General features: G+C 42.2%; 1 protein-coding gene and 1 pseudogene across 1 annotated transcript; both read left to right on the top strand.

The window, feature by feature from the left end:
* Positions 1 to 41,662: 41,662 nt before the first annotated feature.
* LOC136488578 (uncharacterized) lies at positions 41,663 to 42,280 on the top strand. The gene has a single exon (XM_066485465.1). It carries the CDS (start codon positions 41,663 to 41,665, stop codon positions 42,278 to 42,280), a length of 618 nt encoding a protein of 205 aa, XP_066341562.1.
* A 5,351-nt stretch (positions 42,281 to 47,631) lies between these two features.
* LOC136488577 (uncharacterized) lies at positions 47,632 to 49,397 on the top strand (annotated as a pseudogene).
* Positions 49,398 to 72,089: the final 22,692 nt, after the last annotated feature.

Raw genomic sequence — 72,089 nt, 5'->3', positions numbered from 1 at the left:
ACGGCACGATGAACCGCCACCTCAACTTTGCTCTAATCCCGATTATATAAGTTATATGAGTGTTTAAACATAAAGTTGAGTGTGCTATTCTCATGACACAGAAACTATAGACTAGTTCATATATCAAGATCATGACACAATTACTATACTCTAGTACATAAGTATGACTATAAATATCATATGAGAGCATAACTTTGGAAGAACTCATATTTCTATTCATACCCAAAGGTCTCTTATTCCAAGGAGCCAAGCTCTCCAAGGTAGCTTTGCCTTGCTCTAAAGGTACTAAAAAGTAAAGCTACGAACAAGAGAAGGGAGTGAGGTGGTGCTCAAGGTTGTGTGTTGAGAGAGGGAGTGGTACCCCTCTATTTACACAAGAGCAAGGTGGTGCTTCTGTCTATCTTTGGTGTGAAAGCATGGGATGCACCGCCTCAGCATGGGAGCATGCCACATCTAGAGTGAGGTGCGGCTGAGCTGCGCCGGTAGGGGGTTAGCCGCCCCTTGACCATGGTCACTCACCACCGCCTTCACGTGGCAGGCCATGGGATAGACTAGGATGGCTTCCCCATGGTGCTTTGCCCCATTTGCATTGATTTGATGGGCGTCTCCCTTATTCCTTTGCGCAAATCAGTGTCAGAAAGTGCCTTTTGATAAGTTATTCCATGTATTTGTGTTTGTGACCTACAAAATAATGTTCTCCAAATAGATGTGGAACTTGGTTAATAATAAATGCATATGTGCATAAGTTTGCTTATTTCTCCTCTTTTTGTGTCTTAATTGGCGGTCGGATTTTATCAGTAAAGACCGTCAACACCGCTCGACGGTGAAATTCATCGCCATTGTTCCATCTTCTCCCAATTTCCTAGGCTCCCAGCTCTGCCTAGTTCTTGTGGTCCTCCTCGAACCGCTGTAGCCACTTCTCACTACCGCAATCGCCTTTGGCGTTGGTTGCCGCCATGGCCGTGCCACCGTGGCTGCCATGTGTAGCTCATCGTGGCCAGCTCATTCTGATGCTCCTCTGGTGATCCCATTTATTGTTTTAGCTCTCCTGCAACTCCATGATGCTCATCGGCTCCATTCTTTTACCTCTACCACATAGGTAGCGGCAAAACAATGACCTCGCCACTAGTTCGCACCGCCGCACGCGACATCACTGATGGCCATCTAGCTTCGTCTCGTCCCCTGTTTAACCAAGCATCACATCGACATCACGATGAGCTGCTGATGCTGCCTAAGCCCTTAAACTAACATATACCATGTTGTATCTACAGGAGCACTACCGCGCCACCGTTCTATGTCCACCACACCGCCATGGCTATGGTCGAGCTCGAGTATGACTCTAACTCGTTCCTCTCTATAGTGTACTCGATTAGGTGTGCTCCGACCGTGCTTCGCCATCTCGAGCTGCAGGGGATCACCAGCGTGCTCAGCTCTCCTCCTTGGTCCTCCCTGCTCTCGTCTTTGGCCTCCTATTCTCTGGCATGTGCTTCTATGAACAGTGCTGAGCTTGTGTGAAACTATGATGAAGTTGCTTGTGTGAAACTTGCAATGTGAACTAAGTCAACTAAAAAATGTGATTTCTATTACTAAAGCATTGATGAATTTGCTTATATTCTTCCATTTTCACTCCAACCATTGACTAACCAGCAACAATATATATGTAATAATATATAGATAGATGCATTTCCAACCAAAGTATGTGATAGAGTTTGCATCATAGAGTTTTACTACTTCATCACGGTAATTACATCATCACCAAAAGTACGCCATCACATAGTTTACATTCACATAGTTTCATCAACAAAAGTTAACACAACATCACATCATCATTAGTTGTTTGCCGGCGACGGAGGCATGGCGCCCTACAACTTGCTCTGGAGGTCATGCACATTCTGAACCCCTAACGCCAATTGGTCACCAAGGTTGTCTAGATTCTTCTTGAGATGCTTCTCCTTCTCTTTGTTCTCAGCCTTCTCTTTCTTGAGTTCGTCAACACTCCACTGAAGACCACCTATGCTCTTCATGATGGGTTTCAGAACCACAACCTGCAGGGTCTCATGCATGGTACTTATAGGGAGCTGATAAGATCGAACCAATATGCACAAAAATAGTTATAGGAACATATATAAAAATCCAGCATAAATCTAGATACTGTCCTTGGAAAGTGAAAGCGCAGTGCAAAAGCAAAGAGTGCCGATAAGAAGAGGTGGAAGAAAATGTCAATCTTGTGGGAACTACCTTACTGGAAAGACATAGTAGTCCGCCATAGCATCGATCTCATGCACGTGAAAAATAATGTCTGTGGGAGTTTGCTTGGGACACTCATGAATGGAAATTGGAAAACGAAGGACCATGCAAAAGCAAGAGCTAACCTAGAGGAATTGGACACAAGGCCTGAGTTCCATCCTGATGGTACTAGTGCCTAGCCACCTCTATCTACCATAAACCTGACCCGAGAAGAGAAGCAGGAATTGTCCGACTTCTTTCATAGTGTCAAACTTCCCTCTAGATATGCAGCCAACATCCGAAAGCTTGTGCCTATAAGAGAAAAAAAAGATGCTTCCAATGAAGGCTCATGATTGCGATGTCATGCTCACAACGATGCTTGCAGTTGGTACCTAGAACATATTGCTAGAAAAAACCCGAATGTCAATCATGAGCCTTTGCTCCTTCTTTAATGCAATCTTAGAAGGTCATTGATGAACAATCACTAGAAGATCTTGAAAAGAACTTGATTGAGGTGATGTGTCTCCTTGAAGCTTACTTTCCACTGACTTTCTTTGACATATCCGTCCATCTCATTGTACATTGGGTTAAGGAGATAAGGTATCTTGGACTAATGTTCCTCCACCACATGTATCCGTATGAGAGATTTATGAGTACTCTGAATAGGTATGCCAAGAGTTGGGTCCATCCTGAGGGAAGTATGGCACAGTGCTATTCTACTGAGGAGGTGGTCGACTGGTTTCTCATTTACATGGACCAAACCAATCCAATTGGCATCTCCAAGTCTTGCCATGAGGGAAGGCTAGCGGGCAGAGGGTGTGTTGGGGAGAAGCACATTACTCTAGAGAGAGATGCCTACGAACGAGCCCACTTTCTAGTGTTGCAACACACAACAGAGGTGGAACCTTACATCAAAGAGCATATGGATATGTTGAGGCTACAAAACCCACACCAGGGTGAAGCTTGGTTAGCAAGGGCACATATGAGTGGGTTCAACATCTGGTTCAGAGATCGACATGCCAGTTCAACTTCTTGCATAGACGAAAGTCTTCGAAAGCTGGCAAAGGGGCATTTCTTCACAGTCACAACCTATCAAGGCTATGACATAAATGGATATACCTTTTACACCATTGATCAAGACAAGAAGAGTGTGTATCAGAATAGTGTTGTTCATGTAGATGCATTTGATAGCAAGATGCAGTAGGCAGTGTACTATGGTTAGATTGAAGAGATATGGGAACTCTTGTATGCTGGCTTCAAGGTGCCCGTTTTTCAGTGTCGATGGGTTCAGGGAAGTCAGGGTGTCATGAAAGATAGGTATGGCTTCACTACGATTGACCTCAATAAAGTTGGGTACAGGGACGAGCCATTTGTAGTTGCAAGTTAGGTTTCCCAAGTCTTCTATTTGCGCGACACTAGAAACAAGAAATGACAAGTGGTTCTCCCCGGGAAAAAGGAGGTTGCCGGACTTGAAAATCCAGTGGACGAGGAAGAGTTCAATCAATCCAATGAAGTGCCTCCTTTGGATACTTCCATCCTCCCTATGATTTTAGCGAGTGAGCTAACTCCATACCTAAGAGATGGTCATAAAGAGGTTGCCCCCGTGGCAAAAAGACGCCAAAAACGACAAGTACGCAAAAAAAGATGCTCATGTGAGTTTTTGAACAATGTGCAATCTCATTTTTAGTTAACAATATATGTATTTGTCGTCGCTCTTACTTATAATGTGATGTTACTTTCAGGAACTTTCATGAAAGGATTCTGGCTAATGAGAGAAGTTCGTGTCATCAAGGATGTAAATTGTATAATGAGAGATGTAAATTGTACTAGATAAGTTCATGTCATCTAGTCTAGAATGTTAAGCCCACAACTCCTTGTAATGTGTATGGTACCTTGTGGATGTATGCTGAAATTTGCTTATCAAGACTACTTCATTTCATTTGTCTCATGACATGCATAGGGTATATATGTTGCTAGAATTGGATGTGTCATATCAGCACATATATGAGCAGCACACATAATCATCCATTCATATCATAGGAGTAGCACATACTTATGAGCAACACACACATATATAGCTAATTAACATGTAGGTGTCCATACATATCCTAGCAGCATCCAGTCACTGCTATGGTCATAACAGCAACACACATAACATATATATACATAGATAGCTCTCTTCTCCTCCTTCTCAACCAGCATCTTCTTCAACTCATGAGCATCCAATATTTGAGCACACAGCACATACATGAAACCAGCAGCATCCAGTGGCTGCTATGGTCATCACAACAACACAAATATGCACCACATATAACATATATATACATAGATAGCTAATTAATTTAAGGTGTCCATACATGAGCATCAAACACATAGATAGCTAATTAACTTAAGGTGTCCATATAGCATATCACCACACATAGATGAGCTAGTGTCCATACAACATATCACCACATAGTACATATATTAAATAAGGTAACTTAAGGTCATCACTATTTCAGTGACATGATCACTTCGGCTTCTTAGCCAGGACGTCATCCACCTCCTTGGTTAGGCCCTCCAACTTCTGAGTCATGGCCACCAGCTAGGCACCCATGGCGTCCACCATCTCCGTAGTAGGTCCCTTCTCCTCCTTCTCAGCATGCAACTTCTTCAACTCTTGTATTTCCACAACTTGATTGTTTAGCAACTCCTTAACGTTGTCAAGCGTCCAGTGAATAGACAAGATCCTTTCCTATAGTGGTTTCATAAGCACTGCTAGTAGGGCCTCATGCATGGTACCTAGAGGGAGCCTAAAATCAGGAGCCTATATATATTTCATAGAAATAGTTCAGTTAAATTCTTAACAATGCTAAAACAGAAACTGAAGGCAGTAAATTCTTGACAATGCTATTTTCTGAACTAAGGTAACTAAAGCCTGAACATATCCAAACACTAACTTACACTAAATTACAACTAACTAACATTCAGAATAAGAAAACTGAATCCTGAACTAACATTCAGTTAACTAAAACATTCAGTTAACTAAAACTTCAATGCTATTAGATGACATGTCCACCTCTAGCACGCCTAGCATCGACTCCTTCTCTGCCCTCCTCCTCCTCGCCTCCTCCAGCTTCGTCGCCGCCGTCCTCACCACCTACGAGGAAGAAGAGGGGCCCACCATCGAGGAAGAGTGTGTGCCCTTCTTCTTCACTACCACCGATGAGGTAGGCACAACCTTTTGCTTCTTGAACCCCAGCGGGCGCCTCACGGGGTTCGTCATCTCCAAGGGCGGCGGTGGCTATGGCAACAGAGAGGAGGCGAGAGGGGTGGAGGGCGGCAGTGGTGAGGGAGGCAAATGGAGGCACAACGCGTGGAGTGTGAGGGTGGCAAAGTGAGTGAGGCCATGTGAATCTAAAGGGACGGGGTGGTAGCAGTTATTTTATTGATATGGAAGGGACACGGTATTACAGACGCGCCTTGACTATACATGTCGGAAGTAACAACTACTACAGACGCGCCTTTACTACACGTGTCAGTAGTAATTAATTACTGTCGACGCGTGTTCCTAACACGTGTCTGCTGTAGTTAAATTGATAATTTCAATTATGAATCTTCGAATACAATTTTAGTGTAGTAAATGATCTAAAATAGAAATATTGTAAACATAAAAGTAATAGAACTCATCAAAATCTACAACTTTTATTTTGGAAAACTTTTTATGTGACTTTGTTTGTACAATTCAAAATTTGAATTTCAAAAAATGGGAAGTTCAAACAAGATTTTCAAACACCAAATGATGTCAAATGAAAAAGTCATGAACATAAAAGTTGTAGATCTCAACAACAAGATCTACAACTTTTATTTTGGAAAACTTTTCATGTGACTGTTTGAACCATTCAAATTTTGAATATAAAAAAAGCAAATTCAAACAACATTTTGAAACACCAAATAAATTCATATGAAAAAGTCATGAACATGAAAGTTGTACAACTCATCAAGATGTACAACTTTTATTTTGGTCATTTCCTCATCTGAGAAAGTGATAGTAACGTTGTTCACAAATTTTACATATCTCTCATATTGTTTCATAAACAATAAGAGAGATATATAGATTTTGTGAACAATGTTACTACCACTTTCTCGGATGAAAAAATGACCAAAATAAAAGTTGTAGATCTTGATCAGTTCTACAACTTTGTTGTTGATAACTTTTTTAGCTAAAACCATTTACTGCTTTAAAATATTGTTTGAAGTTGTCATTTCTTGAAATTCAAATTTTGAAATGATAAAACACAGTCACATGAAAAAATGTAAAAAATAATAGCTGTAACAACACAATAAATGGGTAGAGCATGATTTTACAAAAAATTGGGAAAAATCATCAAATTTGAAGTTAGTATAAGGGAGAAAGACTAGTTACAAGTTTTAGCCAGAGATTAAAAAGAAAAATCACACTTGTTCATCAATCTTTGAACCAATGGAAATTATGGCGTACCCTATTTAAATTATTCAAACCACTTTATGTTCGAACTCCTTACATAGCGCAATGGAAAGACACTTGCTTCTGGGCCTGTAGCCCCTAGGTGAGACACAATTTTTTGACCTGCTTTTTTTATGGCTATAGACGCGTCTTGGCCACACATGTCTGTACTAAGAAATTTCCTTTTGCCTGCCCTTTTTTGTTTCCAAATTTCTTAGCCTTCCTGCATTCCCCAAGTCCATTCACATCCAACTTCCCACATTCTAGGGTTCCGCTATCCGCTCCCCGTCGCCGCCGCCGCTTCCGCGCGCCTCTACCGTCTTCATCCCCATCCACTCCTTGCATTCTAGGGTTCCACCGCTGCCACATCTACCTATCGTCCGCATCCGCACGCTAGCGTTTGCCCACCTTCATCTCTGAAGCCGTTCACCGAGGTTCGATAGCCACCGTCTCTAAGGCTGTCCTCCACCATTCTCTCTAACTCCGTCCAGCAGGGCATGATGCACCGTCTCCAAAGTGGCTGGGCATGGCGATGGCTGTACCAGAGGCACTGTGAGCGGAGCAGAGGCCATAGGTCAATGGCTTCCTCTGCTTCCAGCAACCCCTTCGTCCTCTCCGACAGTGCTAGCCTCCTCCTTCGACCCCACCTGGTGAGTTCTAACATGGATTTTCTTTAGTTAGATGTAGCAGCTTAGTGATTTTGCAATAGCTAAGGATTTGTAGTAGGAAAGGCTATTATTGAGTCTCTGTTTGTTTCTGGTTGTGGGATTTTTTATGGATAGTTGTTAGGTATAGTAGATAGATAAGGAGCAGTAGATGGATTTTTTGAAAATTAGAATGTCTAGTTATGCTTGTATGATGGAACCTGGTAGTTTTGTTCTGGTTAAGTGGATTGAGATGTTCTTGTGCCTATGACATGAATGAAATACTAGACTAGTAGCATTGGTTTCTAGAGCCTGAACTTGTACATTAATTTTAGTCTTATCATATAGATGTTGTACAATGGGTTGTAAATATTGATCTGGACTATTAGCTTTGCTATATTACTAAACACTTTCTCATACTCTACTTATGCTTGTTGATTAGTATAAACTCTTGTGGGTCATACTTAGCTGAGAATTTTAGTTAGTATTACATAATGTTGTATTTTTTGTTGCTTCCTAAACTATTGATCTGGTTATGTGGGTCATACTTATGCTTGCTCATACTCTACTTTGCTGTTGTTTTCACTACATATGTGTCAACATATGGCTCTGCGGTGCTATGAAGGTGTCTGCACTGCTAGCTATTGACTGTTGTTACAGTCCTTATCAAAATAGTAAGATGTAGCTTTGTGATATACTAACACTAGTTACTATTAGATGCCAGTGCTCTATCATGTTCACTATCAACCTTGCTCACCTCTGTTTGATAGGTGTCTGATCACACATCTATGGCATCATCAGCAGGAGAAGACAAAGAACCTACTAATAGTGGAGAGGAGGGACACAACAGAGATGTCGATGCAAGGGACCAAGAGGGAGATGGTACTACAGAGGATGAAGAGAGAGATGCTAATGCAGAGGCACAACAATTTGAACCTCCTTGTAAACCCTAGACAAGAAAGAGGACAGTCACCCGATGGCTAGATGACAAGCTAACCTTCACAGGGCTCACTCTGATTGGGTTTCCCATAGAGAAGAGGGCCTAGATAAGAATGAGGAGGCTGGTTGGTCTGATTGCTAGACAAAGGATCTCCTTGGTCCTGCCTTCATTCAATTCACTAAGTGAACAAGACAAGATGACTATATTTGATGAGTGTGTCCAGCCTTAGTTGGAATTTCTAGAAGAATTGAAGGCTATAGCGTGTAAGAAGATAATGCAGATGGTAGCCAAGAGTTGGAGTACCCACAAAAGCGACCTTACACGCAATTTCATTAACAAAGGTTTGGATGCCATGGTGAAGCACACATACATTATGAAAGAAGGTTGGGCAGCATTTGTGAAACTGAAGGATAGCAAAGAAGCAAAGGCAACAAGTGAGAAGTACAAGAAGCATTGGGCAAGGAACAAGCATGACCACTGCCTGGGGACATGAGGGTATGAAGGAAAAGCCACAAAGTGGGACTAGGAGGATAGGGAGTTAGCCTCCCAAGGTATCACTAATCCTTAGGACTAGTTTCTAGGTGGCAGCCCAAGGAATTTTTTGCACGCATGGAGTACTTTGGTTAGGTCAAAAGGAAGTGCTGAGATTCATTGGTTGAAAGATTCAGCTAAAAGTGTATCTAAGCTAATTTTAGAGAAGCAAGGAGCCCTTGAGTCTTCAGGGTTCTCTTTGGTTAGGGGAAGGATGTGCTCATAGAGGTCTTGGGCAGTCTAGAATAGATAGGCCACGTGCATGCTGTGTCTAGTTATAGTGGTTGGAAGCATTGGCCAAACTGCGCCAGCATGTACAGAAAGAGGAAGCAATCAACAAGTGATGTGGATGTGGAAGCCATCAAAGAAGAAGTTAAAAGCCAAGTGATAGAAGAAATTACCAAGAAGGTCACAAATGATATCATGGCCATGTTTTGTGACCAAGGAGTGCATTTGAGGTCACCTTCCAAGAACCCTAGGCCTATAGGTGGTCGAAAGAGTAGTTGTGCCTTAGCCTCGGATGCAGTCGAAAGAGACTACATCGATGGACTTGAGGCAACTCTAGATCTAGATACTTTGGACCTTCTGACAGAGCCAACACTATGTAGCCTAGTAATCAACCATAGAGGTTATCAGATGGAGGTAGCAAGGGGTTGGTTCTTCCTAGTGCAAACTAAGCTATGTTCACAACCAGTAATGGAACATTATGTTGTTGTACATATTGACTATGTACATCCAGAACATGACGATAGACCATTGAGTCTGCCCCCAAGTCCTGAGGTAAGAACTCCTGGACAGGCTCTATACAAGAGGGTCCAGTGGAGGAGAGGTCAGATTGTGGAATCAAAGGTGCTCTCTTCTCCAAAGTTATCTAGACCTCCACTACCTGTGAGGTCCAAAAGCAATATAAAGGACTTTGTGATAGGCAATGAGAAGGCAAAGAGTAGTGCCTTTAAGAGTGTAACTATTGACAAGCCGAAGAGTGGCACTACAGTAGAAAAGAGTGCTTCAAAGGAGACTGATGCAGCGCTGGAGCAGCATAAGTCCACAACTGCTGCAGCTAACTATTGACGGTTGTTAATCACAATCATATGCCGTTAATATATCCTAATATACACTTAATTCCATTACCAAACATAGGTATAGGGGTTTAAACTAATTAATTCCATGAGCTTTGGTGAATATGTAAATGTAGGAGGATTTATCTAGAAAACAGCTCTCGGGACCACCGTTATACACTCTAAATAGGCAAACCGATATCAACAAGTGATTCAACCCATGAAACCTACGAAAGATGACTCAAGACAGAGGCCAAGCCTTGCCACCAGAAGGAGGAGCCCACCTGGCACCATAGCGGGTCGGCCGGCCAAATGGGAAGGCCGCCCGGCACATGGGGGTGGCCCCTCGCCCTCTGCCGCCACATACACCTTCCTAAGATCTAGACCCTTGATTTTAAGGCGGTTTTAGGTCAGTTTATCTAATGGTGATCGAGGAACTTGACGTGGATTAATGACATGGCGATTCCTTGCCCCCTACCCCACCTAGAGTCCTTGCCCCTTACTCCACCTCGATTCCTTGGCTGCTACTCCATCTCCCCCCTACATAAGGGCACCTAAACCCCCTCCTGGAGGCCATGTCATTCGGGATGGAGGCAACAACAAGAGAGATATCTCCACAACACTTTTAAGATGTAGAATTAGATTAGTTAAGTTGAGAGTTAGGGAGAGTCAAGCTACACTTAGGTTCTGGAGAAATCTTTAGAGGTCTGGTATATCTTTGTATCTTACCTTTACAAGACATGCTTTGAATACAATTATCTTCTCTATTTACTTTTATGCTTTTCATGTGTATGGTTAGTATAGTTATCATACTTTGGTATGGGATCTCTGCTCGCATCGAGTGCTCTAGTTATTATATGTGATTAGAGTAGTAATTAATAGTGTAGACGTGGTGTCTAGACTATGAGTTACCTGAGATTGCACCCAACCCTACGGATAGTTGTGGTAGCCCTAGCTGGTGATAGCCCTAATGGCCGATGTAGTCCACCACGTTCAGGTTGGTGTTTGTAGGACCATAGTCAGAGCATCCTAGTCCCTTTCTCACCCCTTTCTGTGGCTAGTGTTTTGATGTCCCAAAGTACCTTTGTGTACGATTGCTATATCTACCCATGTTTCAGTTACCTTCTAGTCTAAACTAGAATAGAACCAAAGTAATAGAGAAGTATTTAGGAACCTTGAACTCACCTGTTGTCCTCTCATTCTAGCTAAGATACTCCTTTATTTTACCATGGAATTCTCTTATGTGTGCATCATATTTCATATCTCTTATCATTTATCACTTATCCCTACTTTAATGTAGTTGGTATACTAGTTAGTAGATACATGATGGTGAACTATCAAGTTCTTTAACCATTGCTTCTCTGTGGATAAATACGATACTCTAGAATACTCCCGGGTAAAAGCTATAACAGTATCCATGTGCTTGCAGAATTTTCTATGTGTGTTAAAAAATACCAACAAGCTTTTTGCCGCCGTTGCTGGGGAAGCAATTGGCATAAAGATTTTGATATTGACCTTGATGTCTGCTAATTTTGTTAACCACTAGCTATTGTGGGATTACCCTTGTTCTGTTAAATTGTGAAATAGATAGGACAACAGATGTCGTTTCGACCTTCCAACAAACTTCCACAAGAAAAGAAGATTGAAGAACACAGGGTGCCCAAACGTTCATGATTTATCAACACTAGAACCCTACCATCTCACAGGTATTGTATAGACATATATATTTTTTCTAACCATATGTAGATTGGAGAAAAGGTTGTTGTCACAAGAATTCAAATCACATCTCAAGTGATGAATAAAGACGCTGCACTACTCATAAATTCCATCTTGTGAGTCATGGTAAGTATGATCAAGAAAGGTGAGATAGTCTTGCTCATGGACTTTAAACTTAATGAGTACTTATCCTTTTAACATTTTGCATTCCACTGCATGTTTACATGGAATAATCCATGCATCCATTCCATTTAGTTTGAATTCTCTCATATCAAATCCACAGCATGTTTAGTTCCATGCATATTATCCAAACCACTTGTATCCTTTATCTAAAAAAACACTCACCATGATCATGCTCTTTCATCTCTATTTGAGTAAATCTCTAAAATGATTTCATGCTACTTTTGTCTGCCATAGTATGCTTTGGGTTGGAAGTACTGTACATACTTCCATTGGCTTTTAAATTAAGCGTGATGCTTAGGTTAAAATGCTTTCCTTAATCAAAATTACACATGGAGTCTAGTTTGATTATTGAGCTAAAAATTGCTTGTGTAGACAATTATTTTTGTTGGACTAACCCCTGTAGGAAATTCTGAAATTTAATTTGGAAAAGTCCTGAGATGAACCCACATCGGAGATGAATCAAGGCATGCGATGAACTCAAACAACTCTATGCAAAAGAAGACACAACTCATTTTTTATCGAAGGAAGAACTATGAGTATCAAAATTCATTCACTTTGTCTTTTGCTGCAATTACCTTCGCCTTGAATCATGCTTGAATGCAGCAAATAAATAAAATTTGTTATCAAACATGATAAACAAAATATATGCTAAAGTAGTTGAAAAACCACCTTTTCATTGGCATAGATAAAAACCACACAAATTATGGACAACAACCCGTATTTCAAACTTGTTGTATACCCTCGGGTATGTGTGCATTAACATTTTGTAGGAAAGAATGAATCTACGCTGTGCCTGTCCATGGTTTGGTATGAACCTACCAAACCACCACTTCAGCTATGGAACAAAGAGAAATGAGACAAGTGCCATAAAAAGGATCTACAATAGAAGCACTCACTCATAGGAAGTGGATGAACAAATCAATAGGCCACAAGTAACGTCGAAGGCAACCTAGCATTTCCAAGACTCAAGCTAGGAGGATGATGAGAACCAGGGTGCAATTCACCACATACCAGCTAATCTGATGCCTGCTTTCATCACCTTTGAAGACACCATCTCGCACATCGTCAACAAGGACAAGACATCGAGATGCCACTACATCATGGCGGACATTGTCATGCTAACAGATGTCATCAATCAATGGTTCACTACCAACTATGTCTCATGAGACCATGAACAACCATGATTGCAAGATGACATCCTTAAGTCATTGGTGATGAAACATTCATGCAAGTACCAATGAGATTCCTTCCTCGACCATCAAGATGGCTGGCATATCACTAACAAAGAAAGAAGAATAACTCTCCATCATGCCGCTGGATGACAAAGACAAGCAAGGAGGAACTTGAGTTTGCATCTCCAATGAACCCCAACTCGTCAATCAAGAATCAGCAAAAATGAAGAAAGGTGGACGGGAGAAGAGGATGCAATTGTTCGTATCCTCAGGATCAGATGGTGCAAAGAAAAGCTAAATGCAAGGGAGAGGTCCTGCTCAATGGACCTAAAAAACATGAGTTCTCGATGACGGTGTCGAGTGACATAAAGTCCATGTGTGGAGGAGGAAGGCCGACTTTTCCATAGTTGATACAACCCTGCTCTTCTTCTTCCCATGCTTCTGTCACCCTAGCACGCTGGTTTGCAATCCCTTTGCTCAATATTGCTTTGTTTCTATAAGTTTGAATATGTTTACAAATTTGATACATGAAAATCAAACTTAAGATGTAAAGTAAAATCAAACTTTGTGAGAAGAAGCTTTTGTGACAATTAAGGCACATTATTTCAAAACATAGGACAAATGTTCTATGCTAATTAAAATGTATTCTACCATAGTATAGAAGATGACCTTTAGCTCTATAACAATACTATCCTTATTTCAAATTATTTGTACATCCCTTTGGGTATGTGTTGTCTACTAATCTTTTGCAGGAATGAAACAATGAATGGAGCAGAAGGTCCAAATAAAATGCCAAGATCCACAAAAAGAAAATACAAAAGGATGGCTTGATAAGAGGATGAGAAAGAAGGAGTGTGACATAGGAGACAACATGCAAGGTTAGTCAAGCAAAAGGAAAAGACCATCACAAGTCATCTACCCTTCATCACATGGTGTCATCACGCTCCAATGATGAAGGTAACATCTTAAGGTAAGTGGTCATTATTTAAAAAGTTTCCTTTGAACTTGCTATTCACATAAATAAAGAAACAAACATGTTTGAGTTACAACTTTGCTCGATTCAATCTGATTAACTCAACATGTATTGTTCCTCAAGATTGTTCATAGCACCACTTTCTTGATCTTAGTCTTAACTAAATGAGTTAAAATGTTGCATATCTTATCTTTGGAAGATGATAGTCATAATCAAGTAAAGTTTGATACATTATGTTAAGATGGACAATCCTTCTGTTCGTATATTTAACGCACACAGATAAATCCGCAAGCGCATGGATACCGCTGTAGCTTTCACCTAGAAGTATTCCAAGTATCGTATCCATAGGGAAACATATGAGGTTAACTACGGTCCAACTTAACCCGGAGTAGCTACAAGACTTAAGAAAGTCGGGAGTGTAGAGGAGATCGCTAAGGTCTTCTAGTTCTAATCTTGATAAGCTATGTCTTCTATTGTTCAACTGGGGACATTACTAGGGAAAGACATGAGTAGAGGATGCTTTTCTTCGTAACCGCGTCCTACGTGCGCCTATAGACGGGAGGTGGACTACAAAGGATTCGGCTAGGCTATAAGAGTCACCCTCGTGAGCTACCACTGATCTGGAACGCAGGGTGCATCCACGATTAACCTAAGTCTAAGCACCATGCTTACACTTATGATTAATACTTTACTCCCCCTATGTAGAGAATAAAGCACTCAAAAGAGTCACAAACCTGATGAACATTATAAACAAGAAGCTTAATTGAATCAGAAGTTGATTACGAGAGAAATCTTAGACTAAAGGTTGACTTCTGCCAAGGTACAAGCCGTAGAGAGAGCACCAATAGGCCGGCACCTCCTCCAAACTCTTCACACACTCTCCATCTCTCTATTTCTAAAGACTAGATCCTATGGAGGATAATCTTCTCTTGATAGCTGGCTCTGATCCTCATGAGGAGAATATGACTTAGGGTTTCAGGATCTTTACTGAGGGAGGGGGTAGGGGCTAGTATATATAGCCCTGAGGGTCCAACATGAGCCCTTGGATCAAACCGACTTAAGCAACGGCGGAGATACAATCCTTAAGGCGATGGGGAACCAACATTCGAAGGACGTCGATAGGTGGGGCCCACAGGGGCCGGGTGGCCCCACCTATAGGCTGGTCGGCCCCACATGGTAGTGGGTCAAGCCTCGCTTTGGTGATTCGCCTTATGGACCCTTTTAGTCTTCCCACATTGGTACCGCGGTAGAATCCCATAACACTACACCACAGCCCCAGACTAGGGACGTACCGTCGGTCAGTATCAATCGATATAGCGATGCTCCGTCGGTCGGTATAGATCTATGCCGACACTTACTTGCAGTTGCTGAAAGTGGCGTCGGTATAGCCTACGCCGACCGACAAGTTTTTAGCAACCGACAGTCTGACGCCTTAGGGGCTACATATACCGACACATATTTTGAAGCTATAAATACTTTTAGCAACTAGCAATCCAACGCGAATCATTCACATAGAGACAATATATATGTTGCTAATCAGCAATACATAATAACCCAAAAATAATCTATTATCAATGCACATGTATTCATTACAAGATATATTAACCATAACGGTTTCATTCATATATGAGTAGCCCAATGTAAGGTCGGTCAGATTCAAGTTCATAAGTACAAAATAGATTAGAAGCTCGCAAACATGAAGTTTGTGCATGAGCAAGTCATCAACATCCCTACATCTACCTCATGTGACCAAAAGTCATACATCCACCACTTGTAACCAAAAGCTTAGCTCACTAACACCAAAAGCTCACTGCTCAAACTGCTCAAATTTCACTAACGGTGAGCTCAGAGTCTTGTCTCTAATAGGTTCAAAACAAAACACAGCTTCGATGAGCCCTTTTAACTTGTCGACACCATCAGGTACGCTACCTAGGCCTTGCAGGATGGCTGAAATGCAATATGAATATCCAATTAGCGACAATTTTTACCAAAGTTAGAGAAAGACAGCCAATAAGATCAACTCCAAGAGGTTCTCTAAAATTAATAGCCAAATTTCATAAAAAGGAAAGTTCAATGTCGCAAACCATTGTAAATGAAATAAATAAGTAAACTGATAGTACCTAACTCAAAGCAATATACAAATTTAGTATATGGGCTGGCACTGGAGGTTAAGATATAAGATGATGAATTAAACATAGCCTATACATGCTGATATAACTAATAAAATAACCATAGCGTAGTGTTCTTTTTCTGCGTACCATAGCCTATGTATAGTATTACTCATTATTTGAGCTCCAAAAATCCGGCAGGGTGTAATGATGTAATCCTGCCCAAAGCATAAAAGTCCTATGTGGTTCATCTTTGTCAATGATAAGGGCCAGGACTCCCAGAGGAAAAAGCACATCCATTTGTGTATGAAGTACAGAAGAGTCACCCACTTGATGGAAAATATATTATGAAGTGTTACCTCTTGTAGTCCACTCCAAGGACTGAACCCATTGCCAGGGAGATTAGCTCTAGGGTTTGGAGAAGACATCGGACTAGGACTTCTAAACCGATGCCTGTCGAACTCGCCAAATCCATGGTTGTGGACAATGCTTGATACCCGCATAATCTCTGAGTGTACAACAAAGGTTAGAACTCAGAACATAATCTCTAGGTGTACAACAAAGGTCAGAACTCAGAAGATCATTTCATTTATATAATAAGAAATAGATAAGTCGTTCATTAGAACTAGGCTAACAGAGGTCAGAAGATGACACTTCCACTACACGAGAATCAACAAGAGAAAAATTATCAACAAATACCAAGACATGCACATTGATATAAATCACCTTATTATGCCTGCAATATACAGATGGCCACTTAGCTATATGGAAAATTATTTTTATAGGATGGTCCAACTAAATAACACCGAAGTCAATCAATGGACACTTGATCAGTCAATGCATTATTCAATCTACAATGTTAAAATAAAGGGAACCCCCTAAAAGGCTAGTCTGGTAATATGCATTGAACACAAAGAGTAGAGTCAGTTGACATATCACAATTGCCCAATCAAGAAAGGGCATTTCAATGCAAAAACAAAGGCTCCAGCATTTCCAGTATCAGCAACAGGAAAAACTGTATTATAGGAAGCATAATTTCGTTCACAAAAAAACTGTTCATAATAGGTCAAAAATTTTGTTTCCAATAATCAAAATAGTTATGTGTATGCCGTGTGATGTATTCACCCTCTTGCTGGTAATGTGCACTGGAAAACATATGATGATCACCACCAAAACATCTAACACTTGCACAATACAGGAGCTTTGTCATTGCTTTTGTGTGCTTCTGTTAAGATCAACTACAGTCTCTAATCCTTTGAAGCATACGAAATATCAATGGGCCATAAGCCACAGTTATTTCGACCAAGAAGTTGACCTCAACCATCAACATTATAGATTATAATAGTCAGATCGATCGGCAAGGTGGCATTATCTCCCAGAAGTCCGATCATCTATTCTAACCAATGGATTAAGCTTCGCAATACAAATCTAAACCAACGAAACATAAGGAATCGTGAGGACCAAAGATCATAAGCATAGAGGTAGAATCCAATGCCATCCAAATTGAGTACTCATCCAAGCATTGGGGACATCAGTCCCCAATTCATGATTGTAGATGAAAAGCTCACTCGTAAGTCGTAACCAAAGAAAACACTCATCGGGCATTCGGGGGGCGCAGGAAATAGCAAGGCAGAGATCAAAGGATCTCACCTTAGCTCAGCAGCTTGTTGCATATGGGCAGCACCTGCATGAAAGGCCCCAGCTTCTGGTGTTTGGCGATCAGCTCGGCCAAGTACTGACTGCACAAGAAACCAAACAAACCAATGAATCATCAGTGTCAAAGCTATCATAGTATCATCAATCGATTAAATCGAACAAGAAAAGGGGGGCAAAGAAGCAATCTTGGCATCAACAATCACTGAACAAAACAGGGAAGAAATCCATGCGCCGCTCTACCTATGAACATCCAGATTGCTTCTAATCTGAGGGGAGAGGTTTCGCGCAGGGGAGAACCCCTGGCTGTAGAGCCCCGACAAATGGATGTGCTTTTTTATGTATTGCTAGTTGGACAGACTTTCTAAGTAAAATAACAGAGAAAGCAATGTATGAACTTCAGTATGTGCTTAAATAAAAAAATCCTGCTACACAAGATCATTGCATAGGCTCTAAAAAATCATACTCCATTCTAATTCGTCTATGTAACAAACATATTTGATAAAAAACAAGCAAAGAAGAGATGCTCACCTCACAATATAAATAAAGGGCAAGCCTAAAGAAGCCTAGAGAAATTAACTAAGAGCTTGCACCTTGCAGTGGACATGGAAACTTATTTTGTATTGAGTGCCTAAGCGGAGGTTTGGCTATGGAGGATTTGTATCTTGTAAGAATCAGTAGCTCCATGTTAGCGTTTATCCATATGTAGGGATATGAATCTAGAGAACTGTAGATGTTATAACAAAGTGAAATTGTGCTGCAGCCTTTCTTGTGGCAAGGTAGCGTACAGATAAGCTATGATGTGTCAACATTCAATTTAATCCCAATGCAAGTAACTCAGTATCTTCAATTCTTAACTGATGGAGTAAGGCAATGGACATGCAAGTATGCAACCTCTTGTGCATAATAACTAAATTATTGTGCAATTGGAATTAAGCTTGGTCTCACGGAATTAACCAGTGAAAATAATAGGCACATGAAACCAAACCAAGCCCCCAAAATCCAAGCACAAACAAGCAGTCACACATTCCAGCCGAACAAGAACTAGCTAGATGGATGATTATATAGGGGCAGGGGTACTAGCTACCTAACAAATAGCCCAACAGATACATTTAAATGGCAATGAACAAGAACTAGCAATATCTACAGTTCGAACTGATCTTGTTAATGCAGGTGTACAGATGTAATGCAGCCCACATTATGATCTAATATAAAATGCTGCCCTACATTTCAGATCAAGATCTATACAATTTAATTTTCTCCTACATATAAACACATAATAAAGAAATCCTACATGCTCAACTCAACTATCTATGTATATATCATAAGGAGAAAAGAGAGGATAGCATATTCTTTAATGGGGACGGGGATCCTGATCTTCCGTTAGGTTCAAGATAAACAACGATTTGTTCGGAGAGCGACATACCGATCCTGCTTCAGATCACAAAGACCCAAACCCTGCAACCTTAGCACCACGTCTCCTCAGGTTATCAACCGTGTCACAATCCAGTTGACCTTGCCAAGAAGGCTAATCCCTGCTGCGAATCGAAGAACACAAGCAAAAACAAGATAAAAAGCAACTCAATTAAAGTGACAATTGCAGATGAATGATTAAGCACTCAAAGTTGGGGTCTTGCGAACCGATAACGACGACTGTTCAATGACAGATTGATCTAAAATAAAACCCAAAACCTAAAGTAGGTGGTGGCTACTGATTATATAGCCTAAGGGACGTCCAAGGATCCCTCTTCACGTCCTAAAGGTGTCCCAACACGTTACAAGGCCCAACAGCCCAAAAGAAGGTGTCGCAGCACCCTGGCAGATTCTGGATACTGACTTGTTTCGATGATTCCCGTTGATTCTGAAGTGGTTTTGACGTGAAACCACTTGGATTGACTTCCTTATCAAATTATCTTTCCATCCATATGTGGATCATCAAAAACGGAGCCCGGATGCGTCCTGGAGGACCAGTTTAAGGTAGACTGGTCCTGGATTCCGAGGCAGACTCGAACTTGAGTTGTTTTGGGCCTCCACCTCGGGGACTCAAACCGAATTAGCCTCGGGCCTCCTTCTTGACTTGGACACCCTTGCTGGCCTCCTTCCCCTCCATCCCATGCACCAAACATGGTCATATGCATGGGTGTCATGTCCTCATCATCCTCCCCTTCTTGATAAAAAGCCGTCCTCGGCGTCGATTGTGCTTGAAACTGATCCTGCACAACATAAAGGAGAACGGGGTTGCGAGGACAAAGAAAATTGAAATAATTGTGAGAAGGAACGTGACCATGTTTCCAAGTTTCTAGCATGTCCTCTCGCGTACAAATTTCAGCAAGCATGTAGACTCCATGATCCGAATGCACACGATGTATGTCAACACAATCCTGCAAAAGATTAGAACTAACCAAAAACAATGCAGGAATAGATGGTCGAGCAGACATAGGTAGCAACCAACAATGCTTCCCTTCTTGGAAGTGAACTTGTTTCTTTAAGGAACATGAGAAAATATTTGTATTATTATGGCTGCCCTCTAAATGATCATAATCTTGTACAACAAAAGGAGAATTCATATTATTACGAATGTATACTCGATGTATCATATATTGTCCCTTGTTGTTATATGTGCTAATAACATGATATGTGTGTTTAGAAAACCAAGGCAAATAAGCATATTTAAAAGGCTCTCTTCCAAACAATCTAGGTTACACAAAACATCAAATTCAATATAACACAAAGTATGTAAAGAAGATAACAGTTTGAACTCATCAATTTTAGTAGCAATATGAATAACATGTTTATTTTCAGCACAAGTCACTGGTTCCAAAACATGTAAAACTGAAGCATCTTCAAACAATTCATCTTTGTCACAAGGAACATCAAGCAAATTATCATGGGACAAAGATAAATCAAGAGAGGGTTCCACTAACAATTGCTCTATGACAGCATGGTTTGTGGAAAAATTTAGTACATTAAGACAATTTTCATCTTCCATGAGTGTAGGACTATGGGCATTACCTGTGTTCTCAGTAGGAGTAATAGGTGCATTGTGAAGTGATGGTTCTGAATTTGCATATGAGGTTGTGAGCTCCTCATTTTCTTCCACGTCATCCTCTCGCTTATGTACATTATTCTGCAGAAGGTTAGTCATAGCAAGAAGAATAATAATAGACTCTTCCTCTAAATGGTGCACCTCAGCATACGAAGTCAAAACAGGAGGTAGATTAACAAAGGGTTCTCGCATAAGAAGTTTCATATCATTCCAAGTTTGAGGTTTATCAGAAGGATCTAAAGACTCCCACCAAGATAAAGCAGAATGTCGCAAAACACTAGCTGCATTTTTTACCTTCCTCCTTAGACACATAAAGCGAGTAGCAAATATGTTATCGATGGCAATTTTCCACTCCATGTACTCATCAGCACCTATACCATCATAAGTCAGTGGATACAAACAACCTGTCATTGTAAACACAAAAACAAGGAACAAATGGTGAAAGTTATCCCTACCAAATGACTACGTGGTTGCAGTGGTGTCACTTTTTACAGCAAGTGAAAGCGTCTTACCAAGCTCTTACAAAGTTCTTACCAACACAAGCTGTGGGCGGTACAACCGGCGGCTGGTTCGTGATACCTATGAGGCAGTGGTACCGAGATTGCAAGGCCCTTTGTCTGTACTGATCTGAAGAGTTTGTGGAGCTTGGAAGACACACAAAGAGTAATATGTATATCTGGCACACAAGTCAGTAACAGAAAGTAATGCTGAATTATAGTCCAAAGTACTTGTTCTCGTTGCTAGCCTATACGTGTTCCTATCACTAGTTGTGATAAACAAGAGAGAAACACAAGGATGAAAGGAAACAAGTATCAAAGGTAGCAACGAATGTGAACAAGGCAAAAGGTATCACAAACAATAGAGCAATTGAGTGTTCCTTATGTGCTCCTTTTCGATATCTTCTATTCTCGTTTACTATTTTTTTCTTTTATTTTTTGTCCAATATTTTTTTTCTTGCTTTTGCTCTTTTGATATTTTTTTCTCAGCAAGGAACACACAAGAATAAACCACAAAAAAATTGAGCTCAATTGAATAAAAGATGTGGCCTATAGAAAATTAGGACTGTGCTAAAAAGCATACCAAAACTTGTGGGCCTAGAAACTCAATTTTCCTAATCGAATTTCACAAATCTAATTTTTGTGAACCCAGCAACACTGGGATGAAATAGATCTAAAATTTTCTGGCATTCTCCGTAGATATAAAATTTTTTCCATTTCGAGTTCGGATGCAAAAGTTATGACTGTTTTAAGGAAGCTGCTCGAATCAGGGATTTAGTGGACACAAGATGCAAACCGATGGTGATACAGAATAGCGGCGGGTGGAGGTATCAACACAAACTTGAAAAGAACACAATCTAAACCAGCAACAAGACTTTGACCAAGGACACAAACTCAACAAAGCAGACTCTGAAACTAAATCATGCAAAGGCTATGGCGCGGATGGTTATAGGACAGGAAACAAATATGGCATTGGACTATGGGATAAAAGAAAAAACACTCGAACTAAGGGTGAGATGCGAACATGACGGTATACCTGAAGCTCTGATTACCACTTAATGGGGACGAGGGTCCTGATCTTCCGTCAGGTTCAAGATAAACAACGATTTGTTCGGAGAGCGACACACCGATCCGTCTTCAGATCACAAAGACCCAAACCCTGCAACCTTAGCACCACATCTCCTCTGGTTATCAACCATGTCACAATCCGGTTGACCTCGCCAAGAAAGCTAATCCCTGCTGCGAATCGAAGAACACAAGCAAGAACAAGACAGATTGATCTAAAACAAAACCCAAAACCTAAAGTAGGTGGTGGCTACTGATTATATAGCCTAAGGGACGTCCAAGGATCTCTCTTCATGTCCTAAAGGTGTCCCAACACGTTACAAGGCCCAACAACCCAAAAGGTATCACAGCACCCTGGCAGATTCTGGATGCTAACTTATTTCGATGATTCCTGTTGATTTCGAAAAGCTTTTGACGTGAAACCACTTGGATTGCCTTCCTTATCAAATTATCTTTCCATCCATATGTGGATCATTAAAAACAGAGTCCGGATGCGTCCTGGGTGACCAGTTTAAGGCAGACTGGTCCTGGATTCCAAGGCAGACTCGAACTTGAGTTGTTTTGGGCCTCCACCTCAGGGACTCGAAACAAATTAGCCTCGAGCCTCCTTTTTGACTTGGAAACCCTTGCTGGCCTCCTTCCCTTCCATCCCATGTGCCAAACATGGTCATATGCATGGATGTCATGTCCTCATCATTCTTAAAGCATCAGTATGTGTCCGAGGGCAGAAAAAGATGCCTGAATACATCGAGTGATGTTATCATACTGCATATAACTGCACCCAAGTAAGAAAATCAAGTCAACACCTTGCAGCAAATGAAAAGCATGAATTCACATAAAAGCAGATAGTGAAACATACATTTTATTTAGCTCTATAAATTAACCAATCTCTGCAGGAATTGGGCCTTTCAAATTCTTCAAATAAAAGTTCCTACAAAGGTACCAACCTATCACAATTCTGTACAATTAACACCAACTCACAGATGCAAATATGCAATACTCTATCAAAAAGGTAATGAAAAACTCAGAAACATTGTAAAGTAGTGCAATTTTGTGGATTTGCAGATTATTTGAAAACAAAGTAGTGCAAGTAAGTTGATACCTAAAATTGGGGGGGGGGGATAGTACAGTAAATAGATTAGGCTAGAAAAGTAAGTTTGGTTATGGTTTTTCTTTTCCATTGACTCGTCTGCTTGTCAAGATCTCGGTGACACTTAGGAATAGAGCAGGAACAAAACAATAGCATCAGTAGATTCACACAGATCTTGGAAGAGAACAGGGGTCATCAACATCAGTCCCATGGATAATATGTGCGCCTACAGGTGCGGGATCTAGTATAATCTAAGTATATAACCAAGCAGCTGACAGTGTAGTTGAATACATCGTAATTAAATCAAGAGAGAATAAATCCATGACATCCTCATCTGGATCCCCTATCCCCAAATAAGTAGCAGTAGCAATGGAAAATCCCACCCCTGCCTGCAGCGGATCAGATCAGGACCAAGGGGGCCTGCATAGAAGGAAGAAAGGCACAACGCAATAAGGTGTGGTAGGCGGTCGGTTACCTGGTGCCGGAGGATGGGGTGAGCGGGGAGGTGGGGTAGGACCATGCCCTGTGCCTCGTTGCCATCTCGAACAAAGCAGCGGTGGCGTGCTTCTCTTCTCGAGCACTGCTCTTTTCTTCTTCTCCTTGGGCTGCTGCTTTCAGCTCGCACTGAATCGAGCTCCATTTGGAGGAAGATGAAGGGCTGGGAACAAGTGGAGGGGCGGCGGGGAATTTGGGTGGGCGGGCGGGGATTTGGGTGGCGGCATGGCGTGTGCTGTGCAGACAAGTTAGTGTGGCAGCGGGGTTGGCACAGAACATGGTGGGCGGCGGGATTTGAGGGGAGGGTGGCGGGCTGGTAGCGGCTGGGGAGTTGTGCGGGCAGTGCCGCAGCGACAGATGAAAAAGGTGAAGGGATAGGGTTTGGAGAGGACGGGCATCAAAATTTTTCTTTTCATTGCCAGCGCGCGCGATAGACATGACCCTATACCAACCCACGGTGGGTTTTCTTTATCATTTTATGCCGACTATTCGTTCGACACTATAGCTAAATACTTTTAGCGACCGATGGTTACTCTGCAAAAGTACATTTAACGACACTCAATCTGTGAAGCAGTTATACCAACCAACCGTTTAACGTTATTACTGAACTTATAACGACACACATGTGAAGCTATATTAATGTTGTGGTGTAGTGTAATTTCCTTTGACGATTAGGTCCTCCTTGGTGGGTTTCTAGATAAACCGAGTTGAAAACACAGATTCATCAAAACTCGTGGAATTTATTAGTTTAAACCCCTAAACCTTCATTGGTGATTGTATTTAGGGACAATTGTTTGTTGGACATCCAAAGTAATGGTCCTTTGCTGGCGGACACCCACTTTGGAGCATTTTGCCAGAAGACACTCTAGTTCGGTGAAATTAGGCCACATGACACCATAGACCTGTTGCAGCTGGTTGAGGAAAGAGAACAGCGATGAAATGACATTCTTGCCCCTACCGCTTTCTTTTCCTCTCTCCCTTTCTCTTTTTTCTGCTTCCTATCCCCACCACCCTCTCCGCCTCCCGCACGCGTCGTTGCGCATCACACCATCATAGGCAGCTATGCCTCCGATGCCCGTGCCTCCGGTGGCTCACACCATGTGTAGGAACAGGAACTCCGGTGGTGCCGATGCGGCTAGTGGCTGGCCGCTGCCGCCGCCACCACCTTTCGGTTTCGCCGCTGGCACAATCTCTAGCTCCATGAATAACTTGTCCACAACACCAAAGCCGAGCCTCGCAATGGCGTCGCACTTGAACTGTGGGAGCGGTGGGTCGAAGGCAACCCCGCCCATGACGTGGGCATCCTTACTGAAGCACGCCTTGAGGACGCCTAGCGACACCGTGAGGATGACGTGGTCAGCGGCGATCACCATCATGCCATCAGCGAAGTGAAGGCACATGGGGGTCTCACTCCAGTCGAGGTGGCGGACGTGGGAGTACCCGTCGGGGATCGTGATGTGGTCACCGAGAAAGTCACGGTACTCGCCCTCGGTGACCGTGAGCACGTGCTCGGGGACCTGTCCATGCACTCATAAGAGGGGTGGTCGTTCTCGTAGGCGAGTGCGTACACGGGGCTCCCGTTGATCCCCTGAATCCACGTGGCACCCATCTCAACGTGGTGGCCGGTGAACTCGGATGTGAGCACCCACCCGTAGCTCTAGATCCTGGCGCATGCCACAATGGTCATGTTCCTAAGCCACTACGGCTAGAACTTGGTGCTGGAGAGCCTCACGCATGGCGTGTTGCTCCTGGGCTGCCCCCTTGCCGCCGAGCAATTCTACAATGTTAAGATTCTAGCGGAGGAGTGGGTGCGTGCATGGAGGTGGCCACGTGGCAACCTGGAGAGCTAGGATGTGGAGAGGTCTAGGGTGGTCGAGGCGATGGAAAGGTGATAGGGGACATAGCGGAGTCAGAAGCGCTGCAGCGGCGGGTGGTGGAGGCACGACAGGTGCTGAGCAGGGCATGGGTGAACGATGGTGGGTCATCATGGGTGGCGCTACATGACTTATCTAAAGCCATGCATCTGCTATGAAATAGAGCATGAGCATGACAGTACGCGCACTGGACTGTCAATGCTAGCACAAGAATTGATCGATTGCCATAGAAAAAAAGAGAAAGGGAGAGAGGAAGAAGAAAGCAGCAAGGGCAAGAATGTCATTTCACCACTGCTCTCTCTCCTCAACCGGCTGCAATAGGTCCACGGTGTCCTGTGGCCTAATTTCACTGAACTAGAGTGTCTTTTAGCAAAATGCTCTAAAGTGGGTGTCCGCTAGCAAAGGACCATCACTTTGGATGTCCAATAGACAATTGTCCCTTGTATTTATGCCCTTATACATGTTTAATTGACGGTTTATATTGGGTGTTCACTACCATCAACACCTTCCATAGGTTAAGCAACTCTACTCTTTTTGACAAATATATTCAAATGTCACAATCATCCTTCAGATCTTATCACCCATGTTGAAAGAATGAACAATACATATAACATCAATCTTATCATGATTCAATGTACCTAAGGCTAGAGAGGAATAAATAAAGTTTTAGTTTTGTTGGTGTTTTTCCACCAACAGAGAACATGCACTTGATGTCTACCTTGTCGTCATGAGCAGAACACACTTCACGTAAAGTATGGGGGAGTCGATCCCCCAAATTCTACAAGTGAAAGTTCTGAATTTCACAATAGGCTCACAACCATTGATGAGAGGACAACTTCCATACAAGGTACATTACATAATCATGCACAATGGCAGGTAAGCATGGGATACGAGATGACTAGCCTCTAGCAACAACAGCAATAGCAAAAATCAAAATTGAGAGGCTCTGTCCCAGCACCTCCACATTCGGCCACCTCATTGAGCAACCACGACAACAACCAACTTGGGAGAGATGGCATCCCCGTGTATCTAGAAAAAAAAAGATGAATAACTAAAAATGAAATAAAAAGTTATCTTTATAGAAATATATATAGATATAATGCGTGATCTAAAAATAAAAACAAATAAAGAGGGTGTGTCCAGTTTGCTTTAATTTATTGAATAAAATAAAAAGGACTCTAAATATAATCTCTTAAAATGGAAATGATGAATAGTTGCTCTATTGTAATTCCTTTCAAGTATCTAGTTTTCAGCCTTGAATTCTCCCGAGTTTTGGATAAGACTGTTTTGATATAAAGGTTTACCCTGAACCTGAAACTCGTGGGTAGCATATGCTTGATCTAAGTCTAGGCAGTTGATGGATATGATATGAGAAGGTTTGAGCTACTATTTATCCTGTTCCAAGTGACACTAAAGTTCTAGAGATTTCTTTTAAAAAACATAAAAATCCTACGTGATGAGCTCCTATATGATAAAGCTTAAATTCCTACTAGGACCATATATGATATTTAGATTAGAAAAAAATTCCACTCATATATGCTGCTTGCATTGCATTGAGTTTAGTCAAACTTTGTTGATGCCTTATGATAGGTTTGTCATGCTCTTAAATTCAAGATTACATACACTCCACCCACATATGCACTACTCCTACACTGGGAGTAGGCGCAAAAAAACATACCATTCCATTTATATCCACCCCAAAATGTTCTACCCCTACACTAGGAGTGAGCCCAAAAATATGATTGTTAGGTTTTTCATCCACCAAATAAATGCTCCAAGTTCTTTTTGCTATCTCTCAAAGTTTTGTTGAAAAGAGACATGGGGCTATGCAAAAGTGATTCAAGTAAAAAAATGATGATGAGAAAAAAAATGGACACAAAAGTGTCTGAGATATTTAAAACAATGGGTACTCAGATGCCCACCTGAAAAAAAAAGAAAAGATGAATAAGATAGCCCATATTCTCTAGCAAATGTTTCTAAGTTTCAAAAGAGATAATTTTTCAAGGAGCATGGTAGAATTAGGTTAGCCACCATATATATATATATATATATATATATATATATATATATATATATATATATATATATATATATATATATATATATAATATCCACCATATATCCACACACATGCACATCTTGATTTGATTCTATGACTCAACTCTCTTTGGATCCATTGTTTGACTTTACAATATATGCATCTGCAAGTATGCTCTAGCTTTCTCCCTACCTATGAACTCCACATAAAGCCTTAGTGGTAGGAAGAGAAAAAAGGCATAACATCTCTATTGCCTTGGTGAGGATCCACAAATACCACATATATTGAGAGACTTGAGAGTGTCATACAATGGAATCTCTGAGTTTTATTTTGAAAACTTATAAAAACTCTGAAACAATGGTTGAACAAAGAACTTGAGACATAGTGCTTGACTTGATCATTCTGTCTTTCAATTACTCATTACCCAAGTGAAGGCTAAGAAGCCCCATGGTTGAAGGTAATATGGGTAAGTTTGAAAGTCTGATCAGTTTATTCTAATCCGAAGGAGAATTTTTGTTCGAACGCATGTGTACTTTTGAGGCATGAAAACATTGTAGCAACTCCTGATCCATTGCTCAAGTTTAACTTTGCTCAGGGACTAGCAAAGGGTAAGTGTGGGGGAACTTGTTGACGGTTGTTAATGACAATCGTCAGCCGTTAATATATCCTACATATACACTTAATTCCATTATAAAACATAGGTATAGGGGTTTAAACTAATAAATTCAATGAGCTTTGGTGAATATATGAATACAAAAGGATTTACCTAGAAAATAGCTCTCGGGACCACCGTTATACACACTAAATAGGCAAACCGACATCAACAAGTGATTCAACCCGTGAAACCTATGAAAGACAACTCAAGACATAGCCCAAGCCTCGCCACTAGAAGGAGGAGCCCACCTAGCATCATAGTGGGCTGGCCAGCCCAATGGGGAGGCCGCTCGGGCCATGGGGGTGGCCCCTCACCCTTCGCCAACACGTTCTAGACCATTGATTATAAGGCGGTTTTAGGTCGGTTTATCTAACGGTGATCAAGGGAGTTGATGCGGATCGATGACATGGTGATTTCTTGCCCCCTACTCCACCTAGAATTCTTGCCCTTTACTCCACCTCGATTCCTTGGCCGCTACTCCATCTCCCCCCTATATAAGGGCACCCAGACCCCCATTGGAGGCCATCTCATTCGGGATCGAGGCAACAACAAGAGAGATATCTCCACAACACTTTTAAGATGTAGAATTAGATTAGTTAAGTTGAGAGTTAGGGAGAGTCGAGCTATGCTCAGGTTCTAGAGAAATCTTTAGAGGTCTAGTATATCTTTGTATCTTACCTTTGCAAGACTTATGCTTTGAATACAATTATCCTCTCTATTTACTTTTATGCTTTTCATGTGTATGGTTAGTATAGTTATCATACTTTGGTATGGGATCTCTGCTCGCATCGAGTGCTCTAGTTATTATATGTGATTAGAGTAGTAAATAATAGTGTAGACATGGTGTCTAGACTATGAGTTACCTGAGATTGCACCCAATCTCGCGGATAGTTGTGGTAGCCCCAGGTGGTGATAGCCCCGATGGCCGATGTAGTCCACCACGTTCGGGTTGGTGTTTGTAGGACCATAGTCGGAGCATCCTAGTCCCTTTCTCATCCCTTTCTGTGGCTAGTAATCTGATGTCCCAAAGTACCTTTGTGTACGATCGCTATATCGACCCATGTTTCAGTTACCTTCTAATCTAAACTAGAATTGAACCAAAGTAATAGAGAAGTATTTAGAAACCTTGAACTCACCCATTGTCCTCTCAATCTAGCTAAGCTACTCCTTTATTTTACCACGGAATTTTCTTTTGTGTGCGTCATATTTCATAACTCTTATCATTTATCACTTATCCCTACTTTAATCTAGTTGGTATACTAGTTATTAGATACATGATGGTGAACTATCAAGTTCTTTAACCATTGCTTCTCTGTGGATAAATACAATACTCTAGAATACTCCCGGGTAAAAGCTATAACGGTATCCTTGCGCTTGCAGAATTTTCTGTGTGCGTTATAAAATACCAACACTAACCCACCGACAAAGCCAAAGAAGGCTAAGTCCACAACTGCTCCAGCTAACCCACCAAAACAGCCTGCAGCAGTCAAGAGTGATAGCAAACTGGAGCAGCAGCAGAAGGTGGAGAAACCCACCAAATCATCTAAGAGTGACCCTAGGGGTTCTGTATGGAACAGGGCCAACGCCAAGTTCAAATTTGGAGAGTGAATGCTATCAGAAACAAACCTAGAGAAGGCAGGACCTAGGTGTGTTGCTCTTCATGCTTTGTACATGAAAGAATGTGAACAGAAGAGGACAACCGGGATGGTTGTTGTGTTCAAGAAACATCATTTTTTGTGTGAGGCAGACACTGAGTTTTTCGCTGTGGGATTAGAAGACTTGTTTGACCTCTTCAAACTTGATGGATTGGATGTAGGACTTCTTCACGTGTTGTCACTGTAAGTACAATTTCATCTAATTTATGGGCTTGTTCATTTTTAGCTAGGGATGCTCTTCATATATTTGCTTGCTAAATTGCTTTTGTATGCTTCTTCATTCCTAGATGCCTGATTGTAGAAGCTAGGGCCAAAGATGTGCCTGTTCGCATTATTGATCCAGATCCAGTGTCAACAAACACTATGAACACTGATAGAGGCTATAGCATGGATTATCTAGAATATTTCGTAAGGAAATATGCCAAGAAAAAGTTTGTGATGTTTGCACATAACTATGGTGGGCACTGAATTGCTGTCATCATCGCTCGAATGTGGCAGAAGATGATATACCTCGACTCCAATAGAGGCAAGAAGTCTGATTTGACTCCTATCAAATCTATGATAGATGAGTGAGTATTGTCTAATCAACTGACCCATGTATTTCTTTCTTAATTATGTTAGTTGAAGTTAAAAAAAATTTGATAACAACTCATGTATGTGTAGGGCTTTTGGCAATTGCTAACCCAAGCCGAAGAAAGGGCAGAGAAAATTGAAGTTGACCCATGCATTTAAAATTCCAGTAAGTAGTGCTTCACTTCCAGTTGTGAAGTCGTTTTATCAGTTCAATTATTAACCATGTGTTTCCTATGTTCGCAGTGCCAGCAGCAAGGTCTGGACCACATATGTGGGTTTTTTGCGCGTCACCACTTGATGCTGGTGATGGCATAGGCCAATCTGACTCATCCCCAGGTACAACTGCAAATATATATGTATTTATTACTGCTCAGCTGTTGTGATCTACTTAGAATGCCTTGATCCCCTCTTGTTGTCATATATATTGCTGCTGTCAATTTTTAAAACTGCCGCTGTTATCTGAAACAAGATGAAGCTACTGCTGTGATCTGCTGCTATGACCCTTTTGTAGACTATGGTTGGCTTATATATATATTTACTTGTAATTTTTGGTACTGCTACTATCATATATATATATATATATATATATATATAGAACTACTATCCTGTAGCTGGCTACAGAATAACTTATTCTGTAGCCACTTTGAGTTACGATAATTACTATGTTATTTTACGAGATTATAGTAACTCCTTACTAAGTGGTTTAATATAACGTTATGGTAAATATCCCCATGTGTTATAGTAACCCAACTATCGTAAATATGTATTTATATTATGGTAAATTAGTATATAAAATTATAGTAAATGGAGATGGCTACAGAATAACTTATTTTGTAGCCGGCTACTGAATAGCCTCTCCCTATATATATATATATATATATATATATATATATATATATATATATATATATATATATATATATATATATATATATATATATATATATATATATTGTCATCTCTTGTTGTGCAGCTTCATTTTATGGATGATGGCTATACACATATGCAACTTCATCTTATGACTATCTTTCTTTGTCTTAGGATTTTGAAGTGCAGTCCACTCCAATCAACTTTGCGGACATTAGAGAGAAGCTTGCCTCGTTTATCGTGTCACAGATCCTCGACGAAACAGGCGAGTTTCATTGTTCACATACAAAACCATGATGAAGTGCCTGGTATATATGTTTATTTGATCTGTGAACTGTGTTTAGAGCCTGTGAGATACAATTGGAGCTGTGAGATATATACATGTGAGAATAACCTGGTGATGAACAATCGATCTGTGAACTGTGTGTGATATGTGCGTATTAAGTTTTGAGATGAACAACTGTGATCTTGTGTGTGTGTATATATATATATATATATATATATATATATATATATATATGTCATTTCTGTGAGATTTGTGTATATATATATGTGATCTGTGTATATCTGTATTATTTGGGCTGTGCTATGGGCTATAGATGGGTCTAGGCTACAACGCGTCTATAGCATTTTCCTTACTACAAACGCGTCTGTAGCCTAGACCTGTCTGTGGTAAGGAAAATACTATAGACGTGTGTAGAGAGTATGCTACTTACTACATACGCGTTTACAAACATCGTTTGGAGTAGTATCCTTACTACAGACGGGTGTATTGTACACGCGTCGGCACTATGTTTCTTCACACAGACGTGTTTACAAACATCGTCTGTAGTGGGATTCTTACTACATACGCATGTATTGCACACTCATCGGCACTATGTTTCTTCACACAGACATGTTTACAATTATCGTCTGTAGTAGGATTCTTACTACATACGCGTATAACAGACACACATCTGAGATATGGTTCTTCACACAGACGCGTCTTAATCTTATCGCGGACGCGTGAGTAAGTGCTTACTGCAGACACGTGTAGATACTCACCAGTCTCTGTTAAGGGCTTATCACAGACGCGTGTTCGTTTTTGTCACAGTCATGTATTGGTAACACGCGTCTATAGTATGGGCTTATTACAGACGCGTTATGGTGTCTGTTATGTGTCTGAACGCGCGTCTGTGATGTGATTGAACGCGCGTGTGTGATGTGCTTTTTTTACATAGTGGTTGTCACAGTCTAAAAACACATGCCAGCAAAGGAAACTAAAGACAATGCAAAATACATCAGTCATCTTGGGCCTAATGGGGAAATACGCATATCGGTCATTTTTGTTCTAAAGATGATATTTGTATGGGCCATTGTTTGGATGGCAGTTAGATCTCTTACCAAACACTTGAAAAATACTTCTTCAAGTGCTTCACGCTGAAGCCTAGCCACCTTGCTAAGATATGGACACATTTTTTCAGCCTGCATCCGAGTATACTCTATGCCCATATCTCCATTTTTCCCATAGGCCTTATTGTGACACTATTCATGATCTAAATTGTTCAATACCTACTGAACAAAATAACGGTTCATCTGATTTAAAGTTATTTAGTTGAATGTAGTCAGTCATTTATTCTTATGTGATACAAAACTCCGAGCTATTTCAAATCCATGAAGACGACAAACAATATTTTAACATAGGTGATTTTAACTCCGGTCAGAAGCCCAGTATTGTTTAAGTGCCAAATCTAGGTTGGCTCACTTTCTTTGATCATAATTTAGGTGATTTCACTTGGTTGCCCCAGTTATGCTTCGGCTGGTACAGACTTATGTGATTAAAGTAACTTTTCGTGTTTGATAAATACAGTACCTCAGTTGCCTCCAACTAATGTTGAGTCCTATTTGAAGATCTACCTCTGTGGTCTGTCTTGAGATAGCTTATTTGAAGACTTTATTAGATCGTTTTTGTCAAATTGTTATCCTGTGGATTGGTGACAACACCTCTAAATCCACTCTCTCTTCTACTAGTATTTGTTTAATTATGTTCACGGTATTTGCAAGTAGTGATGACTTATCGTTCCCCTAGCCCCTATGTCCATGTGATCAATTTCTAGTTGGCCTACACCAGTGAATGTCAGAGCTCTCCGCGGGTTCCTGGGTCTTGCAGGGTACTATCTCAAGTTCATCCGCCACTTCGGATTGATTGCCAAGCCCCTGACTGACTTGCTCCGTAAAGACACAATGTTCATTTAGACATCTGTGCATGAATCGGCATTTCAGTCACTCAAAGCTGCTTTATGCTCGGCACCTGTCTTGGGCATCCTGGACTTCTCCAAAACATTTCACATCGAGACTGATGCGTCCGGGTACGGTGTCAGTGCAGTTATGCTTCAAGATGGGCACCCCTTGGCGTTCATCAGTAAGGCGTTAGCACCGCACAATCAAGTTTTGTCAGCTTACGAGAAGGAGTATCTCGCTATCATTATGGCTGTCCAACAATGGCGCCACTATCTATTGCAGGCAGAGTTTGTCATTCATACAGATCACCGTAGCCTGGTGCACCTCAATGAGCAACGCTTGCATACGCCATGGCAATAGAAGGTTTTCACTAAACTTCTCGGCCTACGTTATCGTGTCATCTATCGTCGTGGCGTTGACAATCAAGCGCCAGATGCGCTGTCTCGTTGGGATCATGACTTGTTGGCAACCGTGTCCTCGCCAGTGCATTCTTGGATGACTGAGCTCCAGCAGTGGTACGCATCTGACCCTGAAGCTCGTCAGCTATTACAGCAGCTGCTCTTGGACCCTGCAGCTCGTCCACCATACAAGCTGCAGAATGGGATCATTGTTGGAACCGGTGGTGACCACCGAGTTCACGATCTTGGAGCTGGCTTGCAGCCGGCCCGGCTCGTTACCATGAGCCTGCGCTCCCACAGGTCCCAGGTCCACCGAAGCTGACAACATATAAGGCTTTTGGGCCTTACTCAACCCAAAAGACTAGCCTGATAGGTGGGGCTTCTTCCGCCTTATATGTTGTGCTCCCCCACCATCGCTACATGATGTGGGACTAAACCCTAACAATCTCCCCCTTAGTCACACATCGGGGTGCCCCCGCCATATGTGATGCTCGAGATTTTTTTATCGGGTTTAGATTTTCTGACCATGGGTACCGGCTCTGATACCAATTGTTGGAACCGGTGGTGACCACCGAGTTCACGATCTTGGAGCTGGCTTGTAGCCGGCCCGGCTCGTTACAACGAGCCTGCGCTCCCACAGGTCACAGGTCCACCGAAGCTACAACATATAAGGCCTTGGGCCTTCTCAACCCAAAACACTAGCCTGATAGGTGGGGGCTTCTTCCGCCTTATATGTTGTGCTCCCCCACCATCGCTACACGATGTGGGACTAAACCCCAACAATCTCCCCCTTAGTCACACATCGGGGTGCCCCCGCCATATGTGTGACGCTCGAGATTTTTTATTGGGTTTAGATTTTTTGACCATGGGCTCATGATACCAATTGTTGGAACCGGTGGTGACCACCGAGTTCTCGATCTTGGAGCTGGCTTGTAGCCGGCCCGGCTCATTACGAGCCTGCGCTCCCACAGGTCCCAGGTCCACCGGAGCTACAACATATAAGGCTTTTGGGCCTTACTCAACCCAAAAGACTAGCCTGATAGGTGAGGCTTCTTCCGCCTTATATGTTGTGCTCCCCCACCATCGCTACACGATGTAGGACTAAACCCCAATAATCTCCCCCTTAGTCACACATCGGGGTGCCCCCGCCATATATGTGACGCTCGAGATTTTTTATTGGGTTTAGATTTTTTTTACCATGGGCTCATGATACCAATTGTTGGAACCGGTGGTGACCACCGAGTTCACAATCTTGGAGCTAGCTTACAGCCGGCCTGGCTTACGAGCCTACGCTCCCATAGGTCCCAGGTCCACCGGAGCTGACAACATATAAGGCCTTTTGGCCTTCTCAACCCAAAAGACTAGCCTGATAGGTGGGGCTTCTTCCGCCTTATATGTTGTGCTCCCCCACCATCGCTACACGATGTGGGACTAAACCCTAATGATACCAATTGTTGGAACCGGTGGTGACCACCGAGTTCACGATCTTGGAGCTGGCTTACAGCCGGCCTGGCTTACGAGCCTGCGCTCCCACAGGTCCCAGGTCCACCAGAGCTGACAACATATAAGGCCTTTGGGTCTTCTCAACCCAAAAGACTAGCCTAATAGGTGGGGCTTCTTTCGCCTTATATGTTGTGCTCCCCCACCATCGCTACACGATATGGGACTAAAACCCAACAATTAGCTTTTTCTGACCATAGGTACCGGCTCTGATACCAATTGTTGGAACCGGTGGTGACCACCGAGTTCACGATCTTGGAGCTGGCTTGCAGCCGGCCCGGCTCGTTACCACGAGCCTGCGCTCCTATAGGTCCTAGGTCCACCGAAGCTAACAACATATAAGGCTTTTGGGCCTTACTCAACCCAAAAGACTAGCCTGATAGATGGAGCTTCTTCCGCCTTATATGTTGTGCTCCCCCACCATCGCTACACGATGTGGGACTAAACCCCAACAATCTCTCCCTTAGTCACACATCGGGGTGCCCCCACCATATGTGATGCTCGAGATTTTTTTATCGGGTTTAGATTTTCTAACCATGGGTACCGGCTCTGATACCAATTGTTGGAACCGGTGGTGACCACCGAGTTCACGATCTTGGAGCTGGCTTGCAGCTGGCCCGGCTCGTTACCACGAGCCTGCGCTCCCACAGGTCCCAGGTCCACCGAAGCTGACAACATATAAGGCTTTTGGGCCTTACTCAACCCAAAAGACTAGCCTGATAGGTGGGGCTTCTTCCGCCTTATATGTTGTGCTCCCCCACCATCGCTACACGATGTGGAACTAAACCCCAACAATCATCATGCACAATGGCAGAATCTGGCTCGGTAACAACACTGCATTTCAGTCCAAAGTGCTTGCGGCCCTGCATTGACAGCCCATATGGCGCCCATTCCGGCGCTCCCGCCACTCTGTAGAAGCTTCGTCCCTTGTTTTTCTGGCCTGGTATGCGTGCATCAGTACTCAAATATGTCCAGGATTGTCACACTTGTGCCCAAGCTAAGCCTGATCGTGATGGTAACCCTGGGCTCCTGCAACCGCTACCTGTGCCGCGTGCTACCTGGGACGTAATCTCTATGGATTTTGTCGAGGGACTTCCTCTTTCTGGGTCTGCAAATTCGGTGCTTGTGGTGGTCGACAAGTTTTTCAAGTTTGCTCATTTCCTGCCACTTCGCCACCCCTTCACGGCTGCCTCTGTCGCTTGTGTGTTCAAGGATCACGTTTTCAAGCTGCACGGCCTGCCAATGGCTATTATTTCTGACCGAGACAAGGTGTTCACAAGCAAGTTTTGGCGGACACTATTTCAGTTAGCTGGCACTGAGTTGCGGATGAGTACTGCGTACCACCCACAGAGCGATGGTCAGACTGAGCATGTTAACCAATGCGGGGGAGACTTATTTGCGCTGTTTCGCTCATGCTTATGCAAACAGCTGGTCTCAGTGGCACTCCTTGGGATTTTTTTTAATTTTAACCCTTTTTTAATATAATTTTAAATCTAACACTGTCGGTTTTTTTAAAACTAACACTTTTGGCCGCGCCTATTGCCCTGGCGTGGCCAATGCCTGTGCCGCGCCATGCATGGTGACGCGGCACAGGGCTGACGTGGCGTGGGACGGCAGGGGGGGCCGCTGACATGGCGGGTCCTGCCGCGCCACCGACCATGGCGCTGCAGTGCCGCGCCCTGATCTGTTGCGCGGCAGGACCAGATATATACCGCGCGCGAGCCCGCACGCACCCCTGCCCTGCCGCCCGCCCGACGCCCGAACGCCGCCGCCGCCAGCGCCCTGCCTGCGGCCGCACGCGCCCACGCCCGCCCGTCCACGCCGCGCACGCGCCCGCCCGGCCTCGCCTCGCCCCGCCCCCGCCCGCGCCCGCACAGCCCGGCCTCGGCCGCTCGCCCACGCCGCACCCGGCCACTCCCACCGCGCAGCGCCCTAGCCGGTCGCGCCACGAACGCCGGCGCGTCAAGGCCGCCCGCTCCTAAGGTACCTCCCTCTCGATTTCATATTTTTTTATTATTATGTAGTATAGTTAGTATTTTTTGTATCTACTATTAGTGTCTTTGACCAAATTTATATAATAGCATACTAATATTTATGATACATAATAGGTACTATTACATTAAGCATGGAGTATACTTTCGTAATAAACTTATTAGGAGATAGAAATATTGATACCGGTTTTTTTAGTTTTGATCAAACTTAAACATATTTGACTACTCGAGAAGCAAGATGTGTATTTATTTTGAGACGGAGAGATTACTTGTAATTTTAGAACCAAAGTTTTATATGGATTGATTATGTATTTATTATCTAGTATAGTTAGGATTTTGGGTTTAGAGATTTAGGCTAGTTAGGTTAGTGAATTTGTTTATGAACTTACTAATGTTAACTTGAATTTTGTTAATTTGAATACTCTAATGCTTTGTTTATCAATTTGTAACAAGATGGCTCCTTCCACGCAGCACCCGTTGTATCCCATTCTGGAGGTGGAGTACGATGACCAGCACCGAGCACACATCTTGAGTGACAACGACGTAGAGGTGTCCTTGCCTCCTTTGAGGCCCCGCACTCACACCAGGGCGCATCAGTGGGACGAGCGTTATACGCCGTATATACGGCGTGCCGGCTTCCTCGAGCTTGTCTGTGTTGTTAACCACGGTCTTCTGCCCCTTGATCCAGCACTACTTACTGCAGCTGTAGACAGGTGCGAGTGCATTCTTTGTACGTAAACTTTCTTGTAACAAATTGGAGACAACTAACAGTCGTTCTATTCTTATAACAGGTGGAGGCCTGAGACCCACACGTTCCACCTACCTTGTGGCGAGATGACCTTGACGTTGCAGGACGTGAAGACTATTTTAGGCCTTCGGTTGGGGGGACTTCCAGTGACAGGGATAGTTGACAACGATCACTGGAGGGAGCTGGTGGCTCAGTTTACTGATTTTCTTCCACCGGACGACGATGCTTCCAAGAAAAATAAGTGAGTAATTCAAGCCTATTTAATACTTGCATTGCTTTACAGCTGGCATTGGGTCTCATTTTCTTTGATCAATTACAGGAAAAGTTCCGGTGTTTCATCGTCCTAGATCACAGAGCGCTTTGAGTACTTGGACCTACAAGCTGAGGAGGCACAGATCGACAGGTTTGCTCGAGTGTGGCTCTGGCACTTTCTTGGTGCTTTCCTCTTCCCAGACGCCTCAGGCAACACCATCAGCTAGATCTTCCTTGACATACTTCGCCAGCCATGGGAGAACATAGCGGGGTACAGCTGGGGTAGCACAGTCCTAGCATGGACGTATCGACAGCTATGCGTTGCCTACCGTCGCACCTCAGGATATGCGAACCTTGGGGGTTGCTCCTACCTACTCCAGGTTTGGTGTTGAGAACGATTGCCCGTTGGGAGGCCCCTTAATAATGGTTTACCGGTAAGTACTTCGGTTCATTATATTCTTCTAGGTAGTTAGATATGATGAGATTATTTGTTGCTAATTCATTATCGTGTTCAATGCAGCAATGGAACGGGCATGATACACTCCCTACAGCTCTATATATCTGGACGGAAGCACAAATAGTTAGAGGGAATGTGTGGCGCAAGTACAGAGAGTATACGAACGGTCTCGACGTCCTGACACAGCACCAGGTTATGCTCTCTATACTATTGTAGCAGTGTCTTCTTCGATGTACACTATATCACAACCTAACACAATTACGAAATTTCTGGTGTTTTGATGTCCTTGGGATTCTCCGGAGCTCCAGGACTATCTGAGTCCTGTCACTAGGGATGAGTCACACGAGTATTGCTGCGACGTCCCTCTTATTTTCTTCTATGTGGTCGAGATTCGCTTGCCCATCCAGGTCTGCAGACAGTTTGGAAGAATGACAGGCTGCCCACCACCGCTTTACTCCACCAATCAAGTATTGCACGGGTGCGTTATCGATTAATAACAATGCTACAATCCAGAGGTGTGTTTGGTACAACTAATATTATTTTGTTGCAGGTTTGATCGTAGGAAGAGATACAAGACCAAGGATTGGCGCGTGACACACAGCTCGTATATCCATTTGTGGCAGACCAGGGTACCATATGCGGTCCTTGTGGGTCCTCCACATGACCAGCACACCTTCAATGAGTACCTGCGGTGGCTTCACAGGTCTACGAGAGTACATATCAAGCCTCTATACACTGACGTGGCGATTGACGAGGACTCAGAGGAAGATGTCATCGAAGATGTGTACGACGTTATCACTAGGGAGGACACACAGCTACAGAGAGCCGCGCTTCAAAGATACATGGTAAGATACTTGAATGGTACAATTTGTTATCCTTTTGGTATTAAGTATGTGTATTAAAACTGTCCAACTGCGTTTCTATACCCAGACGACACAATTAGCAAGGCTGTCCAACGAAGCAGCGTTCCGGCTTCACGAGTCTAGAGGGCAGGGGCCAGGCGTTCTCGCGGCTTTTGTGGAGGTAAACATAAACTTGTCCGTTTCGAAAATATGTCTTTATTGTATATGCGTTTGGCTAATGAACTAACTTTAACGTCTATTGCTAATGAACTAACTTTAACGTCTATTTATGCAGAAGGTGAAGAAGAGTTGTAGGAAGCTAGCTCAGAAGTTGAGCTGCATGGACACTCCTTATGAGGAACCGCCACTCCCCGCGCGGTTGGGTGGCACGTCTTTAGCCTCTTTGAGGACACCAGCCGGCTCTTCTCAGCTGATGACGCAGAGTGCCACTTCCGCGGTGCGTATACCACCACATCATAGCGCTGGGAAGGACCCTGCAACTGAGGACGAGGAGGAGGACGATGACGACGACGACGAACCCCCGGGCTTCCGTGGACAGCACGGCCAGTGGGACGAATGGCCGCAGGATGAGATCGGCATGTCTCAGCTCGGTGGTGCCCCGTTTGGCACCCAAGGAGCCTCACAGGTACTAACAAAAATAGTTTGTTTCAATACGTAGGCTCCATGAACTAACGATCATAAAGAATTATAAGTAATCGTGCGTATCATATTCCTGCAGGGTACGAGCCGTACGCACCGTCGACGCGACCATACCGATGTTGGCTACACTCCCAATGTGTTGCCAACAAATCCAAAGAGACAGAGGCGTCCGAGGGATCCTTACACTCCTGTGTCTTAGTTTGTTTAGGTCAAACGAATATTGGCATTCGAAACTTGCGGGGTTATTTGGTTATGTTATGTCAAACTTATGTCAAAACAATGAATATGTTATGTGGCAGCTTGTCAACTTGCTTCTTATTCGTTTTGTTGAGTCGCGGCAGCACTGTCGGCGAGATTAAGTACCCTGTGTTCGGGAACCGGCAGTCCCGGCGTATCTGGACACTGGTGGCAATTTTTCGTAATTGATTAGTTAAAATGGTGCATAACCGTATTATGAAAGACGAAAAACTAATCATTGGCTTATCAAATTCTCTATTTGGCCGTGAAAAAAATTCAACAAAATACGGGCGCGACGCATTTCGATTCTACCATCCAGGTAGCCCGGGCCGGCGGTAGGCGCAGCGGCCAGGTGGTGTGGCTACTCGTGCGGTATGTTTGGTCCAGCCGCGCCACGCAATAGGGCGCGGCACTGCCGCGCCAGGGTCGGTGGCGCAGCAAGACCCGCCACATCAGCGGCCCCCCGGCCGGCCCACGCCACGTCAGCCCTGTGCCGTGCCACCATGCATGGCGCGGCATAAGCATTTGACCGTGCCAGGGCAATAGGCGCGGCCAAAAGTGTTAGTTAAAAAAACGACAGCGTTAGATTTAAAATTATGTTAAAAAAAGGTTAAAATTAAAAAAATTCCTCCTTAGCGGAATACTGGTATAACACAAGCTTCCATTCAGCATCGGGAAGGTCCCCGTTTGAAGTGCTCTTTGGCTGTCCGCCCCGTCATTTGGGCTTGGATATCAACCTGGCCTCACCAGTACCTAAGTTGAAAGAATGGCTTGAAGACCGTGATCTGGTGCAAGCTCTGGTTCGCCAACATCTGCTTCGTGCTCAAACTCGCATGAAACGTCAGGCCGACAAGCATCGTGTGGATCGCCAGTTCGCTGTCGGGGACTCCGTGTTCCTTAAACTTCAGCCATATGTGCAGTCCTATGTGGCTCGCCGTGCTCATCATAAATTGTCCTTCAAATTCTTCGGGCCATTTCGCATTGTGGAACGGATTGGCAAGGTCGCCTACAAGCTTCTGCTTCCGCCTGGCGCCTCCATCCACCCTGTTTTCCATGTGTCCCAGTTGAAGAACTCACCAGGTTCCCAGCCTGTAAGTGCCTCATTGCCATCTGACCTTGTCCAGTTTCAGGTTCCAGTTCGCATTGTTCAGCATCGCTGGTCTGCTGGGACTCATCCTATTGAACAAGTCCTGGTTGAATGGTCTCATATGCCGCCGGCGTTGGCTACATGGGAGTCTGTTGAGCAACTCCGGCAGCAGTTTCCTCGAGCGCCGGGTTGGGGACAAGCCGTCGCTCAAGACCGGGGGAATGTCAGCGCCCCCGAGGAACCCGTGCCTGATGACCCAAGGAAGGACCCTGAGCAGACATCCGCCGCGTCTAGGCCCAAGCGCTCCGTCCAGCCCAACATGCTGCTCAGCGGCCCAGAATGGATCAAAGTAGTCTATATGTAATAGAAGGGAAAGAGAGAGGGTGAACATTATTGTAACCCAAACCTGAACCTTAATTCAGATTCCTCCTGCCTCATCTCGCTCCTGCCCGCTGCTGCTTGTTCTTCCCCTTCCCCAAGTTCTTCCCCAATTTTCCCCTGCTACCCGGCTGATTGCTAACAGTCCAATTCTAAGTCAAATCTCTCTTGGATGCATGCAATGTGCATATAAGTAGGAGCTATTGAACGGTACTTGCAACAACCTACATAATGCATTTTACAACCAGAGTGGTACGTTCACAAAAGAGCGTCCAGCAAAATCAGGCGCAGCGAAGCAGCGCCTACCTGCCTAGTACTAGTAGTACATACAAACCCGCATGACTCATAAAAAGCACGCGTAGCTATCTTGCTTGCCACTACTGCTTCATGGCTGCTTAATAGAAGTGGGTATGTTTGGGACTACTCGCTTCACCTTTTTCAGCTTGGCTTAACGTTTTTCAACCAAATAGGTGTAGCTCCACAAACTCTGTTCCAGACAAAAGGTGAAGTTGGGAGAGCACGTGAAGGGTCCTAGGAGAGTTTATGAAGTTGTGGAGCAGAGTTTATGGATACTACTGCTAACCAATTGGTAAAAAAAATCTGGCCAACAAATTTATCATAATCAAAATAGGCCCTAACAGAATAGTAATTCATGCTAATGGACAATAGATTAATCAAACAAAATTCCAGATAAATTACATAGATGTACAACAACTGATAGCTACTTCAGTATGCGTGAGTTCAATATCTTTTCAGCTAACATATCATGTGATTTTTTGCGAATACTAATAATGTCCCCAATATGGCACAGAGATAAAAGCTTATGATCTCAAATCTTCAGACACCAACAACAGGGAAAAGTTACAAAAAAGAAGAGAGAAAGAAGTTGCAACGAGCAATGCTCCTCCTGGCTCCTAGCACCTTCTTAGTTCGATTCTGGAAAATACAGAAACAAAGGTTTTCATCAAAACTGTAAAACTATAATGTGAAGTCCAAAGTCTAAACACGTGCTGAAATATAGTTACTGAGCAACCTAGAGATTATGGAGGGTCAATCATTGATGCCAAAAACAATTCAAGGTTTAACCAAAACAAATCTGCTAAGCTAGGCCTGAAATGAAAGCTTCAAGCTAAGCTTTTGCAATCATTCATTTTTTTTTTTTGCAGCTGTCAAGGGGTACCACAGGGGCACAAAGAGGACCCACAAACATTGACTATCTTAGTGAATATGCATTTCCCTTGCAAGTTAGAGTGCGGTAATGCCTCTCATACCAATATCTGGTCTTGTAAAGTAGAAGTAGATACAGTTTCAGCTTTAGTTTGAGAGTGAAGCAATTTGTGTAAAATGGCCTGTGTAACTGAGTGCAAGTTACAACAATCTAGCTCAGATATTTACGAGGCAAATGGGTGGACACGCTCGGAGGACCTCGGCCTCATACTCTTAACCAGGTGCATACTATTTCTGATTGATTCGCGACTATGTCAATTATTTCCCATTACCAATATAGGGAATGATGGTTTCATTTGGAAAAAAAATGTTGCCATTTGTAGCACTATTCTCTACCCGTAAGGTATCTAATTTTGTTTCAGCTAAAAAGATTTTATCACTTCGATTATTGGAGTAAATGTTATAACCTCTTTATTTGTGATACTCTCTCCGTATTTTACATGTCATGTTAGTTTGTCCTAACTCAAACATTTTGAGCATCCATTTCAAAACATCCTTATAATTTCACAGCATGTAAATCATAGAATTATAAAGGAAAAATTATGTTTTTACCCTTATTTAGTACTCTAATTATGATTTTGCTCCTGTTTTTTAACTTTATGTTTTACCCCGTTATTTTAAAATGAACTATCCGTTTGCCCCTGCTTTGGATGTTTGTCAAATGCCCAAGGAATAGATGAATTAAAAAAATTCAAACCTGAAAAGAAAAGGCCAATTGACCACACTGCCCCTTATTCGTTTTTGGCTCTTCCTCATCCAAAACACACGCATCGGGAGTGGGCGGTGCCAGGCGGTGCGCGCGGTGAGGCGTGGCGGCGCCTCCCAGCCTCTGGTTGCGTGTGAGGTGCGGCTGCTGCTCCGGGACGCGGGGGCGCACGCGTGCGGGGCCATCGTGGATCTCGTCCTGTGCTCGCCGAGCTTCGATGCGTGCGGGCGGGCGGCGGGCTATTGGATCTACAGCAAGGCAACCATCGTGGACCTGCTTTCCTTTTTTCCGATAACATTTCGATGAATGATTCTGAAGTTTGAAAAAGTTAGGATTGATGTGGGCTATGGCCAGTTCATGCAGGTTAAAAAAATTGTTTGAAATTTGTCAAAATCTTTTGAATAATAGTCAAATACTTGATGTCAAAATATTTTGGACGAAGGGTAAAATCACAAATAGTACTAACAAACCAGGGACAAAAATCACAAATACTCATAACAAACAGGGGCAAAATCACATGGGCATTTTTGTCAAATAGTATAAAAGTTAACACCGTTAGGGGAGGATTACGGAATATGGGCAAAGTGGTGCTTCGTTTTAAAATGACAGGGGTAAAATCACAAAGTCAAAAAAACATGGGCAAAATCATAATTTCGATGCAAAATAGGGGTACAAATGCAAGAGCCCCAATTATAAAAGTATTTCTCGTAGTAAATCTAAAACATAAATCTTATTACTCCCTCTTTCCTTTTTTAAGTGTCACTATGGTATTCGTGCCGGTCAAACTTTCTTAAGTTTGGTTTCGATTGTAGGAAAAATTATCAATTTTTGTATATCTCCAAATAAGTTTATTGTGAAAATAGATTCAACGATCTATCTAATGATAATTACCACACATATTAATCTTTTCTTCAATATATTTGGTCAAAGTTGAGTACGTCGAGAAGTGATAATGCGTGGCCAACGCACGACCGTGCGTGTGTTAAGCCAGCCGCACAGCCGGCCGCTCCAAACAGCCCCTGGCACTACTGTTCTTCTTCTTCCTCCCGCCCGCAACTGTTCTTGTTCTTCCTCCCGCAGTCCGACTGCCCTTCGCTGCAGTAAGACCGCCCCACGGCGGGCGAGCTAGGGTTTCACCAGAGCTCCGTGGTCGCGGTGCCACCTTCTCCCCCCACCCTTGCGATGCCCCCACCCCGAGCTGGCCCGACCGCCTCCTTCGCCGCTAGGACCCCTAACTGCCCTTCAGCCATCCCCACCATCTAGCTGGCCTTCCTCCACAGAAACCTTCCCTTTCTAAGCTCGCTGGAGTTGGGGAAGATGAGAGGGAGAGCTCGTCGGAACCAACTCGCAGATCCAGGAAGAGGAGGACACACATGGAAGGCTGGAACCTACCGTCGCCGCCGGAACCTGCCATTGTAGCTAGAACCGTGTGTGCATCGGGAGAGAGAGAGAGAGAGAGAGAGAGAGAGAGAGAGAGAGAGGGAGGAAGTCGTGCGGGCACGGTGGGGCACGGGCGTGACCACCGGGTGGAGGTCGTCACAAGAGTTTGGGCAACCGGGGCGGAGGTCGCTGAAGATCTGAGAGTGAGAGAGAGAGAGAGGGAGGGAGGTGGAGAAGAGAGCACGGCCGCAAGGCCACATATAAGACAATGCCCAAGAATAAACCATCTTATGTTTTCAACTTATCCTTGTCTGACGGTAATGTCACTTCAAATTTCAAAATGAAATATTGAACCATACGATCTTCTGATCCACCAAATCAACCAATCAAACTTGGTTATTAAGAACTGTGATAAATACTAGTAGGTACGCAACCCAAAAATACTTAAATAGAATAAGTAATCATCTCAAAGATTGACTCGTATTTCTAAGTGAGCAGACGCATATTCTTAAATGCGGCCTAAAAAGATTATAGAAGAAGGAATTTCAAGAAACCATTGAATAAGATATATTAGACTTGTAGTGTCAAATTTACTCAAACTAAGTATTGCATAGTATTGTAACATTGTATAAATATAATTTCCTTTCTCGTCCTTTCATTTTGATTCATGTCCAAGGAATCTCAGCAAATATTGAATAAAAAAGAACCAAAAGTTATCTACAAACCACACTTTTCCATTTATCATAGTATTTTTTTTTGTTTTTTACACTAGTACACAGAACATTAGTACTGGCGATTCTAATCCTATTTTTACTGGCGTTTTTATCCACCGCCAGTACCAAAGGCCAGTGGAAATCACGAACTTCACAGGCGCCTTCTAGAGAACTGCCACTACAAATGATTTTCACTGACCATTTTCTTAAGAAAACCGCCACTATAAATACATTTGTACTGGTTGTTTTCTTAAGGCTACCACCGCTAGAAATGATTTTTAAAAATTGTAAATCAGGCTCAAAAAATAGAAAAAATAATTTTAATCCAGGGAGGGCCGCCACCCGCCGGCTCCACCAAAGTCACAAGTCGTAGCATTTTTCACGCGCTTCATGGCCGGCGTAATTCGAACATGCGACCTCCCCTCGCGCAATACTTCCCTAACCACTTCACCTCACACTAACTTGTATCCATAATGGATTTTCTTTCTCCTTATATTATGTTCATCCAAGTTTAAATTGATTGTTTAAGACCTTAAACGAATTCAAATCAAAAAGTTATCAAGTACAAAGTTATATAACTTTTCGAGATCTACAACTTTCATTTTTGTTGTTTCTCCATCCGAGGTCGTTTGAAAATTTTAAATTTCAAATTTGGAAAATTCAAACATAGTTTTCCTTGGATTAAGTCCACTTTTAGCCCCTCAACTATCATGTTGGTCTAATTTTGACCCCCAACTACAAAACCGTCTGGTCCAGGCACGGGAACTTTCAAAACCGTTCAGTTTTAGCACCTCGGCACGATTGAGACGGTTTGCGTTGACGTGTGCCTGGTTTTGACCCGCCACGCTGGCATTGACCTCCACGTAGGATGGCCGCATGGGTCAAAATAGGAGTTGACCCGCTTAGCTCTCTCTCTCCCTCTTGGTTCCTCTCCCCCGAACCCTAGACGTCATCGCCACCACCGGCGCCTCCTCCACTGCCGGCGCCGCGACCCGCATCCTCTCCTTCGGCGCCTCCACATCCATAGTCTCCCCTCCGCCTGGGAGTTCCTCCGTCGCCTTCGCAGTTGTATGGGCTTGGAGGATTGAAACTTAGAGGACGAACACGCTTAGGTACGGTTGAATCTGTCTGCATTTCTACATGTAGGGATGGAAGTACTCTTAGGTTAGTTACCTCAGATCCGTACTCCTAAGACTCTACTATCTGTTGTAGGAATGAACCCTTTGGAATTTCTTAGGTGTTCAATTTCACTTTGGTGGTGAGTTTTTCTATGATGGGAAGAAGCTTCATTATCTAGGTGGAAATGAGGAGATGTCATTCATCGAGCGTGACAAAATTTCTTTGCCTGAAGTAATTAGACATCTTAAAGACCACTACAATGCTTCAGTTCCTATTCTTCTCCATTGGTTGTTCCCTAGCAAGGATTTACTAAATGGGCTCAGAGTTTTGGTAGATGATAAGGTTTGTTTGGACATGTCTGAATATGTTACTGATGGAGGGGTTGCAGATGTATTTGTTGAGCTTATTGAAGTGAAAGTTGATGACATAGAGATTGAGGAGGAAGAGGATGGGGAGGACCAGTGTAGTGACTGGGAGGAAGATGCTAAAATGGAGAGTGAAAGAGCAGACAGTGAAAGCACTGGGATGGAAACACCTCATGAAGACAATGTGGTGGTTGAGGATTTGTCTATAATGAACATGTCATCACCAGAACAAGTGAAGGACTTAATAGGTGCTACTAAGTATTTGCATTGGGTTAGAGAGAAAGAGGCTCCTGTACAGAAGTTGGTTATGCAAGAAGAAGTGTATGTTCATGAAGAGGCTCCTATACAGAAGGAACACAGTTCAGATATGGATGATCCTAGTGACAAGGATTACTTGCCTAGTGATGATGAGAGCAGTGGAGAGGATGAGGAGGCAATCCAAATTAGAGCTAAGCTAAAGGAGTTAAAGAAGAAATTGAAAGCTGGAGGCATGTTGGTGGTTGATGAGGAAAGGCATGAAGTCAATGTGGAATGTGCTAATGAAGAGGATGGCTGTGATTCCCATGCTATGGATACTGATGAAGAGGATGATTCATATGATCAAACATCTGATGGAGAGTTGGTTAGGAAGGAGAAGAAATTCCCCAAGTTTGATGCTAAGGCTCTAGTGCCAGTATTCACTATTAGGATGGCTTTTAGTGATAAGTCAACATTTAGGGAGGTTGTCATCAAGTATGGGCTGGTAGAAAGGAAGGTGATTAAGTTTGTGAAGAATGAGAGCACAAAGCGTAGAGCAGTTTGTTCATGGCCAAAGTGCCCTTGGGTTTTGCATCTATCAAAGACATCAAGGGAAAGTAGTTGGCATATAGCCACATGTAAAGATGTGCACACATGCCCACCAAGGAGAGACAACTCTTTAGTGACATCAAGGAGAATAGCAGATAAATATGAGAAGTTGATATTGGCTAACCCACAGTGGTCAGTTGAGAGTATGAGAGAAACAATTCAGGAGGAAATGTTTGTAGATGTCAGTATTTCAAAGATTAAGAGAGCCAAATCAATTGTGATGCAAAGGATGTATGATGCAACCAAGGGGGAGTATGCTCTGGTGTTTGACTACCAGCTTGAACTGCTGAGAAGCAATCCTGGGAGTACAATAGTAGTGAAGCTTGACACTGAAGAACTTGAACCCATGTTCATGAGGTTTTATGTCTGCTTTGATGCATGCAAGAAGGGGTTCCTTGCTAGTTGCAGGAAGGTTATTGGACTGGATGGTTGTTTTTTAAGGGATTAACCAATGGAGAACTACTTTGTGCACTAGGTAGAGATGCCAACAATCAAATGTACCCAATAGCATGGGCAGTTGTAGAGAGAGAGACCAAGGAGTCATGGGACTTTTTCTTATCTTTGCTGAGCACTGACCTACAGTTTGGTGATGGTGATGGTTGGGTATTCATTTCTGATCAACAGAAGGGGCTCATCAATGCTGTAAACAAGTGGGCACCTAAGGTGGAGCATAGGATATGTGCTAGGCATATCTATGCTAACTGGAGGAAGAAGTTCACTAATAAGAAGTATCAGAAGCTTTTTTAGAGATGTGCAAAGTCTTCATCAATAAATCTATTCAACTACAACATGAACAAGCTAAGGGAAGAGACACCATATGGGGCTGATGCTATTTTGAGAACTGATCCTGAGCATTGGAGTAGAGCATGGTTCAAAATTGGGTCATTCTATGATTCTGTGGACAATAACATGTGTGAGTGCTTCAACCACTGGATTCTGAAAGCAAGGTTCCTTCCAATCATAAGTATGCTTGAAGGTATAAGGCGCCAAGTTATGGTAAGAATCCATGAGAACAGGAATAAGGCAGAAAGGTGGGCAAGTCTCATCTATCCAAACACCTACAAGAAGCTGATGACATATATCATAGCTAGTGGGTTCTAACATGCTATTAGCAATGGCAACAATTGCTATGAAGTAACCTACTAGGATCACAGATTCATTATGAATTTGGATGAGAGAACTTGCTCCTGTAGGTTCTAGCAGTTGTCAGGTTTGCCTTGCCCTCATGCTATTTCCTGCATCTACTATGCATCCAGTCCTTTAGAAGAATTCATAGCCAAGTGTTATTCCATTGAGGAGTACAACAAGACATATGCACACTGCCTACAACTAGTGGAAGGCAAGGCCTTTTGGCTAGTATCAAATAGAGAAAAGCCATTGACCCCCAGGTATGTAAGGATGCCTAGAAGACCAAAGAAGGAGAGGAAAAGGCAAGATCGGGAGAAGAAGAAGTCACCTCAGGGTAAGCTATCCACGAAAGGAACAGTTATAAGGTGCAGAGTATGTAAAGGGATTGGACACAATAGGACAACTTGTAGCAGGAGGACAAGTTCTGTTAATGCAAGTGCTGGTGCTTCACAGTCTGCTAAAGGAAGTGGTGGTGCTTCTCAGTCTGCTAGGGATAGTGGTGGTGCTTCTCAGTCTGCTAGAGGAAGTGTTGGTGCATCATAGTCTATTAGAGGAAGTGTTGGTGCTTCATAGTCTAGTAGAGGAACAACTTCAAAAAGAAAGTCATGCCCTTCATCTACTACTGCTAGTAGCAAAAGATATTGCTCTCAGTTATCTATTGACTGCATGTAAGTTTAACTGCTTATTCCATGTGGTCATTAATAGTAATATACTTTGTTTGTCTTAGTTATATACTTCCTTTGTCTTGTAGGATGGGCAAAAAGCTATGAAGTCATTAGCAAGAGTGAAGATAACACTGAAGGAAGGGACTCAGGCTAAGGTCACCCTAGAGGCCACTATACCAGGGATGTCTGGAAAGCACTGTAAAGCAAGCCTCCAAGTTATCACATGGGATCCACTCCTTCTACCTTACTGCTGATAGACCCAAATCCTTGAGCCCATGTTTGTGTCTGTGTGTTATCTATGATATCTGGAACTTCATGTATGTGTCAAATTTCATGAGTCTATGTGTGTGCAACATGAACTATTGTAATGAACTTTATGTTCTATGTATCACCAACTATTGTGATGGATGTGATGTGTGCAGCTCATTCAGTTTGTTTTGCTGCATCTAAGCTAAACACTATATCAAGACACATGTAAGTTATATTATACAATGGTCCTAAGCATTTCACTGAAACATGGTCCTGAGCATTATGCTCCTGCATTACTGATACACTAAACATCATAGTCCTACTAATATGAAATATATCTACATATAATACATCAAGGCTAACACCACAATTCAGTTACATCATAGTCCTACTAGTACACACATTCAGTTACATGATCCAAGGCCTCCAGCAGTAGCCACTAATCCTACACACACAAATAGAGCACCAAATAAGAACTTCCTCTCCATCTCCAATTTCCCTAGCCTCACCTCTAACTCAACTCAAGATTGAGCTACCAGTTGCAATTTAGCTTGCACAATGGCCACATCTCTCCTGGCTCTAAGAAACATGGCCACACTATCTTCATTGTGCTTGATAGCACCTTCCAGTTGAAGCTACAGCCTTTGATTCTCCAGTCTTGCATCTTCCAAACTATGTTTAGCTACTCTAGTTGCACGCTTCTAGTACTTCACTGCATCTCGCAAATCAAGCAGAAGTTGCTTCATGAAACTACAGTTTGGCGGATCCACCCATCTATAAAAGTCGCAACCACCATCCTATGAAACAAACCAATAACTAGTAAATCAGAGACACACTCAATCACTGATGCATCTACAGACTATGAATCATGAAAGAGAACAACTTACATGAGCCGTGCACACTTCAGATACTGCAATCCTAGGTTCAAATCACTCCAAGATATGAACCTAGCAGCTTTTGCACCGTATTTGTATAGCACTGCTGGGGTATACTCTAGTGGACCTTCACGATAGTGGATGGGTGAGGACGAATCGCCATGGCCACGCCATCGCGATTCTTGGGTCCCCAAACTTTGGCTGGATACGCTTGAGGTCACCATTTCCGCACGTGATGGAGGCGGTGGAGGGCTCCTAGGCGAGGGGCGACTATGGATGTGGAGGTGTCAGAGGAGAGGATGCGGTCGTGGCGCCGGCGGCGGAGGAGGCGCCAACGGCAGTGATGGAGGCGGCAGTGGCGTCTAGGGTTTGGGGGAGAGGAACTGAGAGGGAGAGAGAGCTGAGTGGGCCGACTCCTGTTTTGATCCGCGCGGCCGTCCTACATTGTGGTCAATGCCAGCGTGGCGGGTCAAAACCAGGCACACGTCAACGCAAACCGCCTCAATCGCGCTGAGGTGCTAAAACTGAACGGTTTTGAAAGTTCCAGTGCCTGGACCAGATGGTTTTATAGTTGGGGGTCAAAATTAGACCACATGATAGTTGAGGGGCCAAAAGTGGACTTAATCCTTTACAAAACTATACAAGAGATATGTCATTTGTGAACAATTTTTACTATCACTTTGTCAGATGAAGAAATGACCAAAATAGAAGTTGTAGATCTTGATGGGTTCTACAACTTTTATGTCATTGACTTCTTCAGCTGAAATAATTTGATGTTTCAAAATGTTGTTTGAAGTTGTTATTTTTGAAACTCAAATTTTGAAATGTCAAAAAGTAAAGATGACCAAAATATTAGATGTAAGAACACAATAAATTGATAGAGCAATTTTATTAAATTTTAGGGAAAAATAAAGTAATTTGAAGTTAATATGAGGGATAAAGACTAGTTACAAATTTTAGCCAGAGGTTAAAAAGAGATCAGAGTTCTTCAACCATTTAAAAATTGAGTTTCAAATAACATTTTGAAATATAAAATGATTTTAAATGGAAAAGTTGTAAATAGCAAAGTTCTATAACTTTACGAGATCTACAACTTTTATTTTGATCATTTCTCCATCTGAGATCGTTTGAAAATTTTGAATTTTAGTACTTAATTTTTTATATTTGGCGTTTATTTCAAATTATTTGTAGTGATGCTAGGTTATGAAAACAACCACTATAAATACATTTTTACTGTCTGTTTTCTTAAGGCTACCGCCAGTAGAAATCATGTATTTTTACTGGCGGTAAACTTAAGAAAACAGCCAGTAAAAATGAATTTACACGGGTGGTTCATGTTCTAGACTCATAGTTTTATTTCTAGTGGCGCCTACCGATTATGAACCTGAAAAAAATGGCAACCACTAAGAGAAATCATCTTTGTACTAGTGTTATCATGTAGGCTAATGCTATATGTATATAGTGATACTATGCTGGCTTTTGTTTATTTAATCAATCTTAGCATGGCCTATATCAGACGCGATAGAGTATTAAACAAATGAAAGAATAAATCCGGTTGACAAGCAAGGAGATTAAGGGCTCGTTTGCCACAGCTCCAACTCCGAGATCTATGCTGGATCTGCAGTTTATAGACTAAATCAAGGTGGTTTAAATATTTCTATTTAATATAAACTATAAATATTGCTATTTAAATATTTCTATTTAATCTAACTGCACTATCTTGATATACAACTGATGTTTGTTGGTCACTAAGTGATTATATCAAATTAATGTAGGTTGGGTCAACAGTGCTACCCATGAATGCAAAAATATCCAAATAAGACTATGGTGTCCTATGCATGTCTTTTGAGCACTAATCCGAAAACTTTTGTTTGTGGAGTTGAGACAGGAAATCAATTATACAAAGTGTGCATCAATCATCTTGTTACAAAAGATGAGTCATTAGTGAGTCCCTTTCCTAGGTACAATAACATTGGTGATGCCCATGCCAAAGGAGTACCAATTGCTTGGCCTTTGATATTTGTATTTTCTCACTAGCTTTTAACTTTACATCAATGAATATTGATCGAATAATATGTAATGTTACAATTTACTTTCTGATTGTAGGTTGAAATAGTTAATGGATGAATTACTATATCGGAGTGTACAAGAATGAATCAAGAAGCAATGGAATTTAAGAATTCTAGATACCACATTTTCCTTTCTAGTAGTATGGGCTTGTACTCTTCAATACTATGGGTGTTTGCTCTCTAGAGCCATATCATTATGTACATGGACTATCACTTGATCGGAACAAATACTATATTTGAAACCTTCATATGATCTATGGATGTTGCGATGATTATTGAATTTTGTGTTCCTATGATTCTGCAATGTGTCACATTTGTGTGATTTAGCAATGTGTATGCCACCCTTTAACGGTAAAATAAATATTTATTTCAAAATTTGAATGTATTACAATAGATAAAACATGTATTACAAACCATGGTTTCCATTGTTCAACTCTATGTACTCTACGATGACGTGAAAGTGTTACTAGAAAACTAAAAAAGTGTTGCACTAGACAAATATTCCAATAAGGGTTACTAGAGCTAGAAAAAGTGTTACAATATATAATCATTGTAACACTAGACAAATGTTCCACTATATAAGTAAATGTGTTACAGACTTACAGTGTAGTGACACTTTTTTCAATGTAAAAGAACACATCTTGTGTTACGCAATCAACATGGCCAATTGGAACACTCTTTTTAGCCTACTGTAACACAAGTTGGTGTTACTCTATATCTATGTTGTTTTAGTAGCTGTCGTCAATGCTCCTGAGGTCATCGTTGTCGCTGTACGTGTAACATAAGTTGGTGTTACTAAGAGATCTAGTAACACTTCCTTCAGCCTACTATAACACAACTACCTCGCTTACATCGACTACTTTGCCTACTTCGACTACAACAATTTCTTTGGCAAAGCTCAGTTATGAAGAGAAGACATCGAGGGCTCAAGGCCATGTGAAGGAGCAAGTAGCCAAAGACAGGGTCACGGAGTTTCAAGTGAAGGTTGCCACTGAAAGCTTGAGAAAGAAAAAGCATCCCTAGACTATCTCTATATAGACAAAAGTTGTGTGCATGCTCTTTTCTCCATATCCTTTTTTGCCACTGGGTTTTTGGGATGGAGTTCTTAGTGAGGTGCACACGTACGTGTTGCGTAGGACAATCCTCATAGAAAAGTCAGAATTATAATTAGGCCACACTTAGTTGTATTCAGCTATTGGGTCTTGTACTTTTGATCAAAACCAAATAGCTAAGAGACTACTGTTGGGAGTGTATCATAAGTTAGGGACCCCCATTAGTGTGTTTAGGGCCTGTTAGTGGTAGTTAATAACCAATATAAACCATCAATTAAACATGCATAAGGGCATAAATATAATCACCAACAAATGTTTAGGGGTTTAAACTAATAAATTCCATAAGTTTTGGTGAATCTATATTTCCAGCAGGATTTAATCAGAAAACTACCAAGGAGGACCTAATCATCAAAGGAAATTATAGAGTTCCGCCATGGTACCTACATGGGAAGACTCTAGAAGGGTCAAGAAGCCAAGTCACCGAAGCAGAGAGCAAAGGGATGACATGTGGGGCCGCCTAGTCCCACTATCAGGCCGCTCGACCCCTATGGGCCCCACCTGTCAGCCAACTTCATATGTCGGTCTCCCACCGCCTTTGAGGATGCATCTAGGCCATTGCTTAAGTCGGTTTGATACAAGGGCTCATGTTGGACCCTTAGGGCTATATAATCCAGCCCATGTTGCTCCCCTAGGCATAACCTAAGTCATCAAGTCATTTGAGAAGACAAAAGCCCTAATCTCCTCAGAGCTCCTCCATATTCTAGAGCATAGCTAGTTAGGATAGATCTAGAGGGAGGTAAGTAGGACTTTGCTTGGATTCCCAATCTTGTCAAGAGTGTGGTTTGGTATAAACTTTGTACTCCTCTCTCTTTTGTTTCTCCATTATTTTTATATGCTAATTATAATTGTTATGACAATATCAGTATTCATCTTATTCATGTTCTTCATTATAATGTTCATCGTCTACTTTGATTGTATGCTTAGTATAGCTAGTTTATCATTATGTTTATGCATAAGTTCATATAGCGCTCACTCCAAGGTACCATGGGTGGGTGGTCGACATTGTGTAAGCGTGGTGCTTATACGTTGTTTACCTACGGATACACCCTATATTCTAGGTCATGTGGTAGATCGTGGATGTGACACTCCCGTTGAGTCCTTTGTAGTCCACTCCCCGAATATAGGCGCACGTAGGGTCCGATTACGAAGGTAGTGCAAGCTCTGCCCTTAATCTACCTTAGTAATATCCCTTCTGTGTAGATATGACGATGATCTTAGCCATGATTACTATGTGTAATTGTACTAATCAAATGTATGCTTTGACTTGTAATTAACGATGACTTAGGAATTATTCCTCTAATATTCTACCTGGCCATGCTAATGCCATAGAAAGGAGTGCTCTGAGTGATTTATCATTATCATTACTTATCATTTATATATCTCTTATCCTATGACTTACCCCTATTGTGAGTAGAGTATTGACTATGGTTTACTTCTTCTTCAATAGTATAAGTTATCAATAGATGTCCATGCTAGACCTTCCCAGTGGTAAAAATATAAATAACGATACCTAGAATACTCTTGGGTAAAATGCTACAATGGTATATTATATGTACGCTTGTGGATACTTTTCATTCATAGATTTATATATATATTCTCTCTAGTCACATAATTAATAAAGAACTACTTAGTATTATTCTAGTAGTAATACTATGTAGTACCAACACATATCTCTAGCATCATCACTAGGGATGACAACCTAGTAAAGTTAGGAGATATAGGTTTATAATAGGTGGCTAAGTACTTCAACCAAGTGACACGTTAATAAATACCAATAAGCATTTCTGGAGTTGTTTCTAGGGGTTAGGTTTTAAACTCTGTTCTTAGTAGCAACGCTAAGAAATACCAACAAGCATTTTTTGCGCCATTGTCGAGAAAGGTAAATAGGCAAAGGACGTATTGACAAACTTATACTTATTGATGTGATCTAGGAAAACCATTGACCTCTGCTCAAACAAGATTACCCTTATTTTGTCTACTTGTGTATCTTATGCAGGGTAATATATGACCGGTTTTGACCTTCCGACAAACTACGTTGAAGATCTAGAAGCATTAATTAGGAGAACTAGAGCTAAGCTCAAGAAAGTCTTAGCTTTAAAATTGAAAGATAACCATATAAGGCGAAGCTTAACATAAGAATTTGAAGCCATGGCTAACAGGACTCTTCGTGAATTCTCTGCTCCAACTACAACCAACATCTGTACTGGACCAATAGTCAATGTTGGAGACCATGGATTTGAGCTCAAGCCAGCTCTCATCAATATGGTGCAAGCAAACTAGTTTTGTGGAAAGGCACATGAAGATGTGAGTGCACATCTCCAACACTTCCTAGAGATTTGTAGCACTTTCACCGTCAAAGGAGTAACCCATAATGCCATATTACTTTGCCTCTTCCCATTCTCACTCTTGGGGAACGCAAAGCTATAACACCCTAGGTGTTAGGCTTGTATAATTGCACTTGCATTGCATGAGCATAAACATCATTCATTCATGCATAAGCATTTCCATATGAAACATTGCTATGAAACATGTTTCATTGTATGTATGCTTTATAATCATGTGTGATTGAGTGCTAGTGGTGGATGTGGGTCACTAAAATCCCTTGGCTACACTTATGATACTTAATGGAACAATGTTCATGTAGATCATTTAACCTAATCAAGCCCCTAAGTCATGATGTGTTTGGTTTGACTGAGGGAACCAATTTGTTTGACCTTTTATGAACTACAAGTTAGAAGCTTTGCATGGCTGAGCCACCTAAAGAAAAGTTGTACAAAATTATATATGGAACAAACTTGTTTAGAAGCCAAGTCATGAAAATGTGTGGAACAGTCCCAAACATGGCCCACAAGTCATATTTGGGTGCTGATTCAGCACTTAGAAAATTTTCTAAGTCCTAGGTGCCACACAGTTTCCATGTACCTATGTTTGGGTTGATGTAACTCGTGATCCTTTGTGAATTAGCTGATGGTTTCCATAGAACAATTGTACATCTATCATAGCTCTACAACTTTTATTCTAGGAGATTTTGCTAACTCGCTGCAGATTAGGAATTAGAAGGGTATGAAATCGGTTTGTCAGGCGTTGATGCTTGCTCTGATGGCCGCCGAGCTTGTGCTGTTGTGGCCAATAGAGCACTAGCCACGTGCGCCATTTGGCAACCATACACTGGCGTAGGGCCTGCTCATCAGGCAGCGACCTCCAGCAAGGCTCTAGCGATGCGTCCAAGCAACCATAGAGTCGGTTGTTTCCTCTTGCTCGCCTCCTCGCTCTCAGCTACTCACCATGCTTGCCATCGCCATCACAGCAGCTCCACTGAGCTCATGCGCGCTCATGTCCGCCCCATTCTCAAATCCACTACACTCCAGTGTTTTCCTAAACGCTAAACGGTAAATAGTCAGTCACCTACCATGTAGCCATTATTCGGGCAAAACGTCCTATTAAACGGGCTAAACGGCCAATTAAACGGGGTAAACGGGTGATTAAACGGAAACGGTGTACCACCGTATAGCGTTTACACGGTGTTTAAATGGGCTAAACAACCGTTTAGGCGAATAGTGCTGCACTCACAGCTTCGCCTCGCTCTGCTCTACCATTCCCATCCAACCGTGCTCATAGTCGTGCCCTTGGTAAGCCACATTTGTTGTTGCGCCACCGTGGGTGCGTCCCCACTGGAGTTCTGCCATGGCCATCACCGTGGCCACGTTCCCTCGCTGCACCTCTTACTTCTCTCTTCACTTTCCTAGAACTGCCTCCAAGCCATAGTACTCTAGTACAGTGCTGATCCCATGCTACCGTTCGTTTCCGCTAGAACACACCACTATAGTCGCCATGCCGCCATGGCATGCGACTTTGCCGCAGCGTAGCTTCTCCACCCTCTCGTCCTCATTTCGAGTGCACCAAATAGAGCAACCCTAGGTCTGGTTGTTGGCAAGATGGAGACCCTTGAGTCATAGCCATTAGGTCGGAATGGTGACCTCGCCATTGAGCTTTATGCGTCGCCGTGCAGCGGTGCACGTGGCCAAGCCAACCCGTAGCGTCCACTGAGTCCTAGATACCTCTAGAAGCTCCGTTGGACCTCCCCGAAGCCTAGGAAGCCATCACATTGCCAAGCCCTGGCCGGAGTTGACCGGCATACCACCACGCCATCGCCAATGTCCGCCATGGTCGTCGGTGAGGAGTTCCCGTGCTTCTCTCGGCGAAGCAAGACCATCACCGGGTGCAGACGGAAGAGTAGATCACGTTGGGGTAGACACTACCGCCGGCGAGCTTGTCATCGGCGAGAAACCATCGGCTGGACCTCTCCCCAATTTCTGTCTCTCTAGTGTGTGGGGTAGACTGACCTGTGGGGTCCACTGACCTGTACTTGAGTTTGTGTATTTCTTTCCTGATTTGTATGCTATCTTTGGAAAATGATATCTAGGGTTTGAAATGTCCAATTGAGGTCACCCAAATTTTGTTGGGATGCTTATGAAGTGTAGAATGTGGTAAAATTATAATGTGGGCACGCTCTGTGAATTTAATTTGAGAATTAAATAAATCTACAAAGGTGCTCTTTATTTGTGTACAAACTTGTGAATTTCATAGCTGGAGTTCTATTGCTCCATTAATTGTGAATTTTTTTATACTGAACTGTTCTTCATATGCTTAAGCTAGGATAAAAATTCCAAGTCCATTGCTTGCTTAATAATTTAGTTACATATTTCTTTAGAAGCAACCATATATCCTTGTGCTATTTTTCACGGTAAAAATATGTATCCTTTGAGCATGAAACATTTTGTGCAGTGTTATTGTGCTATGATGAAATTAAGAAAAATAGGAATCCTGTTGTTTGACACTTTTCAATAGGGTTTCCTATTTATGCTATTTTAAGCCCTCTTGGATTGTCATTTTTGTGTAGGATGTTATACTTGTTCAAATGCTGTGAAATTTATACAGCAACCTATTGGGAACATGTATAATCGACTTTAATTTTTGTGGAAATTTCTGTACACTTTGGCTAGGTGTTTATTATTTAACCTAATTATCTAAATAAATTAATAAAGGCATGAAAAGAATTTATTTAGGAATGGCCACTATGTTTTCTAGAGTTCATTTGATGTATGTTAACTGTTGGTAACTTTGGTAGTGCTCATAGTACTGTTCTTGTATGTAATGAAATATTATTTTCACTATAATTCACTCTCGGTGAATTTCTAGACAGATTTTAGAGTTAAACAAATTAACTGGTGAATATGAGGTTTGCTAGGAATCTTGTCTATAACAAAGTTGTATATAACTCACTTAGATAGCTTGTGTTAAATTTTCATGGCATTTGGCCAAATAGTTTTTGAGTTATGCCTGTTCAAATTTGGTCTTCAGAAATTGTAGCTCTCTGGAATTTCTAGACAAGATTTGAGAAATGTGCCTGTTTGACCTTGTTAACTTGAGAATGATGCTGATATGTTTAAATATGAATTGTAGACAATTTCATAAGCTTTCCAGATTGTCTTTTTGTATGTCTTTTGGATTAGCACAACTCTAGTTATGAGCTAAACTAGCAGCTGTTGTCTGCAGCCTTGAATCTATGAATGTCATGAATGACTTGTTTGCTTTATATGAGTTGATGTGATGATTTAGATGCTTAGGCTAATTAAGATAAATTGCTAGTTGCAGGTGCTAGACCTCTTACTGAAGATGTACAACTTTATCTTAGGTTGTTAGAGCTTGGTGAGTGTGTAGTTCTTGTTTTCTAAAAGAGATATGCATCTACTCGGTAAAATAGATGTTAATCTTATATTATCGTGTCATTCATGTGTCCATCTATACATGGCTGTTCATTTCATCATCACTTTCCATCTCTTGTGCATGCATGACTCTTATGCTATGCATATGCATGCAATAGGTGCTCCGAAGGGAGTCACGCTTCTGGAATTCGAGCAAGGACATCCGGAGGAGCAGTAGCAAGCTCAGGAGATGGAGGTGCAGTCCCTAGAAGGAGGAGCCAACGAAGAAGAAGTCCTTGAGTGTCTCGATCACCAACCATCCTCTTTTCTAAAAGGCAATCCCCAAAGCATTCTAAGTCTCCTATGTTTTGAAAATGATTACTTTGAGTATCTTTATTTGTTTGATGCATTAAGTGATAGGAATTGGATGCAAACACTTATTGCATATATATCTATTCCTTGTCTAGTAAATGTACCCTAAATCCTATTTAAGTCCAGGAGTGAATCAAAGCTTAGCCTTGCTTAGACCGGTAAAACCAGGTGATTTCTTGTCACCTGCAAGTTAGGATGATGTCTGGTCACGGTTGGCTATATTTGCTATCGTGGAGATAACCAAATGTTAATAATGAATGGAGACTAGGTGGCACATCGATAGAGAAGCAACAAGGCATGGATGTCTTGGGTGTGGATTTATCCCCGCCTGTGTCAGTTAAGGACTGATTCGTTGTACGTCCTCATGTCATGTTGAACGCATGCCTATCACTTAGTTGGCCAGATAACTCATTCCGACCACGAAGCCAAGTAGCTCAACTCAGGCCAGAGGGCCGGGAAGTAAAAGTGCGCACTCTGGCGGTACTAAGGATGTGCAGGGAGCCATTGGCGTAAGTCCAAAGGTGAGATTGACCACCTGGCAGAGTGGATTCCCTAAGAGTGCGGCACTGCTTGGAACCATGAATTGTTCCTAAGTTGTACCAAAGGTGACCTAAGACTACCTTGGCGTGGGTATGTCTGGGTTTGTATTAGGAATAATTCCCTAGCTAGGTAGAAATCGATTCGAATCGCTGTCTCTCCTAGATAGTGAGAACTTGACTGAGCAGCGGCGACGTAGAGACACTTAAATGAACTGGATGGTTAAAATGATGATGATGTTACAACATTATACCAGATATGGTTACTAATGTTTAGAGTTTAATCAATTGCTTGCTCTAGTACATGTGCTAATCTAGCTGATAGGTTAATATTGATAATTGTTGCTTAACTAATAATTTAAATTATGCTCTTCTATCATCAAAGCTTTTATGCAAAATGGTTGTCAAGCGAGATCCACTGATAAAGCCTTACATACTCCTTGGTGTCATTTATTTTTGGTTGACATCGGGTAAGTCTACCTGAGTACATTCTCGTACTCATGGTTTATTCCCCCTTGTTGCAGATGACGTGCTCTATAACGGCTACTACAAGTATTGTCTCCACCCTATGGGGGATGAAGACTAGATCATGGGGCATGATCTTCTATGTTATCTTATCATGTTGCATTTGTTGGATATGACTATGGAACTGGCTTGTATTTGAACTAAGTGTGTGTGATGATCTCAAACTACTTTGCTCCTGCTATTTGTGAACTCATGTTGTAATAACTATGTGAACTCCGATGTATGAGGTACTTGTAAACTACTTGTGAAATGGATGTAATATGTGGCTTGTTATGTTGAATCACTACGATCTTGGTTGTATGCAAGTTGGTTTAAAATCCTTCGTGGTTTCAATTGACTACCCGGTTTATATGGGTTCAGGTATTATGGTTTGATCACTTCGGTGATTGCTTTCGTACTTGTGCTCTTATAAATTGGTCGGTTGTGTTACAGGTGGCATCAGAGCTAGATTCAACATTAAACATGTCATATGTGTATTTAAAACAAAGGTTTTTGTTTGCAAAAATCTGTATTGACAACTTATAGCTACTAATATATAGGTGTGTTCAAATCTAAAATTTTATCTAAGTGTGCCTGTGGTCATATCCTTTGTGCCCAAATAAGGATTTTTTGGTGGCTTATTTAAGTAATGACTTTAGGGGGTAATTGCTTGCATTTTAGTTCGTCGTCCATACGGCGTGCTATTGTATGGATGTCATCCGCTTGGGTGGTAATGTATGGATCAATTGCCTCTACGTATAGGTAAGTGTGAGTTGTGAGAGCATGACCGTCCAATAGTCAATCTAGGGGAGAGTTAGTGGTGGTTACTGGAATATTTACATGTTACACACATATATATATGAAGGTACTTAATTGTGGGTATATCTGTCGGGTAGCTTTGGATACCGAAGTATGTACATCTAGGATGTACATATGGAGAGTGTCTTAGTTTATTGCTTTTATTGTATGCTTATTTATCTCTTGTGGGGATGGGTTGCAATGAATTTGTCTACAGGTACACTAACAATGCAACGTGTAGCTTGACTAGATAAGTATATGAGAGAATGTATGTACGCCACCGTGTATGTCACTAGAATTTTATGTTTTCCCTAAGATTCATGAGGACGTACGGAACGTGCATGCATCATGTTCACTCATATAGTTGTATTTTTGCATCACTCCCTCCCTTATCATTAATTATTCTGTTATATATTTCTTATCCTATAAGATAATCCTCTCACACCCGAATTACAATGTTACTACAGATGGCCACACCAGCACTACCGCCCAGGAGTAGCACATTCCTACACGTGTTTGGCACTTCAACCCTGTTGTGGAGGATGCTACATTCAGTGGGATACGCTAAGCCACCTCGTTATACTTGGAAGCAAGTAGAGGCTGAAGAAAGGCCGTTGTGGTATGACGTTGAAGTGGTGGTGCCGCCTCATGCAAACAGAGCCCAGTGGCTTGGTTGGAGCATCGAAGCTGATGGACAAACCCCTTGGGAAGGCACCCAAGTGGCAGCCTTAGAAGTGCTAGTTAATATTTGTCAAGATTTTGGTGACGAGTTGATCAATGGACCAGCTGAGTCCATTCCTCGAGTAGCCCCATCTAAGGCTGTCTGGCTAAACTTTGAGGATGATCCATTGATTATGACTGAGGAAGAATGGGCATAGAGTGCCATGATGGTTGTTCTAAAGATGTTCTCTAATCGTTAGAGCACTTATGTTAGTGCTTTGACAACGCTTTAGTAGGCACAGAAGGAATGGCGCAAGTCGAAGAAGCGTGCGTGCAAGTATAGTAATGAGCTTAGGATAGCTCAAAATGATATAGGTGGTCTTATGGGTGCTTTGGAAGCTCGAAGGTAGCAGTTTGTACGTGCAGTCAGAGAAAGAGATGCTAACCATGATTAGATCATGCAGTTGACTCATGAGCGAGATGACGCAATCCGTCTGGCACAAACTAGGAACAATACTAGGGTCATGGTAGAAATTTGAGCCGAAGTCAAAGAGAATGAACTCCTCCGCCAAATTGAAGAACTACAGATTGACATTCACCACCTCAATAATCAGATCAATCCAATTCCTCACCCTATTCCAGTGTACCCCGTGGTGGGAGGACCATAGGTGATCTTCGCTGATGATGATGGCATGGAAATGGATGCTAATGTCATCGTAGTACCTGAAGTTGAAGAAGATGAAGAGGAGGAGGAACTAGATCCTATCGAGGATGAAGATGGTGAAGGAGTGATCGATGCTGACACTGATGAAGATGTGTAGTTAGCTGTAGCACTAAGCTAGATGCACTAGTTCTTATCCTTTGCTTTCTTCTAGAAGAACATGTAACTTAATTTCAGTTAGTGACTTGGATGTAACCTCTGAGACTTGCATGTTGGCTCCATGTGGATATGAGCAATAATAAAAGTCCAGCTTTGATGTTGGCAAAATTTGGCATGTAAGCGTATGCATCGTGAGAATGTACGGAGTAAAATATTGGCGATGTTGCGAGGATGAATTATTGTGCCTCTGTTTATTGTATGAAATTATTCTCTCTAATAAGTTCAGTTTGGCATGATTCTACAATTCATCTATAATGTTTCTGACATCATCTATCATTACTCACTATTGCACTTTTGTAGATGTCACACAATCTGCGTTCAGGCAGAGTTGGGGGTAGTGGTGATGATGATCTTCCACCGCCACCACCACCCACGCCTCTGATCTGTTGGCCATGCTTGTGGAAGGTCAGTGTGCTTTGGGGGACGCCATGCGTACTCTGGCACAGCATCAAGCATAGGGTCGCAATCAATGTCAGGGACCAGAGCCGAATTAGTATAGTGATTTTAAAGAGTTCCAAGACACCAAGCCACCAAGCTTCACAGAAGCTAAAGAGCCACTCCAGGCAGAAGAGTGGCTAAACACGCTTGAGCACAAGTTTCGTTTGCTCAAGTTGATGGAATAGATGAAGGCGCAGTATGCTTCGCATTAGCTGCAAGGACCGGCAAGTATATGGTGGCGTCATTATAGGTCCACCTTACCTAAGAATACTCGGATCACTTGGAATCAGTTCCAAGAGGCTTTCAAGGGTCATTATATTCCTCCCGGCTTGATGGCCATGAAGCACAATGAGTTCAAGAAGCTGGTACAAGGCACAAAGACTCTTACTGAATATCTTCATGCATTTAATCATCTAGCGAGGTATGCCCCAGAATTTGTTGACTCCAAAGCAAAGAGAATCTCTAGCTTCAAGAGAGGGCTTAGTCCCAAACTGATGAAATCCATGGGGAACAACAAGAGTGCCACTTTCAATGAGTTCGTAAGTGATGCTCTTACTCAAGAGAACAACAATAATGTATGTGCAGCTTCCAAGAATCGCAAGAGGGCCTTTGAGGCCAGTGTATCTCAGACTAAGGCTCTAGTGGCTAAAACTCAGTTTTGCCCACCGGCTGCAGCCATTAGGTATTGTCGGCCCCAAAAGAAGAATCAGCCAAAGACTGGCTTCAAGAAGGCCTTTACTGTTCCTCTTCCAAAGGGCACCACAGGACCAGGGAATTCTTTTGTTCCACCAGCCAACAGGCCTCTGCTGGAATTGTGGCAGGATAGGTCATTGGTCCAAGAGTTGTCCCTTATCCTTAGAAGAATAATCAGAAGTAGGGGAATTCTGGTGCTCATCAAGGTCATGTTAACTACACCAATGTGACAGAGATACCCTCAGGAGAGGTGGTCATTGCAGGTAAGTTTCTTGTGAATCAACATCCTACAGTTGTACTATTCGATTCGGTGCTTTGCATTCATTCATGAGTCTAGCTTTTGCATCAAAGTACAATCAGAAGGTAATTACACTATCCACAGGGTAGTTATTGCATTAGTGCAGCTAGAAGTAATATTTCTACAAATCAAATTAGTACCAGCTATGAGTATCGAAATAGAGGGATGAGTGTATATGGCTGATCTAGTAGTTTTGCTAGGATTAGGTATAGATGTAATCTTGGGGATGAAGTGGATGAGCGGTCATGGGGTGCTCATCGATACTTCCACTAGGGTCGTCATGTTGAGGGATCCTATCAGCAATGAGGCTTTCCTTGTGCCACTTTCTAGAGATCTAGACCTACACAACACTGCCAATGCTATCCAGACCCTAGGAATTGAGGATGTCCCGGTAGTTTGTGAATTTCTAGATGTATTTCTTAATGATCTACCTGGTTTACCGCCGAATCGAGATATATAGTTCAAGATCAAGTTAGTGCCAGGTACTGCACCTATTTCTAGAAGGCCTTATAGGATGCTACCCAATGAGTTAGCAGAGCTTCAAGTTCAATTACAAGATCTGTTAGAAAAGGGTCTTATCCAACCTAGTGCTTCTCCCTAGAGTTGTCCTGCTATATTTGTGAAGAAGAAGGACAAGTCATTGTGCATGTGTGTGGATTATTGTCGACTTAATGCTGTGATAGTCAAGAACAAGTACCCATTGCCCTACATTAATATTTTGTTTGATCAGTTGTCTAAGGCAAAGGTATTCTCTAAAGATTAATTTGAGATCTAGTTATCATCATATAAAAATTAGATCAGAGGATATGCCTAAGACAGCTTTTTCCACCATATATGGGTTGTATGAGTATCTTGTTATGTCTTTTGGTTTGACCAATGCTCCTGCATACTTTGTATATCCTGAAGAATTTCAGTATTCATGGAGGAACTAGACAAAGTTGTAGGTTGTCTTCATTGATGACATTTTGATCTTTTCCACGTGAATGCTAAGAACATGCCAAGCACCTGAGAAGTTGTTTTATCCAGGCTATGAGAACATAAGCTTTACGCCAAGTTTAGTAAATGTGAGTTTTGGCTTAAGAAAGTACCTTTTTTGAGTCATGTGTTGTCCGATGAGGGAATTTCGGTTGATCCAACTAAGGTTCAAGAAGTCTTGGATTGGAAAGCACCAACTTCAGAGGTTAGGAGTTTCCTTGGTTTGTACTGGCTATTATCAGTCACTTCATCTCAGATTTCTATAAGATAGCCAAGCCCATGACCAGGTTGCTTCAAAAAGATGTGAAGTTTGTTTGGACTCTAGAGTGTGAGACTGCTTTTTGCACTCTGCGGACTTTGTTGACCTCAGCTCCTATTTTGGCACAACCTAATATCAAGAAACCATTTGATGTGTTTTGTGATGCATCAAGTACCAGTTTAGGATGTGTTCTTATGCAGGAAGGTCAGGTTATTGCTTATGCCTCATGTCAGCTAAGGAATCATGAAGCCAATTATCCAACTCATGATCTAGAGTTAGCTATTGTGGTTCATGCTTTGGAGATTTCGAGGCATTACCTGCTCAATAACGTGTGTCGTATCTATACCAATCATAAAAGTCTCAAGTATATCTTCACTCAACTGGAATTAAATTTGAGACAGAGAAGATGGCTAGAGTTGATCAAAGATTATAACTTAGAAGTCCATTATCATCTGGGTAAAGCAAATATTGTTGTCGATGCTTTGAGTAGAAAATCTCATTGCAATTCTCTCCTGGAAGAATATTATCATTTGGTACATCTATTACATACTGTTGTGTTGCACAGTATTACTCTTAGTTGCCCTCTTGAAACTAAAATCATCGAGCTTCAGAAGACCAATGTGGGTGTGTTCCACATAAAAAGGAAGATGAAAGAGCAAGAAACAAAACACTTCCAAGTTGATGAGAAAGGTGTCCTATGGTTTAAGGATAGACTTGTAGTACCAAAGGACAAAGTGCTTAGGAACCAAATCTTAGAAGAAGCTCACTCATCCAAGTTATCTATTCACTCGGGAAGTAGCAAAATGTATCAAGACTTGAAACCTTGCTTTTGGTGGACCAAGATGAAGAAAGAAATCGTAGCTTATGTTGCAAGGTGTGACAATTGTTGTAGAGTCAAAGCAATTCACTTGAAGCCTGCTAGACTTCTTCAACCATTGTCTATTCCATGGTGGAAATGGGAAGAGATTAGTATGGATTTTATTGTTGGACTTCCCCTTCCCAAAAGAACTTTAATTCTATATGGGTAATAGTGGATTGTTTAACCAAGTCTGCTCATTTCATACCAGTTAGAATTGACTATCGACCAAGTGACTATGTTGAGTTATATTTTAATCAGATAGTACGTCTCCATGGTGTTCCTAGAACCATTGTATCTGATAGAGGACCTCAGTTCACCGCTCATTTTTGGGAACATTTGCACAAGATGTTAGGCACCAACTTGGTTAGAAGTTCTGCTTATCATCCACAAACCTTCGGGCAGACAGAGCGGGTGAATCAAATATTGGAAGACATGTTAAGAGCTTGTGTCATATCTTGCAAAGGTTCATGGGACAAGTGGTTACCCTTGGCTGAATTTTCCTATAATAATAGTTATCAAGAAAGTATCAAGATGGCTCTGTTCGAAGCGTTGTATGGCCGCAAGTGTAGAACTCCTTTGGACTGGGTTGAATCTGGAGACAGGAGATATTATGGCATTGATTTCGTCGAAGACGCTGAACAACAAGTTTGTACTATCTAGAAGCATATGGAAGCTGCTCAGGCTAGGTAGAAAAGCTATGCGGATAAAAGAAGGAAGCCCATTGAGTTTGAAGTGGGTGATCATGTTTATCTGAAGGTATCACCGATGAAAGGTGTGCAACGGTTCGGAGTAAAGAGGAAGCTTGCACCTAGATATGTAGGTCCATATTCGATCATAGAGAAGAGTGGGAATGTAGCCTACAAAATTGAGTTACCTTATGAGATGAGAGCTATCTTCAATGTTTTTCATGTATCTCAATTGAAAAAATGTCTCCGTGTTCCTGAAGAAAAGGTTTCACTTAGAAATATCAAGTTGAAATCAGATCTATCCTATGAAGAAAGGTTAGCATGGGTTATTGATACCAAAGAGAGAGTAACCCAGAACCATGTGGTTAAGTTTTACAAGGTCATGTGGAGTAATCAGGGTGGTGAGAGCGATGCAACGTGGGAACGGGAAGATTATTTGAAGGATGTATACCCTACCTTTTATTCAAAATGGTACGCTTTTCAAATCTTGGGGTGAGATTTTTATAAGGCATGAGGGCTGTAACACCCTAGGTGTTAGGCTTGTATAATTGCACTTGCATTCTTCATTCATGCATAAGCATTTCCATATGAAACATTGCTATGAAACAAGTGAAACATAATATTGTTCTTTTATGTTTCATTGTATGTATGCTTTATGATCATGTGTGATTGAGTGCTAGTGGTGGATGTGGATCACTAAAATCCCTTAGCTACACTTAGGATACTTAATGGAACAATGTTCATGTAGATCATTTCACCTAATCAAGCCCCTAAGTCATGACGTGTTTGGTTTGACTGAGGGAACCAATTTGTTTGACCTTTTATGAACTACAAGTTAGAAGATTTGCATGGCTGAGCAACCTCAAGCAAAGTTGTAGAAAATTATATATGGAACAAACTTTGTTTATAGGCCAAGTCATGAAAATGTGTGGAACAGTCCCAAACATGGACCACAAGTCAGATTTGGGTGCTGATTCAGCACTTAGAAAATTTTCTAAGTCCTAGGTGCCACACAGTTTCCATGTACCTATGTTTGGGTTGATGTAACTCGTGATCCTTTGCGAATTAGCTGATGGTTTCTATAGAACAATTGTTGCTCTATCATAGCTCTACAACTTTTATTCTAGGAGATTTTGCTATCTTGCTGTAGATTAGGAATTAGAAGGGTATGAAATCGGGTTGTCAGGCACTGATGCTTGCTCTGATGGCCGCCGAGCTCGCGCCGTCGTGGCCGACATAGCACTGGCCACACGTGCCATTTGGTAACCATACACTAGTGCAGGGCCCACTCATCAGGCAACAACCTCTAGCCAGGCTCCAGCGATGCGTCCAATCAACCACAGCGCCGGTCATTTCCTCTCGCTCGCCTCCTCGCTCTTAGCTGCTCAATGCGCTCGCCATCGCCATCACAGCAGCTCCGTTGAGCTCACGCGCGCTCATCACCACCCCATTCTCAAATCCACTACACTCACAGCTTTGCCTCGCTCTACTCTACCATTCCCATCTAGCCGCGCTCACAGTCATGCCCTTCGTAAGCAGCATTTCTTGTTGCGCCACCACGGGTGCGTCGCCGTCGGAGTTTTGCCATGGCCGCCGTTGTGGCCACGTTTCCTCACTGCACCTCTTCCTTTTCTCTTCACTATCCTAGAATTGCCTCTAAGCCATAGTACTCTACTATAGTGCCAATCCCATGCTACCGTTTAGTTCCGTTGGAACATGCCACCTTGGTCGCCATGCCCGCCGTGGCATGCGAGTTTGCCGTAGCGCAGCTTCTCCACCCTCTCATCCTCATTTCGAATGCACCAAACAAAGCAACCCTAGGTCTGGTTGTTGGCAAGATGAAGACCATTGAGTTGCCACCATTTAGTCAGAACGGTGACCTCGCCGTTGAGCTCTGTGTGCCGCGCATGCAGCGGTGCATGTGGCCGAGCTCACCCATAGCGTCCACCGAGTCCTAGATACCTCCAGAAGCTCCGTTGGACCTCCCTGAAGCCTAGGAAGCCATCACATTGCCAAGCCCTAGCTAGAGTTGGCTAGTGTACTGCCGTGCCATCGCCGTTGTCCGCCATGGTCGTCGGTGAGGAGTTCCCGTGCTTCTCTCGACCAAGCAAGACCATCATCGGGTAGATCACCTTGGGGTAGACACTACCACCGGCGAGCTCACCGTCGGCTGGACCTCTCCCCTATTTCTATCTCTCTAGCGTGTGGGGTAGACTGACCTATAGGGTCCACTGACCTGTGGGTCCCGCGTGTCAGTGACTACAGTACTTGATTTTGTGAATTTCTTTCCTGATTTTTATGCAATCTTTGGAAAATGATATCTAGGGTTTGAAATGTCCAATTTAGGTCACCCAAAATTTGTTGGGATGCTTATGAAGTGTAGAATGTGGTAAAATTATAAAGTGGGCATGCTCTATGAATTTAATTTTAGAATTAAATAAATCTACAAAGGTGCTCTTTATTTGTGTAGAAACTTGTGAATTTCATAGCTGGAGTTCTAGTGCTCCATTAATTTTGAAATTTTTATAGTGAACTGTTCTTGATATGCTTAAGATAGGATAAAAATTGCAAGTCCAGGTCATGCTTAATAATTTAGTTATAGATTTCTTTAGAAGCAACCCTATATCCTTGTGCTATTTTTCATGGTAAAAATATGTATCCTTTGAGCATGAAACTTTTTGTGCAGTGTTATTGTGTTATGATGAAGCTAAGAAAAATAGGAATCCTGTTGTTTGACACTTTTCAATAGGGTTTCCTATTTATGCTATTTTAAGCCCTGCTAGATTGTCATTTTTGTGTAGGGTGTTATACTTGTTTAAATGTTGTGAACTCTATACAGTAGCCTATGGCAAACATGTATAAGCTACTGTAATTTTTGTGGAATTTTATGTACACTTTGGCTAGGTGTTTATTATTTAACCTAATTCTCTAAATAAATTAATGAAGGCATAAAAAGAATTTATTTAGGAATGGCCACTATATTTTCTAGTGTTCATTTGATGTATGTTAACTATTGGTAACTTTGGTAGTGCTCATAGTACTGTTCTTGTATGTAATGAAATATTATTTTCACTATAATTCACTCCTGGTGAATTTCTAGACAGATTTTAGAGTTAAGCAAATTAACTGGTGAATATGAGGTTTGCTAGGAATCTTGTCTATATCAAAGTTGTAGATAACTCACTTAGATAGCTTGTGTAAAATTTTCATGGCATTTGGCCAAATAGTTTTTGAGTTATGCCTGTTCAAATTTAGTCTTCAGAAATTGTAGCTCTCTGGAATTTCTAGACAAGATTTGAGAAATGTGCCTGTTTGACCTTGTTAACTTGGGAATCATGCTGATATGTTTAAATATGAATTGTAGACAATTTCATAAGCTTTTCGGATTGTCTTTTTGTATGTCTTTTGGATTAGTACAACTCCAGTTATGAGCTAAACTAGCAGCTGTTGTCTGCAGCCTTGAATCTGTGAATGTCGTGAATGACTTGTTTGCTTTATATGAGTTGATGTGATGATTTAGATGCTTAGGCTAATTAAGATAAATTATTAGTTGCAGGTGCTAGACCTCTTACTGAAGATGTACAACTTTATCTTAGGTTGTTAGAGCTTGGTGAGTGTGTAGTTCTTGTTTTCTAAAAGAGATATGCACCTACTCAGTAAAATAGATGTTAATCTTGT

This window comes from Miscanthus floridulus, chromosome 10 (assembly GCF_019320115.1).
Source record: "Miscanthus floridulus cultivar M001 chromosome 10, ASM1932011v1, whole genome shotgun sequence".
Classification (NCBI taxonomy): Eukaryota; Viridiplantae; Streptophyta; class Magnoliopsida; order Poales; family Poaceae; genus Miscanthus; species Miscanthus floridulus.
Note: the sequence above shows the minus strand (reverse complement) of the source record. Positions and strands in the feature narration are given on the sequence as shown.

Bases quoted from the DNA above. Each gene is read 5' to 3' on its own strand.
- LOC136488578 (XM_066485465.1), top strand. From the start codon at position 41,663: ATGAAACGTCAGGCCGACAAGCATCGTGTGGATCGCCAGTTCGCTGTC.